Below are 72,089 nucleotides of genomic sequence, written 5' to 3' on the forward strand. Positions count from 1 at the left end.
TCCACCTGTTCTAACTTTGTTCCTTCTATTTGTCACTCAACTGGTTTATATTTCTTTCCCACTGACATTACTTTCGTTTTGGAGATGCTAATCTTCATACCATAGTCCTTACATTTCTGATCTAGCTCTGAAATATTACTTGTGCAAACTTTCAATCGAATCTGCCATCACAACTAAGTCATCCGCATATGCAAGACTGCTTATTTTGTGTTCAAATATCTTAATCTCACCCAGCCTGTCTATTGTTTTCAACATATGATCCATAAATAATATGATCAACAGTGGAGACAGGTTGCAGCCTTTTCTTACCCCTGAAACTACTCTGAACCATGAACTCAATTTACCGTCAACTCTGACTGCTGCCTGACTATCCATGTAAAGACCTTTAATTGCTTGCAAAGGTTTGCTTCCTATCTCGTAGAACAGACAATAACTTCCTCCTAGGAACCCGGCCATATGCCTTATCTAGATCTATAAAGCATAGATGCAATTCCCTGTTCCACTCTTAACACTTCTCCATTATTTGCCATAAGCTAAAGGTCTGGTCCTGACAACCTCTAAGAGGCCTAAACCCACACTGATTTTCATCCAATTGGTCCTCAACTAATAGTCGCACTTTCCTTTCAACAATACCTGAGAAGATTTTACCCACAACGCTGATTAAGAGATACCTCTGTAGTTGTTACAATCTTTTCTGTTACCATGTTTAAAGATTGGTGTGATTACTGCTTTTGTCCAGTCTGATGGAACCTGTCCCGACTCCCAGGCCATTTCAATTATCCTGTGTAGCCATTTAAGACCTGACATTCCACTGTATTTGATGAGTTCCGACTTAATTTCATCCACCCCAGCTGCTTTATTGCACTGCAATCTATTGACCATTGTCTCCACTTCCTCAAATGTGATCTTATTTCCATCATCATTTCTATCCCATTCTACCTAGAAATTTGAAACATTACTGATCGCATTTTCACCTACATAGAGCAACTCTTCAAAATATTCCCTCCACCTGCCCAAGGCATCCACAGGATTCACCAGCAGTTTTCCTGACCTCCCTTTCGAAGACTGCTAATTACACTCCAGAATGGTTTTCCAGCAGCTTGATCCATAGTCTCCAACCTGTTTCCAAAGTCTTCCCAAGATTTCTTCTTGGCTGCTGCAATTATCTGTTTGGCTTTGTTTCTTTCTTCAACATAACTTTCTCTGTCTACCTGAATTCTAGTATGTAGCCTTTTTTGATACGCCTTCTTTTTCATTTTACAGGCTGCCTTGACTGTGTCATTCCACCAAGCTGTTTGCTTCATCCTACTTTTACACACTACTGTTCCAAGACATTCTTTAGCCACTTCTAGTACTGTGTCCCTGTACCTTGTCCATTCCTTTTCCAATGACTGTAATTGTCTACATTCAACTAACTGGTACCTCTCTGAGATCGCTGTTATGTACTTGTGCCTGATTTCCTTACCCTGAAGTTTCTCCATTCTTATCCTCCTACGTATGGACCTGACCTCCTGCACTTTCGGCCTCACAATCCCAATTTCACTGCAGATTAAATAATGATCAGTGTCATCAAAGAATCCCCTGAACACACGTGTGTCCCTCACAGCATTCCTGAATTCCTGATCTGTTATCACATAGTCAATGACAGATCTGGTTCCGCTGCCTTCCCAAGTATACTGGTGAATGTTCTTATGTTTAAAAAAGGAGTTTGTGATTACTAAGCCCATACTGGCACAGAAATCCAAGAGTTGTTTCCCGTTCCTGTTGGCCTCCATATCCTCTCCAAATTTACCCATAACCTTTTCATACCCTTCTGTTCGATTTCCAATCCTGGCGTTAAAATAACCCATGAGCAGAACACTGTCCTTGTCCTTTACTCTAACAACTACATCACTGAGTGCCTCATAAAAACTATCCATCTTATCTTGATCTGTCCTTTCACAATGCGAATATACTGACACAATCCTAATTTTCTTGCTAGACACTGTCAAATCTATCCACATTGAAATAAAAACAAAAAATATTCTAGATAATCTGTAATAATGGCGTACGTGGAAAAACCAAGAATTCAGCTGAATTGATCGCAGACAGCTGTTACAGAAACGGCTGTATTTAGAAAACCAGTGCCACTAAACGTTAGAATTCGTCTGCATTTTGAAAATAATGAGCTAGTGGCCAATACAGACGAACTGAGCAAAGTAAGACCTGTGACCAAATAACTGAATAAAATATTTAAATATACAATGAAACAGGACATTACTATCGATGTATCACTCATGAAATGTAAGGGACACATACCTTACAAACAATTCAGTCCATCAAAAAGTGCACGATTCGCAATTAACTTTTAGAAATTGTGTGATTCAAATTAAAATACAATTGCACAGGCCATGTTAGGATAAACTGTGATGGTAGCTCCTCCGAAAAGTGCTGTCAAAGTGCTCTCACAGTCGGTATTAAACAGAGGATACACTTTATATCAAGATAATTGGAACTCTTAACCTGAATTATTTATAACATTGTCATACAATTATAAAACAAATGCTAATGGCACAGTACGTGCGAATGGAAAGAGTATGCCAAAAGATTTCTTTAAAATAAAATAAACGACGAGCGAATACAGAATTAGAAGCTGCAACTGAATACTCGCAGTAAAATAGAAAGATAAGCAAGACGTTCATATTATGACGACAAAACACGAAACAATGGAAATCATTACCCAAGGATCCAATCGTACCTCGAAACCGAGTTGTGTTTTGAGTACAAAGAGGGAATGATTGGAATCGATAGGAAAAACCTAGCACTACCAAGATCCTTAATCATTTGAAAATATATGAAAGAATATCGAAAAATTTTCTTTTGTCTGTCCGATATTGGTATATTCAATTCGTACATTTTATTCAACAAAATAAATAACGGGGAAAACAGACTTACGTTGACTATAGGATTGAAAAAGCTGACGCATAACAGAAGAACATACCAAAATCAGATTATAAAGGACAAGGACGTGTATCTTACGGAGATTTAGCAGAGAGACTGCACACGAAACATTGAGCCCATTTTCCTAAACGTATTTAGCGAACAGAATCAAAATCAAGGCTATCAAGACTCTATGAAGCTTACACAAAAATAAAAATTGCAATACAACACCGTAGGAGTGCAAGAGATGCGAAGTTTCATTGCATGTACGCATATATTGCGAACGATGTTACACCCTCCAAGATTTGTTGTTGCTTTCTTTAAAAATCCTACTTGGATTGTGAATGTATGCAGGAATTAGAGGTAAATAGTATTTATTTTTATTATATTGTGGTGATTGATAATAAATCTTTTGTGTATTTTTAACTTTATTACTTCATGAGGTTACAACTGCTTATCAAATATTAAAAAATAAAACAATAAACCAGCAGGATCTTACGTATGTACTTACGTACATACATTCCGCAAGTCGTGTGCGATTGGTACAACATTCGACCGTTTGCCGAACCATGGAATGGCTCAAAGGCCAGGCAATCGTGTTTACATTTTGAGCCCAGGCCGTTGAACTTAATTCGTAGGTTAAGGGGTCAAAAGTCGGCACCATTTAACAACTCTTCGAGTTGACCGTTCTCTATTTAAGACTAGTGGCGCTGTCAGTCTCAGCAGATCACTAATTGATTAGTAACAGCAACTGTACTTGTATTTAAATGCAATACGAGACGTGATCACAAATGTTTACTATATGTTTTGAATCTTACCTTTTTTCCACTCATTGAAATGTTATACTGCATCCTTAATTCAATTTCAAATTCCTTGCTGCAAATATGAACCGTGTTTGAAGATGGCCTATTCTGTAATGAATATTCATTTCCTTTTTAAATTAATACCATGGCAGCTCATTGGTACGAATTGCTCACAGCCGAGAGTTGTTGGTACAGGAAGACAAAAAGTTAAACATTCCCTCTTCCACATCCACTGTCCCGCAGTGGCCGCGCTACTTACCCCTCCGACCGTAAGGTAGGCGGCCAACTTCACTTAGTTCATCGTTGATTTCACGAACATCAGTTAAAATTTAAGACGTCTTAAAATATTACTTTCTCTGTTAAGTATTCTGTTCGTGACTGAGTAGGAAAACTTAACTTGTTAGTTCACGATTTTTGATTCGGCGTTAGTTGCCATGTGCATATTACTACAAAGTACGGCTGGAAAGCGCGGGCCGCATAAATATTTGATTCGGACCGCGTACGGCCGGCGGGCTGCATTTTTACAATTACTGACCTAGAGAATGGTGTATCTTGGAACACATGGTAATTTTTTGCACATTTGAGATTGCCATAAGCTTTTTACGCCATTTTGTAAAGTTTTTGTTATTATTGAAATGGGTTGATACTTTCCGCATTTGTAAATATTTCGCGTGCTTCACATTTAAGTACTGTGTAACATATTAAAGCTACTTGAAATATAATTAGTGTTAATTATTCACGAACAGAATATCCTGATGAGCAAAATGCAACATTTTTTTTACAGCTGTTAATGTAACATGTGGGGAGTTAATCCATACTTCATCAGTCGCGCACCATTTGTACATTGAAACAGAAAGTATTATACCATGCAACATCTGATAGTTGTAAATGAACTTCGCTTCTTTAATGTCTTATTTATTTTACCTGTCGAAGAAATAGAAATTTGTTTTAGTTTCCAAAAGCTTCAATTTCACAATGTATTTAACGTTTAATTCCTTTTTGATAACACTTCTGCTAAATTTGATTCCACATACTGATTATAGGTGTCTGATAGAGTAATAATGTTACAGACAGATTATTAAATACAGTAGTGACAAGATTTTCTCCATTGCAATTTCTGAAAAAGACTGCGGCACATAAAGAGTGAATGCCAAAATTAGAATAGCAAAATTGTATTAATCTTCTGTTGAGCGTTGGCACGACACGCTCACACATTAACAACATTGTCAGTCAGATCAATATTCATATTTTATATCATGATCTCGGTGTTCCCCAGTCCCATAATTGGTATATGTGAGTTATGACTTTTTTACATGAGGATATTGTGGGAAGAATGTTCTTAAATCTGCATGTGTAACACGTAGAGAAATTGTACCCGAGCGGCCACAGTGGAGGTGACGGAGAACAGGGAGAGAGATGGATTGGGAGCCATAAATTCTGTGTGCAGCGACCACGCTGTGTGAGTGATTCTAAGGAGCAGCACTCAGTGGATGACCTGCAGAGGGACTTCTGGCTGTAGCACTCCCCTCTTTCCACTTAGGGCCAGAGCAGGAGGATGCTGGTTTGCGAAACATTTTACCTGGCCAGGTGGCAATCCGTCGTGAAGCCAGACTGTAACTGCCCTGATGCCAGGAAATCACAAGGTTATTTTAGCGAATAACAAAAACATATAATTCACAGGCACAACTGTCTAGGGATCTTAAAAATCTTCTTACAGAAATTGGAAATGGTCGGCCTGGAAAGATTTGATCTCTCTGTAAATGATGATTTGTGGTCCCATCTAGATAGATTTTCTTTTCCCATTGACACTGTCATACTTACCATGAGAACGACGCCTCCCTAGTCTAAAACCTTTTTTTCAGACAAGAGAGATTTTGAGTCGCTGATTGGCTCCGACAGGATATGTAAAATTGATGCTTGTCCCCCAGCGTGGGAACCACGGTGCTGTGTCTCGATTGCCTACAAGACCAATAGAACAGCGGTTCTAGGCGCTTCAGTCTGAAACCACGCGACCGCTACGGTCGCAGGTTCGAATCCTGCCTCGGACATGGATGTGTGTAATGTCCTTAGGTTAGTTAGGTTTAAGTAGCTCTAAGTTCTAGGGGACTGATGACCTCAGATGTTAAGTCCCTGTAGCGTCTCTTAGCAAAAGACATATTATATGTGGTAAAAAAGAAAAGGAGAAAAGAATAATTGAACTGGATGATTGTAATTGCGTGGACAACGATTGTGTGAACTTTATTTAATAAAGAGAAAGCATTATGTGTCATGTTTTGTTCTTGTATAGAATTATGTACTGATTTTTTAAAAATAATATCTGTGTCGGCGAGTACTGAAACCGCCACAGACGATACTTATTAAATATCAAACAAAGATGAGAATATGTGACTACTATAAATAGTAAATACCGAACATTAATTTCTCTGTCGTCTTCTTGTAGTTACGTGAGTAGGAAGAGCCTGTGACGTTATATTGTACGCTTGCGTAGCATTCTTTTGTCAAGATTGTGAGAGGGACGCCATTAGACATTGATTTGGAAAGGTGTGTAATAACTTAATCTGTTTAAATGTTTCGAATAGAGTTACTTAGTGAAAACTTGCATTATGATTTGTAATAAACTTGCCTGGCATTTTATCCCATCCCTTTAAGACATTTTCAGTAATTTAAATATTATTCGTGGGGCAGAGCTGCGCTACGAACGAACGAGCCGCTGCCGCGGCGCATTCAAACTGCATTAAATGAAACCAATCATACCGCAAAGAAGCGGACAGGTAATATTGAACTAAAATTATTTCTTTCAGCTTTCGGAATTGCAGAGCAGAGCAGCAGATTTTATGATGTGTTTTACAGGTTGACGCGGGCTACTGCTGATATATTACTAACAGTGCAAAAAGATAATTTACCTTCACAACAGAAAAGAAATCTTGCTGTGCGTTGTTCTGGTCTGGCAAACCTTATAGTAAAAACATCTTTTTGTGTGATAATAGTCTCATGTTCTCGTGTTAGTCGTGGTACTTATTGGTGTTTTACTGTTAACAAAAATCCACTGCAAAATTTTGATGTTGAACAAACATTGCGTACTGTAACACCTGTATTGATAACGAAATAATTTTCAGTAACCTTCTTAATAACTGTAAAGTCAGGAAGATATGTTGAACTTTATGGGGAGTTACAGTAACGAAGAAATGTTCCTTTAATAGAAAGCCAGATCCAGAACAATAAGAACATAATATATTTTGTTTTGTTGAAAATTAATGATCCAAAGAAAGTCACAGCACAGCATCACTAAAAGATATTTCGGGACTCTTTTCGTAGCAACATATTTTATCTCATATATTAATTGTTACGCGAGTAATAATAAAACAAAGCAAAAAGAGAGCCAGCGAAATCCCATAGTTCTCAGAGCCATTTGAACCATTTTTGAACCAACAGAACAGTCAAGAGGGGAGAATCAATAAGTAGAGGATGGTTCGATTGGTCTATGCAACATGGGGGCCGTTTCGTTTTTGCTAATTACGCTCCCATACGGACGCTTGGTGGTAAGTGATTGTGATTCCTTGCCTTCTTTGTATTCTGTTCCTCCCCTGATTGAAAACTTAATGTCTTTCGCTAGTGGGTGAGACTTGTAGTCGGTATTTTATGGTGGGCTGAGAGCCAGTGGCAGTTTCCAGTTTTACCAACAGTGGAACTGCATATCGTCTCGGACATATCGTGTGTCACAAGGGTGAACTCTTTCGCCCTGAGTCGGCTGTCTGACATTTGACAATTCCAGCACGCGCCGTCGTGCCTGTGAATCAAATTGGTTTGCGCAGACCAGCGAACGGGTGAAACTCGCACTGAAATCTGCCGGGATTTCAGGGCTCTCATAGGGATGTTTCCTGCGTTCCAATAATCAGAACGTCAGTCTGCGTAATTTGCAAATCCTCGTGGACGCGTCAGAACATTACAGCTGCCGCATCGCGCCGCTCCTCGCGCGCTGTTTTCTGCCACCAGTACTGCTGCGTCGGCGTAGGGTTGTTAAATGAGGTTCACAGCACCCTGTTCTCTGGTGAATACTTTGTGTTATACTTGGCTGCCATTCCATTTGAATAGAGTTTGGAATCACAGTGGATTCATGTAAACAAAGTCAGATTGCGTTGTAAAAGGGACTAATTCGTGGGAGAATCTGTATAACTCCAACCCCAATGAAAGTTTTGTCAATCAAACACTATCCCTTTTCTGATTTGTGTTTGTCCTTTTTTTTGTGTAAGATTTATCAGCTCGTTGTAGTTATTAAGGATTAATAATACTTCTAATTATTTTTTAAACTTAAATACCTCACTGTTCTCATTTATACTCCCTAAATTATTCGCTGTTTTTATTTTATTGTGATGGTGCATGCGAAAACCAGTAACTTAAGGTTCAATCTCATTAAATTAATTAATTTGAGTTCTGAAAGTTACTGCAAGCATAAGTAACAAAAATGGCATGAGTAAATTCACTAATTTTATATATAAAATTTAAGTGTGTTGAGACGCTCGCTAAGCCTGCAGGGCAGAACAGGTGATACAGATTGTGGAAAGAGCCAAATAAGGTGTCGGTCAGGTTCACTCAAAATTGTAATTTATTGTAATTTAATAACACCTTTGAACCAAAACGGCACATAGCCAAACCTTTAGAACTACGAATTTCAAAAAGGCAACTATTTCACGGCTGAAGGCCTCCAAAAAAGAAATCTTGAAAGTCACAAAATTCAGTTAAAATAGCAAATAAAATAATTAAAATATATATGGTATCACATTTAGGCTGGAAAGACTCAAGGCAAACGTAGATAGAACAAACATAACAAACACATGCAAGGTGCAATACAAGCAGCTGAGGCCCACAATTAAATTTTCAAATTTTAAAATATATTACCGTAATCTTTTAAGGCAGAAGGCCGCAATGTTTCTGCTTCAAGGGTAATTTCAAGAATAAGGTTTTAAGCGGCTTAAGGCCCACAATTGATTTTTCAAAATTAAAAAATACATTAAGCCCAGTAAAAACAAGAATTTTTAAATCATTAACTATGATAGATTATAAACAGACAATTAAACACGGTCAAGTAAGGCAGAAGGGATAGATAACATTCCATCAGAATTTCTAAAATCATTGGGGGAAGTGGCAACAAAACGACTATTCACGTTGGTGTGTAGAATATAGGAGTCTGGCGACATACCATCTGACTTTCGGAAAAGCATCATCCACACAACTCCGAAGACGGCAAGAGCTGACAAGTGCAGAATTATCGCACAATCAGCTTAACAGCTCATGCATCGGAGCTGCTTACAAGAATAATATACAGAAGAATGGAAAAGAAAATTGAGAATGCGCTAGGTGACTATCAGTTTGGCTTTACGAAAAGTAAAGGGACGAGAGAGGCAATTCTGACGTTACGGCTAATAATGGAAGCAAGGCTAAAGAAAAATCAAGACACTTTCATAGGATGTGTCGACCTGGAAAAAGCGTTCGACAATATAAAATGGTGCAAGCTGTTCGAGATTCTGAAAAAAGTAGGGTTAAGCTATAGGGAGAGACGGGTCATATACAATATGTACAACAACCAAGAGGGAATAATAAGAGTGGACGATCAAGAACGAAGTGCTCGTATTAAGAAGGGTGTAAGACAAGGCTGTAGCCTTTCGCCCCTACTCTTCAATCTGTACATCGAGGAAGCAATGATGGAAATAAAAGAAAGGATCAGGAGTGGAATTAAAATACAAGGTGAAAGGATATCAATGATACGATTCGCTGATGACATTGCTATTCTGAGTGAAAGTGAAGAAGAATTAAATGATCTGCTGAACGGAATGAACAGTCTAATGAGTACACAGTATGGTTTGAGAGTAAATCGGAGAAAGACGAAGGTAATGAGAAGTAGTAGAAATGAGAACAGCGAGAAACTTAACATCAGGATTGATGGTCACGAAGTCAATGAAGTTGAGGAATTCTGCTACCTAGACAGTAAAATAACCAATGACGGACGGAGCAAGGAGGACATCAAAAGCAGACTCGCTATGGCAAAAAAGGCATTTCTGGCCAAGAAAAGTCTACTAATACCAAATACCGGCCTTAATTTGAGGAAGAAATTTCTGAGGATGTACGTCTGGAGTATAGCATTGTATGGTAGTGAAACATGGACTGTGGGAAAACTGGAACAGAAGAGAATCGAAGCATTTGAGATGTGGTGCTATAGACGAATGTTGAAAATTAGGTGGACTGATAAGGTAAGGAATGAGGAGGTTCTACGCAGAATCGGAGAGGAAAGGAATATGTGGAAAACACTGATAAGGAGAAGGGACAGGATGATAGGACATCTGCTAAGACACGAAGGAATGACTTCCATGGTACTAGAGGGAGCTGTAGAGGGCAAAAACTGTAGAGGAAGACAGAGATTGGAATACGTCAAGCAAATAATTGAGGACGTTGGTTGCAAGTGCTACTCTGAGCTGAAGAGGTTAGCACAGGAAAGGAATTCGTGGCGGGCCGCATCAAACCACCGCCAGACACCACAATTGCTAGGTGGTAGCTTTAAATCGGCCGCGGTCCATTAGTACATGTCGGACCCGCGTGTCGCCACTGTCAGTGATCGCAGACCGAGCGCCACCACACGGCAGGTCTCGAGAGACTTACTAGCACTCGCCCCAGTTGTACGGACGACTTAGCTAGCGATGCAACACCGACGAAGCCTCGCTTATTTGCAGAGAAGATAGTTAGAATAGCCTTCAGCTAAGTCAATGGCTACGACCTAGTAAGGCGCCATAGCAATTGATAGTTATCGTATGAAGCATGTCTCATCAAGAACGATGTATACAAATGATGGATTAAAGTTAAGTATTCCAGCAGCTACGTACTTTTCTTTATAGCATTCATTCCGTATCTGTTTCAGACCTCACGCCATCCTGCGTGAGCTTATAGCGTGCATTTCGGCCTTCTCTAGCTATATAACATCATGAACGAACGGGGAGGCAAAACGCGTCGTCCGATAGGACGACCGACCGCCGATCCACCAAAACCGTGGCCCGGCTGAAGTGATGCGTGGCGGCAATGGTCGGGTAAGCTATGTCGACACAGACCTCACAGCTCCAAACCGACTGCACTAGTGCCGCATTACAACTCCCCGACTGGCAGCTCCGGACCGTGCTCCAAACGCGTTCCTACTGACTGGCAGCCCGAACTCGCGAACCGAACTGGCTTACGACAGACAACGACCGGGAAGTAAAAGCAGTTGAGCAAAGATACTACGAGAGGGGATATATCGATATGCGCTGCTATCGCCGCTCACAGTCAGGCAAAGCAGCAAGTCAGTGACTGCAGTAATTTAAATTAACGTAGTGAGGTGGAAGTACGTGAAAAACTGGGTGTAAAATACATGATGGCGGGAACACCAGCCACGCACGCTTCAGATGTAGCTTTGGATTTGAAGGTTATTGAGAAGATAATACTTTTCTTAATGTAAATATAGCAAATTTAGTTTCACTCAGACATATATTTATGATTAAAGCAAGCGACGGCTTGCACTGTTAGAGAGCTGGCTAGAAGCTAGTGTCTGAAAAGTGTGCCACAATATAACTCTCTTCTCTACTCTGAAATGGCAACAGAGTGTGTGTGATTTTCCTTTTTTAACCTGTTTCAAAATTTAAGGTCGCGAATGCGGAGACCGTGGCCCGTTTCTTCGTCAGGGGGCACTGGATATCGCAGTGCGCTGAGATTCTTCTAGAATGACGTTATAGCATCAACTCTTGGCGCCAGCGAGTTTCCAGCGAGTCAGCGTATACACTAGCGAACCACTGCAGCAACACGTCATAAGCACCTGAAGTACACGAGCAGCTGTTTCGTTGAAATATTATGCAGCTTCCGAAACATTATCCGACGCGACGCCCGGGAACCAATGAAGTAGTTACTCAATCATCACAATTACAACCATGTTTAAAAATTCGTCAGTTATATATGTAAAATAAATGGTCACAAACATCGTTGGAATTTAAAACCCTTTACCTAAAAGCATCAATGATTGTTACAAAAGACCAAATGTACGGCCGTACAAAATGGAGGAAAATTGGGGTACAGGTGAGGAGGAGGGCTGGTGCATAGTGAATCAGGAAATGGTGCACATTAGCATTAACAGGAATGGAAATGTATTAAATAGATAAGGCGTCGGAGGGGAGGAAAGATGGGGTAGTGAGATTAAGTAGACGAAGTGAAAGGGGGGGGGGGGGGCGGCGAGAGGAGGAGGGACAACTAATGTTCACAATGTGTACAGTGTCACCTACACACAGGTTGAAGCGAAATTCGCGCACTCGGGCTTCGCAGGGCAACTCCTCACATGCCAGCGATAAAAAAAAGTGTCTGTCACAAAATTTCTTTCCGTCGAGTACATCCGGCAGAAAAAGGACATTAAAGAGTGGCAGTCTGGCAACACTCTAACTGCATGTATTGTAACTACCTCTGTCAGCACACTACTGCTGTGCTGTACAGTTGGTGCAGTCGATAGAGTTTTGGGGTAGCATTCAACAGGTCGATGGTTCGAGCGTGGGTTGAGGCCTGTTTCTTATTTGGTAAATGTAGTGCAGGTGGTACGGTACCTGGCATCTTAATCGTCAACAGTGATTGCAGTGGGTCCTCTAGAAAACACTTGAACTTGTAATACGTGTATATTTCTATTGTCTATTGTCAAACCACAATTTATGAAAGATGTTTATATTTTATTAATAGGATTAAGTAGGAATAATTAATATTTGTCATGTTGGACATAGTTGTGGTAGCAGGGAATGTCTGCACCAAACTGTTGTTGGCAGGACAGACCGCACATTGATATAATTTTTTTAAAAAAGGGCGGGAGAAACCGCGTATGGATACATTTTAAGAAATGAGCGGGAAAGACCGCGCATTGATACATTTTGTAATGGTAGTAGGGATTGTCTGCACCAGAAAGCATTGTTGGCAGCAGAGACCGCACTTGAGCGTTCGTAGGAAGTCAGTAGTAAGCGAGAAGTGAAGCGAGTCGATAGCTGGTCTAAGTATGTTTGCGCAATGCTAGTTGTAAGATTATTGTAAAAAGTAGGTCCCATTTGAACGTTTGTAAAATCATTTCATTCAGAATATAATTAATTTTCGCCAGCAATATTGCATTACTGATTATAATCCATCCCAAACGGATCCAATAATGGATATTTGCTACTAATGAGACAAGACATGAATCAAAACTTTAACAGAAGGGCACAAGAATCAGCAGACCTAAAAAACGAAATCAAGGCAGAACGCGCACACACAGATCAGAAATTAGACAAAATGTGCCAAAATATAAGACACGAAATCAAAGTAGAAATTCAAGCATTCGCTGATAATGTTCACAATCAAACCAAGAATTACACCCCACGATACAAGAAATAACAGAAAAACAAGAAGCATTCACGGTTAGCATACGAGAAACAATGACAGAGAACTTTTCTAAAGAAAACGCTCACATTGATGATCGTTTTAAAAATCACACAGAAAACTGTTTGATACGTCACCGCAAACTGGTGCGATCGCAGGATAAAGAGCTAAAAGACTAATACAGACAATTTCTAAACAGCGACAGGACGACAAAAAGAAAGTGTTTGCTCAAGGAAAAACTTATGTGGACAATCACACACACTCGATTTCGGAAGAACTCGAAAAGGTAAAGGAGACAAATATTCAAACACAAGAGAGGCTCACGGAAATCCAATCATACACAACTGAGGCGAAAATTTCTACAGACACTGAAATCCAGAATATTAGGGATAAATTAACAGAAGAAGTTCTGACACTAACTGGCAAAATAGAACACATAGAAATCGATCAAGAATTAGAAAATTTCAAAGCAGATTTTTAGAAAGTAACCAAAAGTAATCGTAAATTACGAAACGAATTGGCAGAAAAGATCAACGAACTCACTACAAGAATAGACCTGTTAGATACTAACAATGACAGTAAATCAGATGACACTAAACAAGTCTCAGTGGAACAGATTTCTAATAGTAAAGATACGCAAATTACAAACGTGCACCAAACAATCACAGACCTAGAATCACATAATTTGTTACATCCGAAAATCAATTCTTTACAGCAAAGGATAGCTGCCACACAAGAAACAACTGAAAACAATCAATTCCAACAGAACAAACACCGTTACGACATTCCTCAGTTGCACAATACATATAATGTCGGTAGACTTCAGAGAGCAAGAAATCTTAATCAGGCAGGAAGACACATAAATTCATATGCACAACATTACGAAAACAATAACACACACAGACATGACGGTTTCGACCACAAGCATTTCCCTTCAGTGAGAAAGTTTAAAACATTTAAGAACGACAGGACGCAAATACGTCCACTGGACTGGATCCAACAATTCAATGCGGCACTCCCACCGTCATGGCCAGTTCAACGTAAGCTAGAATTTATTGTTAGTTTTCTTGAAGGGGAACCAAGAAGAAGAATGAGACCAATTGCTACACAATGTTTTTCAGTAGAAGCGTTCCAGGAAGCATTTCTAGCAGTATATTGGTAAGATACCACACAGATTAGTATTAAATATCGGCTAATTAGTCTGCCAGATTTCGAGAATTCTACTTTCCCAATAATCACACAATTTTTCGAGTATATAGTTGAACAAAACCAATACCTCAATGAGCCATACAGTCAACCCACATTAATACAGCTGTGTATTTAAAAACTCCCCAGAGCATTGTTAACAGGCCAGCAAAAGGAGAGCGTGTATGCATTTAGAAACATCCTGCAATTGCTAGAGGTACACCAGGCAGATTATGCGTTTGTTAATAAGAACTTTTCATGACACAACGCAAACCAGACAAATAATGCTAATTTTGAGCAAACACGATTTGGCAATAACAATCTTAATAAACGCTTTCGCAGCGAAAATGAAAATTTTAATCGAGAATACACACAGGGATTTAATGAACAGCAGTATAGCAACAATGTACATTACAATTCAAGGCAGAACAAAGCCATCCAAATAACACGACACATATACGACAGGAAATGCCAAACCAGTCAAACTTTCAACTGACTCATCGCCCAGAAAATGGGACAGGTGCAAGCAATTACACAGGTCAGTCGCAAAATACACAAAATGAAAAAAGACAGCCTTTTCAGAGAAACACGCGTGCCTCGTCGTATAACCACAGGTATAACGACAGAAGGAGAGAAAACGAACACTGACCGCAAAGGACATTCGACAATGATAATTTTCATAGAAATTCAAACAGTGCACAACAACCAAGTCATCATATGATGTACCAGACACAAGATTTCATCCGGCGCCTACCGCTAATAAACAAAACGGTAGAACAGTACAGCTCATAGAAAACACACAACACTCCCCAACAGAAATTGAAATGTCAGAACATTTATGACTAGAGATAGCCTGTGATGAATCTCTAAATGACGACACTATGCATAAGGACAGAGAAAAGATAACGACAGAGAATGCCACTACATTCCATGACGTGCGAGACACATTGTTACAGCAAAGACCGATCATGCAGAAAACTATATGCCACCCAATAATCCAGATAAATTTAAAGTCACAAAATATTTTAGCAATAATTGATTCAGGCTCACCAGTGTGTGTAATTAACGAAGACACATTTAACAGATGCAATAACAATAATGATTACCCAGTATTCCCCTTAAACAAAACTAAAGTTAAGGGAGCATTTCCAGGAAAACGCATTGAAGTCAAAAGACAGACACAATTAACGTTTGTTTTTGCATGGCCAACTTTCCGCAGCAATTGTTGGATAGTTCCACATTTAACAACTGATATATTATTAGGAATGAATTTTCTCGTACAGTATGATACAAAGATTGACTTTAAATCGTCATACCCAACATTACAGAAGGAAGACAGTGAAGTTATAGTGAAATTTCAAAACACAGTATCCTCAGAAGAACAAAATATGCGTAGGATCGAGATTATTGCAGATTCTAAAGATAACGATTGTTGTCTCACACTATACACGAATACACATGATAACGACATGGCAGAGGAACAGGAGTACAATGTATCAGAGACAATGACAAGCAAGAATGGAGACAGTATAGCAAAAGACGACACAGAACGCACAGAACTAGAAAATATTCTTGTGCAACATAAAACAGCTTTTAACAATGTTCCAGGAACGATGACAGGATTTATGTACGAATTTCAGGTGAAACCACACGAGACTCTCAAAGCAAAACACTATCCAATCCCGCGTATACACACAGAAGCAGTTAAGAATGAGTAACGAGCAATGATTGATCAGGGTATAATTGAACCAGCAGCAGGCCAATATAATAATCCATTACACATCGTTGAAAAGAAGGATGGATCGCATTTAGTTTTCGATTCACGTCAGGTTAATAAAATAATCATTACAGAAACTGACCGACCACAGACGTTAGACGAGTTACTGCAAAAGTTTCATGCCACCTCTATATACACCACCCTCGATCTCAAATCAGGATTTTGGCAGGTCCAGTTGCATCCAAATTGCCGAAAGTATACGGCATTCCTTTGCTTTGGTGAATGGTACCAATTCTGTAAACTTCCGTTTGGACTAACGATTTCGTATGCAGCCTTTATACGAGGCATGAATACAATTCTCCCACAGGATCTTAAAAACAAAATTACTACATATGTAGATGACATTCTAATCGCAGCAGAAAACTGGGAACAGCACAACCACACTCTTCAACAATTACTGGATACATTCGAGCAGAACGGTGTAACTATAAACCTCCGTAAATCTGAATTTGGAAAAGCCTCAATAAAATTTCTAGGTCATATCATTTCACAAACAGGTATTGCACCAGACTCCGACAAATTGCAAGCATTGAAAGATATCGACGTGCCAACAAATAAGAAGAAACTACAGAGCTTTTTAGGCCTTATTAATTTTTTTAGAAAATTCATTCATTTTGAAGCATTAGACACGCCCTTGCTATACCAGCTCACAAGTAAAAACATAATTTTGTCATGGAATGAAGACGTTGATGCTGAATTCGAGAATTTGAAAGAAGCGTTGCTAAGGGCACCTTTGTTATCACAACCTGACCCAACACAAAACTTTTCCATTGCAACAGATAGTTCAACTACAGCACTAGGAGTACATATTTTCCAGTAAGTAGAGGAGGAAGGTAAGACAATCGTTAAACACATTGCGTTTTCAAGCAGGATACTTTCTCCATCAGAGCGCAATTATTCTGTAACAGAATTAGAGACACTATGCGTAGTATGGGCATTTAAGAGATTCCGTCATTATTTATATGGAAGACACACCACAGTATATACCGATCACTGAGCAATCCAGTTTTTATTATCAGCAAAACTTACGCATGATAGAGTAAGCCGTTGGAAATTATATCTACAATAGTTCGACTTTACTATTGTACACATTCCAGGCACGCAGAATATTGTTGCCGACGCACTATCGAGATCTATGCACCATAAACGACTAGAGAAAGAAAATACCTTTTGCCACAGCAACCATAGTATTATGTATATCAAACAAGTAGCTTTCGAAAACTTTATATCATCAGCATTACAGGACATAGAGAGAGAACAGCAGAAAGATGAAACACTAAAAAGATTGTAACGCTTTGGCGAGACAAGAGCAACGCAAAAATCAGACATAATTACACTATACATCAAAATATTCTGTTTATTCGCTCATACCAAGACGGCAAAAATTGGCTTTTCTGCATTCCAGAAGGGATCAAAAACAAATTGATGTCGCATACGCACCTAAGCTATGCACATTACGGAGCTAGGAAATACTTTCTAATTCTTCGCCAAAATTTTCACTTCAACAATATGGAAAAATACATTCGCAAAGTTATAGCATCCTGCAAGATATGTCAGAAAGCTAAATCATCAACAGTATCACATATTCCAACACTGCATCCCATCATACCGGTTAAGTTAAGACACATGGCAGCAGTCGATCTATTCGGTCAAATCCCCAGAACAAGTAAAGGTTATAGTTATATTCCAGTAGCCGTAGAACTGACATCCAAATCTGAAACATTTTCTCCACTAAGGAAAGCAACAGCCAGATCAGTATCAAGATCATTTGTAAGAGATTTTCTATCAATAGTAGGACATGTATAAAAGGTTATTTCAGATAACCGACCGCAGTTTAGGTCAGATATATGGAAACAAATGTTAGAGAGTAAGCAGATAACACCAATTTACATATCAAGATCTCACAGTTCTTCTAACCCGTCAGAAAGAATAATGAAAGAGATCGGGAAACTATGTAGAATTTATTGCCACAGAACGCATACAACATGGGACGTATACATTTCACAGTTTCAGGAAGTAATAAATGCAATACCTAATGAGTCAACGATGCTCTCACCAACTGCAATACTGACGAATAAAGACCCACCGAATAAACTTACTGAAATGGTTACTTTTCCAAAGAAGCGTAGACTTCGTCATTGTGAGATAATAGACATGGCACTAGCGAACATTAAAAGAGCTGCAGACCGTCGGAAGAGACAGCAGAAGCAGGTGAGTAGATTACACAAGTACGAGATTGGCGATAAGGTACTAGTCCATACCTATTATCTGTCACATAAAGGGAAGAACCGATGCAAAAAAATTTGAACTTCTATATGCAGGACAGTACAGAATTCGAAATATTCCGCACGCTAATGTAGTACACATTGAGACACTCAGAACAAAAAAATCGAGAGGAAACCATCATATGTCAAACATAAAGAAATTCTTAAAATAGAAAAACCTTCTTGCAGGGGTACATATAGACAGAGTATAACAATGAGCTTTTTGACACATTCCAGCAAGCCCGAACACAGTGAGCTACTAATGGGTTATTTACGTGCACAACAGGTCACCTCGACTCGACCATAGATAAATACACTGAACCTTAACAGCAGTCTTAGAAGCATTCTCGCAGGACATTTATTTCACATTATGTAAGGTAAGTGAAGCAATTAACAGGACTACTTTCAATGTAAATCTATAACACGTAAAAATGATTTTCATGCAGTAGTACCAATTACAAGTATTCTTTAACCCGTGCATGCAGCATTGTTGTCATAGTTCACCAAAATAAATGTAGTTTTAATTATAATATAGATATTGAATATGGAGAAATATGGATAAATGCTTTACAGGTCATGCCGAGAGCTGACGCGATTTTCCAGATGCAGGGAGATATTGAAGTCATGCCATGCGCTGACAATTATAAACAGGGAATATTTTATTAAAGGCTATGAAGAGAGATGACACGAAGTACAAAAGAGAGAGGAGAATGAAGATGTTAGTATGTAAGGAATATAATTTAGCAATGGTTTATTTTGATAACAGGTGGCACCACGCATCGCAGCACTGCGGATGGAGAAACCACATTAAACTGCTTACTATATGTACTTCGCTATTCGAAAAATTTTTTTCTACATTGAACATGATATCTTCTACATCAGATACATACATAGGAAAAACAGATCACTCCAAACGTCAGCATACCGATTCGCACTCTGCGTAAAATATAAATGTTTTCTCTTAAATAACAATGACGATGTGTGCTACACAACTCAATCATAATTTATAGTCGACTAACAATATGACTCGTAACTGACGACCACATTCCCGAACACACCGAAGTCACAGAAAGTGACATTGTTTGTCAAAATGTACTTTCATATTTCAAAAACTGTGAATTCACAACCTGTGAAGTAATATAACAGTGTCTTTGTGTAATTATTTATATGAGCACCAGATTATGATTTATTTAGAGGAAATGTATCTGCTAAAGTCACAGAATGTGGCAGTTTGTAGAAAGGTACCTGTCCATGTTATTTAAAATGTTGATGCCGCCTAAATGTACTTCTAAATTTCACTTACAGGAATATTTGTTTATGTTATTGACTATCACGTAAAGTCATATGTTCTGTAGGCTGAATTCACTACAGATGGAAAATGTGTTTTTTATGTAATTGTTTAAAACTATAAACTTTTTCTACAGTCACACAAGGTGACATATTTTGTCTTTTTAAATGTAAAATAAGAATACGGTAAAGGTAATTTTTATGAGCACAGAGGAAAGAGATGATGTAAAATTTGGTAATAGCGGTATCAACCATATTCGTGAGCCTTTTGACAAAATGATTACACCCGTACCTTAATTCCTATGCATCACCATGGTTATGGAGCACAAACAAAGTGAATAGTGAACCACGTCATTTGCATCTACGATGTTTTCTATGAGGTGTCGGCATACCAAGATGCGCACCACAGTCATGATGTACGTGAATACGTGCTTGCATACCAACATGCACACCATCACAACTAATGGACGGTTGGAATTGGAACTCAGGAAATTCGACGGTTACGCTAAAACTATGGATCAAAGAGACAACGGAAACACATGGCGAAACTTGGTGTTGTGCTATGTGACGGAAAGAAACGGACTTTTCAGTGCATTCACAGACAGTTGCCAGTGCTTTGACCATGCTATCCAATTCCTTTTTTTCCCCTTCCTTGAATATGGTACTAATAGATGCCAATTTTACCAGAGGAAAAAAATTTATAATGAAACATAAACTATGTTATAATTTTTAGCCATCCATTACTATTAGAGTTATAAATAACTTTTACTACCCGATGTACACTTATAACTTATTGACTCATATTATTTGTATATTTTTATGTATACTCTTTTGAATATTCTCTTTGTTAGAGAATATGTATGAGCTTTGTTGAAAGAAATATTCTGTCATTAACTCACTTACTACACATATTCCTATAATCAAATTTTCTCCTTACGTCAAGTCCAAATGATTTAACGACGTAGGAAAATTTTAAGGAAACCCAGTGGAGGGTTATGTAAGACGTGTATATTTCTATTGTCTATTGCCAAACCACAATTTAAGAAAGATGTTTATATTTTATTAATAGGATTAAATAGCAAAAATTAATATTTGTCATGTTGGAAATAATTGTGGTAGCAGGGAATGTCTGCACCAAAGTATTGTTGGCAGGAAAGACCGCACATTGATATAATTTTTAAAAAAGGGCAGGAGAGACTGAGCATGGATACATTTTAAGAAATGAGCAAGAAAGACCGAGAATTGATACATTTTGTAATGGTAGCAGGGATTGTTTGCACCAGAAAGTATTGTTGGCAGCAGAGACCACACTTTGGCGTTCGTAGGAAGTCAGTAGTAAGCGAGAAGTGAAGTGAGTCGATAGATGGTCTGAAGCGAGAGGTTGAGAGGTGCGGTGTGCCTGCCAGCCACCAGCTATGATTAACAAGAGATTATAAACGGAGGTACAGAGACATCAGCTAATTATTATCATAAGAGGAACTAATATTATTGAATTTTTTTTTTTTTGAGATACTCAAGGTTACTGAAGGTATGTTTGCGCATTGCTAGTTCTAACATTATTGTAAAAAGTGAGTCCCATTTGAACGTTTGTAAAATCATTCATTCAGAATATAATTGATTTTTGCCAGCAATATTGCATTACTGATTATAATCCATCTCAAAAACCATCAACGTAAAACTTCGCAAAATTTTATTGTTGTCAAGAAAAAGTTTAACTATGAATTATGTAACGTCAGTCAAATTAATTAAAGAATAATGTCAGCTTTATAATTAAAGAATAACGTCAGCTTTGCTAGTAAAGAATAACGTCAGGTTTGGTAATAAATACAGCCACTTATTATGACAGCCCACCAGCAGCTAATAGAGTATAGTAAAATAGAGTAAGTATATTCATGTCACAGTTCGATGTAGCACTCAGATGGCGATCCAGTAACAGTAAAAATGGTAAGGAACAGTTTTGCGTCATTGCGGCACATTCTATGTTTCGTCGAAATAATCAGAAAATAACTTTTAATAAGCAGCATTTAAATTTGTTTGTGAAGATTGAGAAAGAGAATTAATTTCAAAGGGAAGATTTCATTTATTATTATTAAGGAAGAGGTATATATCTTAAGGGAAGGTTTCATAGGTAATTGTAAAAGGGAAGGTTGCGTAACAAAAGAGATATAGAGGAGACGGGAAGGTTTGAAACTTACATACTACAATCGTAGAAATGGAAGATTGGTCAGCTTCGAAAGAAGACCTTTTCATGTCATGGGATTTCACAATTACCTCATCCACTAGATGCAAAACCTGTTTTCTTTCTATCCTCCTCGAATGGTCCTAGAGATTAGTAGCAACTATTATTCTTGCCTCGTTCAGGTCCATACATTTCGTTAGGGCCTTACGTTATCTATAGGACTGCAAATGTGCTTTGCGAATAATGTACAAACTCAGTTACTATTTGTATGTGTTATCACCATGGTCCCATGCCCGTCAACACTGTTTAGCATGTATTTTAATGCATTATTATTATTATTATTATTATCATTATTATTATTAATCTATCTATGGGACTGTGGAAACACCACGTCTGTTACCGTTAGGAGAACAGTGGAGTTCGAAACAGAATCATGCAGAACAATATCTGTCAGAGGGCTAATGCGCATGACATGGAACAGATGCATCTTTAGCATCTCGAAATTGATATTATTTTTGTAGTTATTCTCTCCTATGACAGGTCATTTGCTTCAACTGTCTATTTCTCATTTGTCAAACCACGTATTTGTTACGTTCAGAGTTACAAAATGTTGTACATTTAGGATACATGTGACATAAGAAACGGCGTATATTACAGTATGAAATGTCAGAATGAAATTAACAAATTAAAAAATGCACCCCAACCCAGGATCGAACCGACGACCTCCTGCATGCTAACCCAAATCTCCATCATCTGCACCAATTGTTCAGCACACCTAACGTCTGCTGACAAAAGTAGTTTCCATATATGTGGTTACAGTGTTGCCAGATTGCCAGTCTTTAACGTCCTTTTTCTGACGGATGTACTCGCCGGACGAAATTTTGCGACAGACACTTTTTTATCGTTGACATATGAGGAATAGCGCTGTGAAGCCCTAGTGCGCGAATGTCACTTCACCCTGTATATACACCTATGCTGCAATTTTATTTACACAGGTGTTTAAAAGGAACGGTAAGCCTCTTACTGTATGAAGGTTAACAGCTGTAGTAGGTGCACTGAAAATTAAAAACTTGAAATGTACAGGACAGTTCTTCGTTATAAATACAAAAATGCAGTGCATAACACCAGTTGCTCCGTTATTTTAAATTACATCTTTGATGATCGTCTCAGTTATGTTTATGTCAGTGGCTGCTTAGACACAGTGCAGCAAAGTTTGAAACCAGCGATGTGATCATCTGCTTTATTCTACAACCATATCAAGTGAGTCATGCTGATTGCCAATAAATTAGCATTTACATAAATGTTCTCGCATTTGCAATACTTTTGACAAAACTGGTTTATATAACCAAAGATACATGTTTTGACGATAACTTGGATTCTATTCAAGTCTAATGATTTATAATACGTGTGTAGGAGAACAAGTCCCACACATACATTGATTAAATGTTTGCCCTGCTTTGTCTAATACTTCTACTTTTATTGTACTTTAGTCTGTAGCATTGGTAGTACTTGATAATGGCCTAAGGCCGAAATGTAGATTGTGAAATAAAAGCTGTTGTACAGTCGAATGGCGGTTATATGTTCCAGGAAGTTCACATGAGTGTGGCTCCATCATTAACAGTTAATTCACCTGAGAACTGTGAGGTGGTTTCAACCAGGAAAAGTCTGGTTCTTAGCTCCCTCTTGAGTTGTTTAGTTAAATATTGGTTGACATGAGCTGGTATCTTGGATCGATTGACAGCTATTGACTGTATCTAATGCAGACACTACTGAGCTCTTATCAATTTATTGGAAAATACTACTTTCACCTTTCCCAGAAGAGACAATCATTTTCTACTTGGCTGTTGGAAATTCATGCATGCTCTCATTGAGACTTGAACGATACAACAGTTTATCAGTAATTTCGGTTTTCTTAATCAAATGTTAATTTTTGTATAATTTATTACACCTTATGTCTGAACTAGGTATTTATTCATTCCTAAACATACAGGGAATATGCTTCTTTACTACATTGCATTTTCATCCGACAAATCACTTACAGTTGTCGAGCTATTGTGGAATTCACTGAACATTGTGATCTAACTCATTAGTGAAAGCTTCCCATCGTACTTTACCAAATTCCAGCGAGGTACGGATGTCGATCTTGTTGTATAGATCTTATTAAGGGCGCTTCGACATTAATGTTGAAAAAAATTGGTGTGTGATGAAGTCTAGGAAAATTTTTAAATACTTTCCTCCTGATCTGAAACAAAATTGATTTGTGTCGTACTTCCAGCAGCATGTCTAAAAGGAGCCACTCTATCTTACATCGTGCATTAAGAAAACATCTTGTGCTTCAGACCAGTCTATCACGCCAAAGCCGTCTGCATGAGGGTTTCGAGAGACCCAGGAAGTAAGTACTCCTGCTGCTGAAATCTCCTTTGATGACTGTCAGCTGACGCTCATTCTGGATGGCTTCTTTACACCTAGGTTTAGATGGTAGTTTATAAACGTTTACTGTTCCTAAGATTGCTACTTTGACCCTTGTCATGAAGATACTAGTAGAGATTGCGTCCAAGATTTCTACTTGGTCGATATTATTTAGAATACATGTCGTGTAGCGTAATTAGGTTGAATACTCGTAATTTACTGCTGAAGTGAAGTTGTTTTTCATGCCAGTAATGCGTTTCTTGTAGCAGCAAGCCATCTAAACAATGGTCACGGTTGGGAGGTCTCGCATTTAGATAGGCGTATACTCTCAATGTTTAGTGGGAGTACCTTCAAAGAGGGACGTATCTACCGTGCATTGTTATTTGATTCTGCAGAGAATCGTTGGGATTAGGCAGGACCGAATCTAAATGTAATGTGTCCCCTATTCGCTGGAATATCCGTAAAGCAGAACTTAAGGTCTAGCTGCACCATCAGACGTGAAGCTACGATGGCCTCCCATTACGTGTTATCACCTGAAACAATGTCCGCCCCTGGTCGCTGAATAGTCAGCGCGACGGACTGTCATCTCTAACGGCACGGGTTCGATTCCCGGCTGGGTCGGAGATTTTCTCCGCTCAGGGACTGGGTGTTGTGTTGTCCTTATGATCATCATTTTATCCCCATCGACATGCAAGTGTCCGAAGTGGTGTCAACTCGAAACACTTGCACCAGGCGAACGGTCTACCCGAAGGGAGGCCCTAGCCACACGGCATTTCCATTACCTGAAACAATGCTTCATTCCGTCCTAGAAATGCCTGCCATCTTCTACAACTTGATTCTTCACACAGGTACCATCCTCAACTATGGAAAACTTCCCACATTACAGTAATCCATAAATCCAATTAGAGTTTGACAGCGTCACATCCTCCTCATCAGCCTCATTTCATTGTTCAGCAATGTCGCAATGTGTCTGAATCCAGCCTCTCCTAATGCATTCATAAACATTTCAAATCACACCTATCTCTCCCTCTCAAAGTGTGGCCTCTATCCTAATTTGTCCTCCTCCGAACAGCTCGTCTACTTTGAAAAAGCATATGGTCGTGAATCACATTCAGGTATCATTTTCAAACTCCAGACCGAAGCATATTCAATAAATAATTTTCGCCTTGTTGGATCCAATAGCGCATATAACCATAGGTGGCATCTAATCCTGTGTCTTTCCTCGCATTGCAAGTGTGCTATAAGGCTCTACCTTTCTCCACTCCCTCTAAATCCATGAACGCCATCCACTCCACCCGACCTTTAATACTGCCCTGCCCTCTGGGTTCCCCCACATTTGAATATATTAAATGCCCCCCCCTCCCCCACGCCACCCCTTTTCGTATACTGAATATACTTAGATTTATTACCACAAACTTCAAATCAGCCATCTAATCGTTTCATCCCTAATCATCTACCCTCGTATCCTTCCTACCTAACACTGACACACTTTTAACATCTTGTCGGTATGAAATAGTGCCCAGGCGCCCTTTCTGCCAGTGAGCTCCACCCACGCTTCCAGTTTTAACAGAACACTCCTTTTCCTCTCCATGCCAGAGCTCGAAATTTCTCCAGTTATCTTTACCTTTCCAGCAGCTTGGATCGGGTCTTCTTTGCGTTATTTCAATCTCATTTCCTGTCCAAAATACTGTTTCACAATGACACTCATTGTCTCATCATCATCATCATCATCATTTAAGACTGATTATGCCTTTCAGCGTTCAGTCTTGAGCATAGCCCCCCTTATACAGTTCCTCCATGATCCCCTATTCAGTGCTAACATGGGTGCCTCTTTTGATGTTAAACCTATTACTTCCAAATCATTCTTAACCGAATCCAGGTACCTTCTCCTCGGTCGGCCCCGACTCCTCCTACCCTCTACTGCTGAATCCATGAGTCTCTTGGGTAACCTTGTTACTCCCATGCGTGTAACATGACCCCACCATCTAAGCCTGTTCGCCCTGACTGCTACATCTATAGAGTTCATTCCCCAGTTTTTCTTTGATTTCCTCACTGTGGACACCCTCCTGCCATTGTTCCCATCTACTAGTACCTGCATCGTCCTAGCTACTTTTATATCCGTAACTTCAACCTTGTTGATAAGGTAACCTGAATCCACCCAGCTTTCGCTCCCATACAGCAAAGTTGGTCGAAAGATTGAACGGTGCACAGATAACTTAGTCTTGGTACTGACTTCCTTCTTGCAGAAGAGAGTAGATCGTAGCTGAGCGCTCACTGCATTAGCGTTGCTACACCTCGCTTCCAGTTCTTTCACTATGTTGCCATCCTGTGAGAATATGCATCCTAAGTACTTGAAACCGTCCACCTGTTCTAACTTTGTTCCTTCCATTTGGCACTCAACCGGTTTATATTTCTTTCCCACTGACATTACTTTCGTTTTGGAGATGCTAATATTCATACCATAGTCCTTACATCTCTGATCCAGCTCTGAAATATTACTTGTGCAAACTTTCAAACGAATCTGCCATCACAACTAAGTCATCCGCATATGCAAGACTGCTTATTTTGTGTTAAAATATCTTAATCTCACCCAGCCTGTCTATTGTTTTCAACATATGATCCATAAATAATATGAACAACAGTGGAGACAGGTTGCAGCCTTGTCCTACCCCTGAAACTACTCTGAACCATGAACTTAATTTACCGTCAACTCTAACTGCTGCCTGACTATCCATGTAAAGACCTTTAATTGCTTGCAAAAGTTTGCCTCCTATTCCATAATCTTGTAGAACAGACAATAACTTCCTCCTAGGAACCCGGTCATATGCCTTTTCTAGATCTATAAAGCATAGATACAATTCCCTGTTCCACTCGTAACACTTCTCCATTATTTGCCGTAAGCTAAAGATCTGGTCCTGATAACCTCTAAGAGGCCTAAACGCACACTGATTTTCATCCAATTGGTCCTCAACTAATAATCGCACTTTCCTTTCAACAATACCTGAGAAGATTTTACCCACAACGCTGATTAAAGAGATACCTATGTAGTTGTTACAATCTTTTCTGTTTCCATGTTTAAAGGTTGGTGTGATTACTTCTTTTGTCCAGTCTGATGGAACCTGTCCCGACTCCCAGGCCATTTCAATTGTCCTGTGTAGCCATTTAAGACCTGACATTCCACTGTATTTGATGAGTTCCGACTTAATTTCATCCACCCCAGCCGCTTTATTGCACTGCAATCTATTGACCATTTTCTCCACTTCCTCAAATGTGATCCTATTTCCATCATCATTCCTATCCCATTCTACCTCGAAATCTGAAACATTACTGATCGCATTTTCACCTACATTGAGCAACTCTTCAAAATACTCCCTCCATCTGCCCAAGGCATCCACAAGATTCACCAGCAGTTTTCCTGACCTATCCAAAATACTTGTCATTTCCTTCTTACCTCCCTTTCGAAGACGGCTAATTACACTCCAGAATGGTTTTCCAGCAGCTTGACCCATAGTCTCCAACCTGTTTCCAAAGTCTTCCCACGATTTCTTCTTGGATGCTGCAATTATCTGTTTGGCTTTGTTTCTTTCTTCGACATAACTTTCTCGGTCTACCTGAGTTCTAGTATGTAGCCTTTTTTGATACGCCTTCTTTTTCCTTTTACAGGCTGCCTTGACTGTATCATTCCACCAAGCTGTTTGCTTCATCCTACTTTTACACACTACTGTTCCAAGACATTCTTTAGCCACTTCTAGTACTGTGTCCCTGTACCTTGTCCATTTCCAATGACTGTAATTGACTACATTCAACTAACTGGTACCTCTCTGAGATCGCTGTTATGTACTTGTGCCTGATTTCCTTATCCTGAAGTTTCTCCACTCTTATCCTCCTACGTATGGACCTGACCTCCTGCACTTTCGGCCTCACAATCCCAATTTCACTGCAGATTAAATGATGATCAGTGTCATCAAAGAATCCCCTGAACAGACGTGTGTCCCTCACAGCCTTCCTGAATTCCTGATCTGTTATTATATAGTCAATGACAGATCTGGTTCCCCTGCCTTCCCAAGTATACTGGTGAATGTTCTTATGTTTAAAAAAGGAGTTTGTGATTACTAAGCCCATACTGGCACAGAAATCCAAGAGTTGTTTCCCGTTCCTGTTGGCCTCCATATCCTCTCCAAATTTACCCATAACCTTTTCATACCCTTCTGTTCGATTTCCAATCCTGGCGTTAAAATCACCCATGAGCAGAACACTGTCCTTGTCCTTTACTCTAACAACTACATCACTGAGTGCCTCATAAAAACTATCCATCTTATCTTGATCTGTCCCTTCACAAAGCGAATATACTGAAACAATCCTAATTTTCTTGCTAGACATTGTCAAATCTATCCACATCAGTCGTTCGTTTACATACCTTATTGCAACTACGCTGGGTTCCATTTCTTTCCTGATGTAAAGCCCTACACTCCATTGTGCTATTCCTGCTTTGACTCCTGACAGGTAGACCTTGTATTCTCCCACTTCCTCTTCTTTCTCACCCCTTACCCGAATGTCACTAACAGCTAAAACGTCCAGCCCCATCTTACTTGCAGCCTCTGCCAGCTCTACCTTCTTCCCAGAGTAGCCCCCATTGATATTAATAGCTCCCCATCTCATTACCATTTGTTTGCCAAGTCGTATCTTAGGAGTCCCTGGTTTGTCAGTTAGAGGTGGGACTCCGTCACCTCCAAAGGTCCGAGGCATTTTGCTCTGATTGTTGCCAGCATCATATTTAAAGTACCAGGGAAGCAGGTTGCTAGCCTTACTTGCCCCGAGTCCCATTGGGTTTTACCCCTAACGGCTGAGGGACTAACCGGTGGATTTGATAGTCTTTGCCGTATGAGCACAAAGGTGACCACGACTCAGAACATGTCTGAGATGCCCAACCTTATTCCAAAGTAACTGGTATCCCGACTGTCGGGACCACTTACTTGGCCACTCACACGTTGCCCGTGGTTCATGAACTAGGACATGACAACAGGAGCCCACACCATGAACTCATTGTCTATTACACATTTTTCTCCGATCAACAGATCTCATTTTTAATCCATCACTATCCTGCAACTTCCATCATCACCACCAAGCGAAGTAGCGCAGTGATTACCATTCGGGAGGACGACGGCTCAAATCCGCATCCGGCCATGCTGATTTAGGTCTTCCATGCATTTCCTAAACCACTTAAAGCAAATTCTGGGATGATTCCTCTGAAAGGGCATGTCCAGTTTCCTTCTCCACCCTTCCTTAATCGATGATCTCGCTATGAACTGGGCGTTAAACATTAATCTTCCTATCTTCCTTTCTTCCTTCATCACCACCAACAACGTCATCGTCAGCGGTATATGTTAGTTCATTAACGCACTGGAGTAAAAAGGTTTTGACAAGAAGTCAAAAGAAATTCGCCACTATTTTAACTTTTAAACCTTATGTATTTTAACGCTGCTTGCTGAAATGTGGATGCACGTGCTACTGCTGACAGACATTCACCCGACGGTGTAGGGGTTTAGAAATGACATATGGACAAAAAAATAAAAACGCCTATTTACAAATAATCCACGATTTCCTTTTTGAAGCGCACCCACTGCAGGATGTTCTAGTCCGTGTAATACTACAGAAATTGTACCTGAATAGCTGCCATATTTTTAGCTATGTCTTCTTTCAGTTCGTTGTTGTAGGTGCACTTGACAATGGCGCAAATGCTGAAACCGATGCAGAATTAAATAAAAACATTTATCAGGTTACCTTCCATTCAGAAGGCTGTTGACTTGTAGATAATAGATTTCAGCTATCAGTATTCCTTTTGAATTTTTTTTATTGGCAGATCTATATTTCAGCTGCAAACTAACCATTCACAATGCACTATCATTTTTGATCAATGTGTGTAATGCCTGTTGGTGAGTTCATTGAACTGTGGATGAAGCCCGACCAACAGGCATCACACACATTGATCAAAAATGATAGTGCATTGAGAATGGTTAGTTTCTAGCTGAAATATAGATATGCCAATAAAAAATTTCAAAAGGACGACTGATAGCTGAAATCTATTGTTTACAAAAATATTTATTCTAGTTTAACACCTCTGCGGAAATGAGGTATTTCTAGGGACTTCAGTAGAAGCTGAATTCAGCCATGTAAACCCACATAAATGCCACGCATTCAACACGGCCGTATGCGATATCTGCAAGACATTAACCTGGATATATCATTTATTGTGCCACGAACTGGTGTTGTTGGAGCAGATACTATCGGCAGTTATCGTTGGCAGAAACCGTTCCGTTTGATTTTCAGTGACATGCGGTTTAACCTCAAACATCCAGCAAAATGACAGACAGCTGCATAGTGGCCCCACCATTCACATCCAGCGTAAATTCAGTTCAACAGTACTGAAAACAGTTCAGCGCAGTGATCGAACTTCACTTTTCTACAGTGCATCTGCTACCCACTGCTGGTCTGCAGCATATATTGATGACTTGAAAATCGTAGAGATGATCCACTTAGAATTTTATGTGTCCCTAGACGTTTAACTGATGGTTAGCAGAGATAGGCAACGTGCCTTGAGTTATTACGCAGAAAGTAGGGGCACCATTAACCGACAAATTAGTTATCTGTAGTAGAGTTGTACTCATCATGATGGAGGGATTAGAACACAATTCTTCGTTTCAGTTATCATACGGTTTCTAAAAATTACAAAGGGATAAGAGGGTGTGGGACTGGAAAAGAATTTAAGAACCCATCGAAATAGAATCTATCACTAGACCTCAGATTCTACAAGTACATCGATTGCACGGAAGAAATGGCCTGTCTCCAAGCAAGAGCTCATTGAGGTATCTGAGAAAAGGCATCTGATACAGTTGCAGGAAACAAAAGCCGAACGGGAATATCCATCTACAAAAGTATCTCACAGGAGTAAAATTCCTCCCGTCCCAGGCCGCCCCCCGTTTCTCTGTGCAAGAGTTGGGGAATGTTTAATTATTCCAATTTGTAATTCTAAATGAATAAAATAATGTGAAATGTCTTTTTAGTTAGCAGTACTTCGCTGCTGAAAACTGTCTGAAGTGTTCCCAACTCTGAGGACACCCATGCGCTGTATCAATTACTAGAATGTATTGCTGCCACAGTACTGAGAATCTTTGGCCTATTTAATACGTGTTACACATGTTTGTCCACATCTTCCTCATCCTTCCTGCCTCTGTCCATCTACCCCTCCTCCACTGTCTCGCTGTCTATGTCCTACTTCCTCTTTGTGTCCATCTCCCCTACTTCTGTCTGCATCATCCACCTTCTCTATATGACCATGCCATTCTTAAACCACTCTTTCCCTTTCCTCCTCTCCCTTTCCCTGTCCATCTCATACTCCCCTCTTTCACATCTCTATCCTTCCTCTCTGATCAGCTAAGCTCACCAACATCTGCAGCTACTGCGACACATGCTGATACTACCTTCACAACATTCCAGACATCTAGGCCAGCCTATGTGCGTCAGGAGTAGAAATTTTTCTTTGTCGTTTCTCCACTCATATGGGAGCTAGAAGGTTCTAAACCCAATAGTGCTAATTCCCAAATAGCATTCTGTATGAGTACCAAATGTGGTTGAAATCAAACAGTTTATGAGAATATGCCGGACGTACACACATACCAACACAAATGCACCTTGCGTTATGTACAGGGTGCTTATAATTAAACTTTCGCTACTCCACACTGAAGAAGGTGGATCAATTGTCCATCTGGGCGAATCAGTTCTTTTCTACATGTCCGAATGAATTGATACCACTGGGCAGGTAAGTGCTTTTGGACATGTCTGAAAGAATAGACACCACGCATTCATATTACTGATTCGACTAGCTGGGCAATGGATCGACCTTATTCGGTGCAGACGCACATGTTTGTCTCAACTTCTGTGGGAAACTCAGACTAGCGAGCATGGAGGAAATTGCCAGGGAATGCGGACAGGTGGCGTTTGGTGTGAATGTGGGTCCACCCAGTTGCGATAACACTCTATCACGGATGGCGCAGCGGTTAACGCACCTGCTTAGTTCCCAGGTTCGAATCCCAATCCGGTACACATTTTCACTCATCGCTGCTGATTCCGCATAATGTCCTGATACAGCTTTCAGTTTACATATACTGAAGTGTTTGAGAATCATGTGTAAAGATAATTGCGATTATATTGGAAAATAAAAAAATATAATAAAGAATAACGCATTAATTTTATTAGCAATCATAGTCGCTCAAAAATGATAAACATAAATTCGTAATTTTTTGGTGATTATAACTTGTGTACAATTTTTCTGTGTTGAAAGTTCGTTGCTCAGAAGTAAATTGCTAAATGACTATATATATATATATATATATATATATATATATATATATATATATATATATATATATATTACGTTCTGTACAAGTTCGACTACAATTCTTGTCTTCATTTTTATCAAAACGTTTCGTTTACTGCTACAAGTTCATCATCAAACAGCAACTAGCAACTGAAAAGTATATTCTAAGGCAGATTAAATGCAGCACACGAACAACAATCGCAATAATACACTCTTAAGAAAAGAAAAAGGATGAAAGAGATGCACCACGAATGAATTAGCCCTAAGGGACGCAGAACTGCAGATGTAAATTCGCGCTGACATTGATTGTCCTCCTCAAGGATATCCCGTCAAATTCTGTCCAGTCGATACGTCAGATCCTCAAAATCCCAAGATGGTTGGAGGGCCCTTTCCATTATTAGATTGGGCGACCTTGATGGCTAAAAATGGGTTTTGCAAGCACAAAGACGAGCAGTAAATACTCCAGCCGTTTGCTGGAGGGTATTATCTTGCTAAAACGTAAGCACAGGAAGGTTTGCCATGATGGGCAATAAAACGCCACTTAGAATGACATCGACGTACCTCTGTGCTGCAAGGGTGCTGCAAATGACAACAAGGGGTCCTGCTGTGATGTCCCAAGTTTGAAAATTATTTTTGTTTCTGTAATTAATGGCTTTTATGGTTTTCTTTGAATAAATCCAAGTATTGTTTGGAAATCAGTTCTTAAAATATTGCATGGGTTCTGAGCCCAGCACTTTCGTTTGCGACGTAAATTACAGGACAATTCTTAGCCGCATTTACTTTGGTAATCATGAATTGGGCCTTGCATCTAATTATTCGATTGCAAGGCGTAGATACTATTATAATAATCTCGTGACGATAGGAGTCCGTAATTACCTCTACATAAAGTACCTATTTTCGCACCTCAAAATCAACTATGCCACTGTAAATGACTATCATTCTAAATATTTCTCACCGTAGTTGTTTAACAGTGCATAGTGCACACTTTCTCTTTATAGTGGGACTTGAAATTACGTTTTTGTTGGTTCGTAGTCAGGCCAGCAAAATAATCAATTATTTACTATACGCCTACTTGTTTTGATCTAAATAAAATTCCCTCCAGATCCGCAGGCTTCTGTGAAATAGAAATTTTATACTAGCCACGAGAGCAATAGCGCGGCTGTAAAGAAAAGTATTAAAATTCAGATTTGCTGCGTAATGGCGGCTGTCTTGTAGTTCATAAGATACTACCTTGTCTCGACTGCCCAGCATACTAAAATCGCTGTAAATGCTTCGTTATTTGTTACAGGGCGATTGAAACCACGAAATGAAAGCATTAAATAACAGTTTAAGTTAAAAATCTATTTCACAATTAATACCACATTGTACAGTCTTACAGACATGGAAGCCGCAAAGCGATCTTGTTGCAACGACAGTCAGAGAAAGAGCAGCAGAGAGAGAATGTCACGTAGAGACACTCTATCACAATGACGCTTCTATACGCTCCTCTGAAGAAATTTTTGGAGTATCATAGAGTTTACTACAATGACCAGTTACAGTACACCACTGAAATTTGTACAGCACCTAATTAACACAATAAACGTAATTCCTTTTGAAAACAAGAACGATTTTTGTTAGACACAAGAAATCATTACCAAACAAAGCAGGCTTTCTCTAAGTATACATCCTGAAAATAAAAACAGTGAAAACATTGGTCTCACGATGATGATTATCAGTATTTAGTGGTGCATGTGATTATCGCCCCTTGACGTTGCTGAACAGCGAGACAAGGGTCTTCAGTCGGCTGTTGGCTGCATGGCATAAACAGAAGGTCTGATGTGTAGTTTCCCCTCATCAAAAATATTTGGGCAGTGCCAATAGCACTTGGGCTGCCCTCTGGTGCTATCAACACAAGATAGCTCTTGCTCATTCTGGTCATGTGCCTGGGCTCTTGACTGCCCTTGACTGCAATAAGGCGTTCGATCGGATTGATCACGACTACCTGCATGGGGTGCTCTGAAATATGGTGTACCCTGATACTACTGCCAGCATTGGGGCAAGGGGTGTTCTGAACCACTCTGTATTGTTGCCAGATGTATCAAAGATGGCAGTGATGACGTCATCGAAGATGGCAGCGTGTAGACTTGGCAACAGTGCATGACGCCATCCAAGATGGCGGCCATGACATCATCCAAGGTGACGTCCAGCAGTGGCTCACAGAAGCATGGAGGCATGGTCACCCCTGGAGCATCTCTTGTCCTGCTCCCGTCTGGTCATGTCAGCAAGGGTGCCTAGATGAACATGTGTTTCGAGAGGAATTTCTCAGGTGTCGGGTATGAAAGGGGTGCCTCCACCTCATGCTTGTGGAACCCTAATGGGCACCTGAGCGTGGTTTGACAGCTGACAGCCACAGCACTTTATGGGGCTGCTGGTAGCTTCCTGTGCAGTCTAATGGACAGGAGGTGGCAGATGGTGCTTGTGCACATTGATTGCGCGTCTTTTATACTATTTTGCAAGCAGGTCTGTAGGCTGTGCTATGCATTATTTGGACAGTTTACAAGTACGAGGCATGTCTGTACATCAGTGTACTGTGTTATTTAGGAGCTGGTTGGATGTCTGTAGTGAATGTGATAAATATACTCCATCCCAAAATAAATTGTTCTAAAATAAATAAAGTACACTCTTCCTTACTCTCTTCAGCAGCGCAGCGCAGGCTTAGTCATTTTCGCGCCATTTTCCCACTCCAGGCCACCAACTTGGATTACATCACAGGAGGGATGACAGCACCCTCTGGTGGCAGTACTGTGTACAAGGTCAGTTGGACTCTAGTCCTGGTGGTGGAGACACTGTCTGCAAAATAAAGACTTATGTGAAGCACAGCCAGAGTCCTTTTCCCACCATTTCCCCCATCCCAGACTGTGACCTTGTATTACATTATGGAATGGATCACGTCACTCTCTGGTGGTGGTACTGTGTACAAGACCTGGACCTCGTGGTGAACACACTGTTTCCAGCTATCTTGGATAACAGTAATTGCGTCATCAGCTGACATCATCGCAGCTGTTTTGGATTATGTCATGGATAAGAGCGCCCTCTGGTGGTGGTACAGTGTACTAGGTCAGTTGTAGTCCATAACCTGTGGCGATCACACTGTTTCCCGCCATTTCCCCCGCCATCATGCATTATGTCACTGGAGAGATGACATTATCCTCTGGTAGTTGCACTGTGTACTAGGTCAGTTGGATTCCAGATTACTTGGCGACCACACTAGATCATGGTAGTGCCTCTAATTTCTTAAATAAAATAATGTATGCAAAATAATAAAGTCTTATGTCCAGCATAGGTCGAGTTCTATGCCTGCCAATCCATAGGAGGAGGTGGGGATTGGGTGACTTAGGTTAGTGAAGGTAGCCCAACTGCCCTTTCTTTCCCACCATTTTCTTAGGTTAGTAGAGACAGCCCAATTGACATTTCTGTACCACCAAAACTCAAACTTGGTGCCAGTTTCTAGGAAGATGTGGAGGTCAGATGATTTAGGTTAGTGAGGGTAGTGCATGTGACCTATCTCCCCACCAAAATTCAAACTTCCCACCAAAATCCGCCATCTTGGTTGAAATCACAGCCTCCATCTTGTATGACATCATGCACTGTTGCCAAGTCTAAACGCCACCATCTTGGATGACGTCAACGCCGCCATCTTGGATAGATCTGGGAAAAATGCAGAGTGGCTCAGAACCCCCGTTCCGGCAATACTACCGTTGACATTGTAACGCATCTCCTTTGTGAAGCGAAGTCCCATGTGCTCTAAACTGGCTGTCTCACTCCTCGCAGCTTGATCTGTCATTCAGTACCTCAGAGCTATCCTCTCTCTGTTTTGTGGTATGCTTTCACCAGTGAACAGTTGCTCTGCAGCCTCCATCACTGCCTTTTTGGGATGTTTTTTGGTGGCCACGACTTTTGTTGTGCTGGTTATGTGGACGATCTCATCCTCATTCTTCATAGTGGTTCTAAGGTAGGGAGTCCTTGGCTTGGGTCACCACCTACGGAGAAGCTTCTAGTAGCTGCCTTAATGTCCGCAAATCGAGCGCTATGGCTATAGATGCGGGGCTTCCAGAGGACACCGTTGCTCCATTGCATATAGCAGATACTATGCGATGCTTAGGGCTCGATTTCGTGGCTGATCTGTTGCGCACGATTGCCCTTAACTGCCGGTGCCTACTGTCCGAGTTACGAGCTGGTCTCCTAGATCATCGTTTATGAGGCCTCGATCTTCTGCAATGGACAAAATATTTTAATGTATATCTAGCATCTCGTCCTTCCTAAGTGACACAAACTCTCCCCGTTCAGCCATCCATGGGCCACCACATGCTAGGGGCATTGGGTTCATATGTCTGCCACGGTTTACTCTTCAAGAGTCTCACTGTCCCATGGTGCTGGAGGGTTTCGGCCTGCATCATGTCCCTGACAGAGTGATAGCTCTTTCTGTCGGCTCTCAAATTGCCCTACGTGCCTCACCAGCCTGTTGCTGGAGACCTTGTTTTCCTTCCTCCATTTTTCCTTGAAAGAGCTATGCGCAGACTGGGATAGTGACAACGCTCTTGACATCCACTAAGGCGATCAATGGCTTTTCCAGCCCAACAGGAGACCGAATGTTACTGAGGGGAAGCGTCCTCACGTCGACTGGCATGCTGTGAGGCAACTTGTGTGTGCTTCCTATATTGGTACTGATGTCCAATCAGATGGTACCTGGAGGTCAATGGGAAGCAGGTATGCTGGTCACCCCTTCAGAAGATTCACCTTACAGACACCACATTGTGCGTCACCTGTGGTGTTCTGGACAAGGACAAGAATCGCCTGGTGTGCGGATTGGCGGTAGATGTCTGGTTCTTTGTGTGACGGATTCTGGTCTTTATTAAGTGTACTACTAGTCATCAGATACCTCCTCACCTGCTCCTCTTTCTGGGATTGGGATACTTTCCATAAACGAAGAGAACTCCATGAAGTGGATTTGTGGATACGTAGTTCACTACTTGCTTCCTCACTGCGATAAAAAATATCTTCGATTTACTACTTTAATGAATGAAACTGTGCAGTTGTCTGCAATCCCAAATACAGACAATTTTTCTTTAATTTTCTTTGTAGTGTTTGACTTTCCTGCATTCCCTATTCATCGACTTCAAACAAGCCTTTGACAGTATAATTCGGCCATAACTATGCAGAGTACTGGAAGAAGCTGGTACATGTGCTAAACTAATAAGATCTATCAGAATGACAATGACAGAGACAAGAGCAAAATTAATGGTCTTTAGGAGAACAAGTGAATGCTTAAACTTTCTCTCCACTGTCCTATTCAATATACCCCTGCATAGTGTACTAAACAAAATCAACAAAAGTGGCACCATACTTTTGAAAACTAGCCAGATAGGTAAATACGCTGATGGCATTCCTATAGTATGAAGAAATATCAATATACTGCAAGAAACATACCGGGCAATGGGAACAGAAGCCTTGAAAATTGGCCTCATAATAAATGACAAGAAAACAAAACGTATGGTAATGTCACAATACGAGGCCAGAAGAACCCCTAAAAACCTACACATCAATGCGAAATGCTTCAAAGGAATGTCCTCTTTTAACTACTTGGGAGCCCTAGTAACAAATGATAACAGTATTGGGAAGGCTATAAGGGAAAGAATTCAAGCAGGAAAGAGAGTTTACTTTGCAAATATGCAACTTTTCAGAAATAGCCTTGTTACAAGAAAAACAAAACTGTTATTATATAATTCCCTACTCCGCCCGGTTATCACATACGCGTTAGAGGTATGGTCGTTGACAGAACGTGATAAAAATCCACTAAGAACCATTGAGCGGAAAATACTACGCAAAATCTATGGGCAAACAAGGGAGGGATAAGGCTGGAGAATACGCTACAATTCCGAATTACATGAGTTAATACACAGTAGGGACGTGATAAAATTTGTGAAATCACAGCGAATACGATGACGAGGACACCTGGAGAGAATGGCACAGGATAGAATTCCAAAGAAAATGATGAAACGTGTGATCCATTCAGCTAGACGAAGGGGGAGAGCTAGAAGATGATGGATCTCACCAGTATGGGAGTCCGGGGGTGAAAAACAGCAGCAAATTACCGAGAAGAGTGGAGGAAGGTCGTTGAAGAAGCCAAGGCTCACCAAGGGCTTCATCTGCCCCTGAATTGGGGTGTTACTACAAAGAGAAGTTAATCCACGCTTTTTCCACTCTAAGTACCGATCATTCTCTGATCATTAGAATGTTCTTTTCTAAGGAACTACGCACTGATAGTCCCAAAACGTGTGGCCTAATGACGCTCCCTACTCTTCGACATGTCGGTTTCCTGCTACATTTGAAAAAAAAAACTAATTTATGTGCTGTTGTACCTCTGCTCCTCACTCCCTACGCTTGCCTTGGTCGTTGGGTGTGGGTACGGGACACGGTGGCCAGGCCTCGGATTGCGACCGCTACCCACTTTGACCGCACCATTCCCTTTAGGCACAAAGGAAGGTTCCACTGACAAAAAAAAAAAAAAAAAGGAGCTGATAGAGCCCTTTCCCGCGAAAGGGAAAGGTCCCAGATTCGAGTCCCGGTGTAGCATACAGTTTTAATTTAATTTGTCAGTGGGTTAACGATTTATAGTTAATTTACATTTACATTTCCTCATGAATTTTTTTAGTCCATGAAATTCTGTTACGTATTTATGATAATCTGTCATGTAAATAGAAATCATGAAATCAGGAACCTTTCCCAGGTAACAATGATAAAGGTCAATACTGTTGCTTACCAACTGATACAAAGCTCCACAATACAGATGCAGGTTTTAATAACTGTCATTTAATAAGTGCAAGGTTACAGTCTCAGGATGCTGACGTCGGGGAAGATCATAACGGGGAATGTCATAAACTAGTGGAGATTTTGCTCGTCGGCGTCAATAGTCTAGAACTGCTCCATAACGTAAATGTGCGACAGCTCATTCATATTGTGCAGTGGGATAAATTATTGCCATAGTTTTCTTCTGTGCTCACTGCAGACCACGAGCGCAGAGCATACGAAAAATTCATGTGCTGCTAGTTAGTGCCTCCAATGAACGCTACCGCAGTTCGCCATTTACGAGCCTGCCCGGCGGTACAAACCTGCTGCAAATGACGCGTCCAGTGGCCGAAATCCCTTCTGTACTAACAGCGCAGACACACGCGCCGCCATGTTTCGGAGTCACTATCGGGAAGGAGTACCAGTCAAAATCTTTACAATTCTCCAGATTGCCATATCATATTCCTATTATTACAGTAATTGTGTATGAACATTACAAGTACTGAATTTTTTTATTACACTGCACTTATTCCAGAATGTACAGGAAAGGATAAATCTGACTATGTTAATTTATAACTGGGAAATAGAAAAAAAATGCATAACTGACATTACATTAGAGACTTACAAGGAGAGCAGTATTCTGCAACATAATACACTATAGACTTGGTTTTATACATAAAGTGCTTATTTGTTCTCCTCAGCTTTCTGATAATATTGTTTCTAGTATTCATTTTTCCCCTGGTTATGGCAAGATGTTTCCAAAATATTACAGAGTGACGGGGAATTAGGTTTAGACACGTAGCGCGCAGGATGCGATTTAACTGTGCTCCTCAGAAGTCAATATTAAGTTTTATGTCGGCGGTATTTTTCTCCGGGTAGAATACATACACCTCTGTTCTACCGGAGTCGGAACATAGCTTCCACTATTCATAATGTCAGCTTAGTGTATACAGATCATGAGAGAGAGGCTTCGCCGCGCGGGATTAGCCGAGCGCTTGAAGGCGCTGCAGTCATGGACTCTGCGGCTGGTCCCCACGGAGGTTCGAGTCCTCCCTCGGGCATGTGTGTGTGTGTGTGTGTGTGTGTGTGTGTGTGTATGCGTGTGTGTGTGTTTGTCCTTAGAATAATTTTGGTTAAGTAGTGTGTAAGCTTAGGGACTGATGACCTTAGCAGTTTAGTCCCATAAGATCTCACACACATTTGAACATTTTTAGAGGGAGTTTGTCGTGTTTCATAAAGTGTACCGTGCTAGCTTGCGAGACAGAGAGGCGAGCCAAACCTGGGTGGAAACGACAGTTGGTCAGGTACTGTACATTCAGCAGTATATATGGATACTCTCTGATAAACGTGTTGCTAATAGCCTATACCAAAGGCATAATAAATTAAAATGACGTACCTAATGCCGATTTGTAAGATAAAAATTATTTACGTACACTGTAGTGCATGCAGAGTGAGGAAAATTTTTCATAATAACGTTATGAGAGTCGCAGATCGAAAGGTTTGCTATACATCTAACACCTCAAGGGATTCGGTTAATGTATGTTAAACACTTTCACAACTCTGGGCTGGTGCAGAAGGAAGAAGAAGGTGACGAATGTGTATGGAGTATTTGTGAGTGATTTTCAAGAGTTAAGGCAGTATTGAAAGACAATGAGTGTATTGGTTGAGACGTAGGACGAGTCTGCCTTGCAAGGACGATTTGCGTGTTGTAGTTAATATTTGATATCAGTAGTGAGATGCACTGAGCGCCGAGCCAGTGTGGATTGTTAGTGTAAAATACACCAGTAGTATGAGGCACCAAACTGCTGTGTAATAACTTGCCTCGTCAGGTAAAGGTACATGAAATCAAGAAACTGAAGACGCAGAACTTGTTTCTCTATTTTGTATCTACTGTACACAGGGGATGAGGCTGTCACCCGGTGGAAGCCCACCTTTGTGACGTTAAAAGAGTTTTACAGCAATACGAGTACCACCCTTGGATGCAATGGTTGTGCGAGTAGCACTATAATGTGAAAAATGGAGGTAACTTGAGCTCACAAATACAGGTACGGTAGCTACAATAAGGAAATATTTTTCAGTTGTAATGAATATCATGATAAACCCTTATGCATTTTTATAGTATCAACGTTCTGCACATGTACCCTTGTGTGTTTCAGGAAATTGGTACGAGATGCCGATTAAAGATAATACTTTTACTCAAAGACAATAAACAAAAGAAAGCATCAGAAGAGAGAGAGAGAGAAAGAGAGGGAGAGATAGAAAGAGGAAGTCTCATCATGATAAACAGGTAGTATGTAAATGCAAAGTACTACCTCGGTGCTTAGTTGTATGGCGCACCAGTAATTTATATATCGTGAATGCACAAAATACGTGCACGAAATTCCGTTTAGCATCCGTGGATACCTCAGAAAGCTCCCCTAATTTGTCATCTTTCTTCCAGTGAACCTCATCGGTAAGAGTTATAATAGTTTAATTAATACAGATCCAGTATTATATTTTGCTCGTTAAATGTTTTCTTTCATTTTTTAAGAAGTCCAGAAGGCTAAGGCTAGATGTTTCAATTTTAAAGGCGCTGGATTTCAGTCACGTTTGTAAAGTAATGGACACTTCATTTTTATTATTTTTGAATATGAGGCCAAAGGGCCGTATTTGGTAGTCGCAGTAAACACGTGTGTGTGTGTGGGGGGGGGGGGGGGGGGGAGGGAGGGGGTTGTGTGTATGTGTGCGAGAGCATGCGCGCGCTCGCGAAACCAGTGAAAGTGATGCGACCTTGACTGACTGACATAACATGGAGGCTGCACCCCGCAGAGCGACTTGTGTCCAGTAAACACAGCCGTTCTCACCTCAGTTGTCTGGAGAGAGAGCCACGTATCAGTCGGCTCATACATGCTGGTACTGAGGTAGCAGCTCACCCCTTTGTGACTGGTTCCCTGCCACGAGTGGCAGCTCACTCCACTCGACTTGAGACTCCATTGCACCGCAGCTGCTTATGGCTTGCTCGACCAATTTACGACAGCCTCGTGCAAACCATCTGTCAGACAACAAGCTTATGCTTCAGAGGTCGTCCAACCTACGGCTGTGTTTATAACTGAGTGAATGATTTGCTATTTTACTGTGATGACTGTGAATGGAGTAATTAATTGTAGATGGATTTGAGTATCTGTGGATTGTGACAACAAGTCACCGATGTGTGTGAGGCCATCAGCGCACTGCCTTCATTCATGAGTATTCTCAGAACGTTCAGGTTCTGTGTAATATTGTGCGCCTGATGTTCTTCTTCTTATTATATGTATCCAGAAATAAATTTACCGGTACACCAGTACATAAAAGCGAATGTGAGGAGGCCTGTAGACAAGTACTCTTGTTTATTTTCTTGGTGTTTACTTTGGAACCAGCGTTACCCTCATAATCCAAGGCCTGATATTCATCAGACGAGGAGTATGTGAAACGAAAAGCAGAAATTATACCCATGTCCCAGTTAAAATGTCCTTGACGAACTTGTGCTACAGGTGAAGCTCAGAACAATTTGTCCGCAGCACATGGTGCGGTGGTTAGCGTTGCTGCCTTTGGGTCATGGGTCCCGGATTCGATTCCCGGCCTGATTGGTGATTTTCTCTTCCTGAGGACTGGGTTTTTGTGTTGTCCTCATCATTCCATCGTCACCATCATCATTCGTGACAGCGGCTGGATTGGATTGTGTAGAAATTGGACTGTATAAAAACTGCGACTTGTAAGGGCGCTCATGACCACACAGCTGAGCGCCCCACAAACCAAACATCAAAATCATCAGCACAATTTCATCAGCATCCACTTTATTCATAATGAGAAGGTTATGTTACACAGCAGTTAATCCGTAAACTCTTACGAAGCGTTTAATGTCACATGCACATCCTCATGGTCAATATAGTCGACCCTTTAATGCTGCCTAATAACTGCAGATGATAATTAGTATTGCCAGTGACTGCACAGCTAATTTAACTCTTCCCTTACATTCCTTTTATAATAGTTAAGACACTCATTTTCTACAGTCATGGTGAGCTTTTTGTAGGTGGCTCACAATAAGGGAGATTACGTGAAAGATCAAGCGGAATCATAAATTCGTTCAGTGCTGAAAACTACACTTGAAAGCAGGTAAAGAATACAGAATTCGCTTGGTCCCAATTCCCCTCGACGGGCGATTGAGGGGCGGCTATCTGCGTAAAAAACAGTCTTGCTTGGGGCACTGGGAGGATTCCTTTAAAGAACGATTGAAACCGAAGCCAGCTCCAGCTTTCAGAGAAGGTAGACCGTTAGTACAACTGTTTGTCTCAGCTGACGTGCTACGCAGGAATGTTAGTTTAAAACACTTGTAACCAATTTTCTGACTGGAGAGCACGTTCTTTCTCGAGTGTACCTATGTGTAAGTCTTTCAGTTCGGCAGCTTCAGAATCCTGTCATTGACTGTCTTCCTCCGCATACCTTTAATTATTGATTAATGATAACAAAATCCGCAGGATTACGAGTTTATGTAACTTATGTACAAAACCATTACTGGTCGTAACCCGCAGCGACCGCTGCAATTTGCCACCGATTTTCCTACACTTGTACAAACAGGCAAGTTACAGGTGGTTAAAATAGATCACACTTAACTGCTAGCAGAATGAAGAATAAATACTTGTGGACAGGCGACTGGGAAGAAAATACTTGCTGCCAGGTAACACTTGCACCCATATGGGTAGTTCCGAGTTCAGAGGGCAAGCCAGACTCAACTGTTACCACAGCTGCCTACTGCATTCATGCTGTATGAGAGTGGTAAGTATGACCATTCAATAGAATCACCAAGTCGATTGTAGTTAACTTCCATGAGGGCCTAACTGCACAATTTTAACATTCTCAGCTGTGCAGTTGCTTGTGTCACGCACTTTAATGATTCTGCTGGTGTTCGTTCTTACTTTTCCGGTTTCTTGCTTTTAACGACATCCCATTCATGCAGTATCCACGACTTATTCTCGTGATCATACGTTTACTGTGCTCACTCTCCTGACACAAAGTTAGATTTCATTAAATGTTCATTAAATGTTCACTTGCCTATCTCAGTGAAACATGTTTATGCTTCATGATAATAAACTTCGAGTCTTACAGTGACTGCTTTGTCCTTTACGGATAAAAATCCCCCTCTCAGTAGTATTGCATGTGTAGTGTGGTACCTATAGAAGCACAGCAGTATTTTTAATTTACTTTCTTGATTAAATTAAATTTATTTCTATTTGGAAAAGATATGATACGGAATATGTTATCTGGCTTTAAAATATAAAATCATAATAGTGACACCAATTAAAATGTAGCGGAATAGAATGAAAAACGACCATCCTTGTCAAATTAATATTCGTAGTTTTACTCACACCCTTCACTTGTCACTTTCCTCTTCATCTTTTCTCCTCATTGTAAATGTATTGGTGCAAATAATTGTCTATTTTGCACTAGTAATGAATTTATTTTTATTATTTGTTAACGTTAATCTGTATGTTATAATATTAACAATTTAACAAGTGGGAAAGTGGGCGAGTGTTGTATAAACCTCAGGACACGCAGTTAAGTTTTCATATATTTCTGGGGTATTATCTAATGCACCACCCAGTTATATTATTTTATCCGTATTTTCAGAAAATAAGGATATTTATTTAGTGTAGTTTTATTCACTTGCTTGATTGGTGGGAGTATATATTTAGTTTATCACTCAAAAGTATTTAATAATGTTACCCAAGGATACAAAGGAACTCTATGTCATGTACACATATAACGATAAACTGTCATCATCCTGAAAAGAGGTTCGAACTCCACAGTAATTTTCTAGTCATGGTCCCGTTGCTTTCTGCTACTTCTCAAAAAATGGTTCAAATGGCTCTGAGCACTATGGGACTTAACTTCTGAGGTCATGAGTCCCCTAGAACTTAGAACTATTTAAACGTAACTAACCTAAGGACATCACACACATCCATGCCCGACTCAGGATTCGAACCTGCGACCTCAGTGGTCGCGCGGTTCCCGACTGTAGCGCCTATAAAAGCTCTGCCACCTCGGCCGGTGCAACTTCTCAACTCATTTATCCAGTCTGTTGTAAGCGGCCCTGTAGGTTAACAGGGAATACGAGTCATAATTCGACCTCGCATTGCTAACATTAACAAAATAATGGTCGGACGTGAAAGAACAGTTACGTGTACAAAAAGTCTTTGGACCAACCCCGGATTGGTACTTGGACCGTCGAGATTTGTAATCTGACACTCAGCCACTGTACCGCCGAGCAAATTGCAAATCATAATATTTACGCTTTTATCAGTTAGTGAAACAGACTGTCGCACATTATTAAAGTTAAAAACTTTTGTGAATTTTTGAAAATGAAATATTGAAGGTATTTTATGATGAGAGTGAAGCACTTAACTGCAGGCTATTGATAGTACAACGTCTGCTTTGAAAGGATAAGCTGGAGATAGGACGATAAGCTTAGGGTCGCAATGGTGAGGGAGCAGGAGAATTTGGGCTTGACAAGTCGTACCATTTTGCTATATACCACTGTGTTAGGCACGTAGGCTTTTCTGTTCTTATCCAGTTACAGTACGATTTGCATCAGCTGTGTAGGCAACAACTGTTTTTAATAATTTCTTACTGCGAAAGGTTCAAAATTTGTCGTTACATGATGGAGCAGTAATTCTACTGAGGTTGGGTGAATGCGACTAATGATCGACTATTCACATTTTAAATGTTCTCTAGAAAAGGGCCTTACATTAAGTTATTTCCACCTTTCCTTACTTAACTGAATATGCTTTGGAGTTGTGTTTCAGATGGAAACACATTCCTTTTTTTTTTCATTGGCTTTTCAGGATTACTTCCTTATATTTGCCCGGCGTCTCATTGCAGTTGGAAATCTCTACACATCTATGTACATATTGTCTACACTTAGCAGTTGAATAGCATTTGCTGCAGCAGTCGACGTAGATATTCGCGTGATGCCCACGCTAGTTCACATACCCCTGTTAAGCGTTTAGGACTCCTGTGACAGTAGTGCTGCGGTACATAGGCTGAAAGAAATGGCAAAAGTATGTTAACTGCGTGACCACATTTCTCTCACCTTATTCTTCTACCCTTGCCAAGCTCCGACGGTATGTCGTATTGGCAGTTGGTTCCCCTTGTTCGTAGTAGTTAGTCAAATGTGTTACTACAAAACGATCCACCATTTGAAGTAACTAATCTTTCCTAAAAGTATGTTTGTTACATCTCTCAATTTCTGGCGGTTGCAATTGCTATTGGTATTGGTCGCTACTGGTCGGCCAATACACAGACGGTTAATCCTGGTTGTGGAATGAGGCTGGAATTCTCACCCGATGATGTCCCATGTTGCTCGACTGGAGACAGATCTGTTGATAGAGCATTCCAAAGCAACATGTCGACGTTTTGTAGAGCACTTTGGGTTACAACAGCGGTATGTGGCAGAGGGTTGTGGTATTGGGTAACACAGGCCGGAATGCAATTTATGACTGGCGTACGGTATTGCAGTCAATATTCATGGAATAACCACAAGAGCGCTCGTGCTGTCATACTAAATCGCACCCCAGACAGCAATATCGCAGGAGGAACATCCAGCTTGTCGTACCTCTAATACTCTGCCTCATTCTTACTGGTTGTGGAGCTGATAATGTCTCTTCACTAACATCAACTCACCTCGTTCAATCTCAAAGGTAGTTACCGCTCACAAAATTTTCAGTGTGTATTTAAAACAAACATGATTTGCATTCTCATAGAGGCGCTACTGGGTTGTTTCAGCTTTTTTCCGTCAGTGTATGTGGAATAAAAGTACCTATTGCTCATGTGATCCGTCTCGGTGACAAAACTCCCATTTTCATGACGGAGAGATTCAGCGAAAGGTATAGGAAGTTAATACACCAGAAAATGTGTTTGTGATATTATACAAACGGACGTAGAAAAATGGTGAATGTTTCCTGCGCTGAGAGAATTAGTTTTTGTGTGTGTGAAAACGTTTAAACATATTACGTGAATGCGGGATCGATGACAGGAGCGTGCGACGTCGCTTCGAAGCGATGCTATAATCTGAAAAGCTGCAACATATATTTAAATTATTAAAAAAATTTATTTCAGTGGTCGTTTAACCATTTCAGTCGTCGTTCCTATAAAATGTTGTGCTCTGTTGTCTCTGTGTTGGTCATAGGATATGCTACCAAAAATGCTATGTCACCTAAAACATCGAGGACCGTTGCCTAGCAATTACTTCCGTATTCACTCGAGTACTAGAAGTGCCTATACGAATTCGCTGTGTGAGTTATTAAGTTAAATAAGCTTTAGTTTTGATTCAAGTGTTGTAGAGTGAATTTTGTGTTTCGAGAACAACTATCGAAACATTTTAAAGTTCTTGGAGAGCTTTAGAAGCTTTGAGCGAAGCGAACACCCAGCTTCAGAACCGAGGAGCATTGTACCTGCAAGAGGTATGAGCTATTCGCGTGTCTGTGACTTATTTATTCACTTTTCGGAATCATCTGTAGATAGAATACCGTAGAAGCTTTTAATTGTCTGTGTACTTAGTGGAGAAATACTAGCAGGTTGAAGCATGTGTTAAAGTGTGATGTGATTACGTAACCTGATGTTATTAACAGTATACAACGCGAAACCCCATTTTGTTTCAATTTTTTTTTGGAGATTCAGATATTACTTGACTGCTTTTTAATACAGATTTCTATACTTTTTATTTGGCGTAGTTCATGCACTTCCATTTTTTATTTTCAAACTAATTTCTTAGTTCCTCAATGGCTAACGTGTCAAACGCATTGTCCTTTTCCACCCCTTTGCTTTGACCCATGACATCCTACGTGAATTCATGAATTTATGTTGAATTGGATGTAAGCGGACTGTTATTTAAAGTTAGCCTGTGGTTGAGTTACTTACCAGTGTAATCTGTGATGTCTGTAAACTATACTGTTATTCCAAATACGTCGCGACATACGAGGGTTTGGTTTGGGTGGAACCTGAGACCACAGATTAAACTGCCGTGGAGAAATCAGTAACGATTATATTTTAGATCTGTTTTCTGACAAATATTTCTCTGTTTCTTTCTGCATATCGCAAGATTTCCCAGGGTAGAGCATAAGATAAATTTTTGTGTGTGAAATGATTAGTGATTATGATTATCATTTGATTCTTATAGCTATTTAGCTTTTTAATGTGGGAAGTTTGTCAAGAGTGAGTTTAGCCCTAACGAAATTGCAATTCTGGTGGTAATGTTATTCATAAATTTTTAATTTACAAATATTTGGCCGTTTTTCGATTGTGACTCTTTGAGACACTGCGCTTATGAAATCCACTGTTCCTAAGAGGCTCAATTAGTTTTTACCGGTCGCTCACTCTCGAACTGCATAATTTTTTTTGTGGTGCGTATTATTCGTTTAGCTGAATAAGGATTGAGGTTTGGGTATTTTTGGTGAATTATTTGTTTTCTATTTTTGAGCTATTTATTTCCGTTTGTAGTGTGATTCTAGTTTATTGTACTTCCTTTCTAACGGTTTATTCTAAAGAAATTTGTGTATATAAATTTTCGATTAAGTTGATCTTATGTGGGTGATGATTTGTATCTCTGTTCTCGCTTTAGGAACAGAGTTCTCACGAAATATGATACCCTCCTTGTGTATGTCTTTTTGTTTCTTTTGTTCGCTTTATTATGGAGAAATTCATGTGCGTCATCCTTGCATAATGAGATTCTTGTGTGTGTGTGTGTGTATGTGTGTGTGTGTGCGTTCGTGTTTGGGGAGGGGTTTTGTATATACCGCGATACCATTTGTGTGTTATTTTTTATAATTTTAGGTTTATGACAGAAAAGTTCCTATGTGATATTTTTCGATTATGTCATTTTGTGGAGCTGATCGCTGTCTTCCTTTGAGCTATAGGTCAAGTGAAGAATTCGATTCCAGAACTGCCAATTTTGCAGCTTTTTTCTGTTTATGTCAGAGAAATTTGTAGGGGATCTGTTATCGCTGTTATAGCTATGTAGGTACTGCTTACGCTGCGATTAGACTTGTTTTTTATGTTTTCGTTTGCATCATTCCGGAAGAATGTGTGTGTGTGCCATTTCCCAGTTATGTTGTTTTGTGAAGGTGTTTAGTACCATTGTGTTTATTTCATCTGTATTGGTCAAGTGAATTATTCGAATCCAATTTTGTGTTTACTATATATTTTCGTTCGGTTTATTCTAGACAAGTTCTTAAATGTTGTTATGTTTAGTAATCTTTTTCGTATGTCACCATCCACAACTCTCCCATTCCTGCGGTTGTCCCGATAATATCATTTCATATTGTGATTCAAATAGTTCACCTGGTTTTTTGTTTGTTAAGAAGTGCGTTATACAATACACAACGGTGTATTTTAACAGAAACGATCTACTTCGGTCTAGGACCAAACCATCATCGTGTCCAAAAACTGTCTCAGCTAACTGTCTGAGTAAATGGAATCGCAGTTCTCACATGTACATTATTCCGTCATTGATACTAGCTGTGCATTCATAACTTTATGTCCATTTAACCTAGAAAAAGTTTTTCCCAATATTGGATATATATAGATAATACCAATGATGGTGCTTCGTTCATCTGACAACTGCTGTTCCAATTAAACAAAGGCATAGAAGAGATGGTTTTTGGACCCGATGTTTTTCTGGTTCTAGACCAAAATCGGCAGCTGTGTGCTGCGTATGGCAGTTCTTAACATTAATTAAAGCTGTGCAGCACCACCAACACAAAACGTTTTATCTTTGTTTTTCATTGTAATGGTCTATATTGTGGTAGCCGTCTTGAAGAATGCGTCTGTATTGCTGTTGCCGTCTTGTAGAATGTCATCGGGCTTTTATTAAATGTTATCTGTGGTTGTCGTAGTATCTCGTGTAAACTATCCACTCTTCTGCAAATATGACGTCGTGGGGCGGAGCAGACGAATAGAATTGTAGCATGCTGTATTCCTTTCAGTTGCTGAGATTCACAACGACAACGATGTTAGCGATCTTTCTCGATTGTCGACTACACATACATAGTGTCTGTAGTCATAACAGGGTCATGCTGCTGGAATTTTCTTCCGTCTGTGAAAACGAACACATTTTGGAAACTAATGCCAACTGTTTTGTGTCATACTGAGTTGACCTTCCACCGTAACAAAGGAGTATATCTCTCATATTGGTTAAAGAAATTGAATTAAGAGCTTGGAGTATTTTTAATTGTTAAATTCTTTGTGGATTTATTAGTTATTCGGGCTTTTTCATCCTTTAGACACTGCTGTATATCTTTCAAAAGCAAGGCATGAGTATTTCGTCTGACATATATTTAAATTACTAAAAAATTTACTGCAGTGCCTGTTTACCTATTGATATTGACGTTCCTATAAAATAATGTCCTCTGTATCTGCTTGTATTGCTACTAGTGGGATTGCTATTTAATGTTGATCACAGGGTATGCTAACAACAATGCTATGTCACCTAAACCGTCGAGGTCCGTTGCCTAGCAATTACTTCCGTATTCTCTCGAGTACTAGAAGTGCCTATCCGAATTCGGTGTGTGAGTTACTAAGTGGAAGAAGCTTCAGCTTTGATTGAAGTGATTTAGAGTGAATTTTGTGTTTCGAGAACAACTATCGAAACATTTTAAAGTTCTTGGGAAGATTTAGAAGCTTTGAAGTAAGCTAACGCCCAGCTTCAGAGGCGAGGTGCATTGTACCTGTAAGAGGTATGAGCCATTCACTTAAATGTAACCTATCGATTTACCATTCAAAGCCATCTTTAGTTAGAATATCGTACAAGCATTTAAATGACCTTGAATTTAGTGGAGAAGTAATGGCAAGTTGAAGTTTTACGACGGACCGTGTTATGATTTCGGAACACGTAATTAGTGCATTGTAACAAGAGAATGATCACTTTGTCTTAATTTTTCATAGAGCTTCATAAGTTAGGTGCCTGACTTGTAGAGACGAACCACATTACTGAGTTTCTGACGAAGTTCACTTACGTTTGTCATAGCTGCACAGATTAATCACTTAGTTTCACAATGATAAGTGTCACCAACCTCCTTGCTTCTCAATTGTACATACATGTTCGCTGCGATCATTGCACAGAAGTGCCACTGGAACTTTCTTCCGCCTGTGAAGAAGAAGACGCTTTGGAAACTGATGGCAGCTGTATAGAGTAACATTTAATCGAGCTTGCTCTGTAACAAAAGAGTTTTCGTCTCCTGTTGCTTCAGCAAATTGAATTAATATCTTGGAATGTAGCTAGCTGTTAAATTCATTGGGGGTTGATTAGCTATTCAGGTTTTTTCATAACATGCTGCTGGATACCTCTCAGTCGCAAAATACGATTCTTTCATGGTGCATACAATGACTTATTAAAAAATTTTCACCACTGCTCGTTTACCCATTCCTATCGACGTTGCTATACAGTGTAGAGCTCTGCAGCTACTGGCGTTGCTGTTTAATGTTGTTCACAGGATATGCTAACTCCGATGCTATGTTACCTTAACTGTAGAGGACCGTTGCCTAGCAATTACTTGCGTATTCACCCGAGCACTTGGAATAAAGATACGAATTCATCGAGTGAGTTAGTCAATTAAAGAGTCTCCAGTATTTATTCATGTATTGTACTGTTACATTTTGTTTCTCGAGTTCAAATAACGAAACATTTTAAAGTTCTTGAGGACTTCCAGAAGATTTGAACGAAGTGAACGCCCAGCTTCAGAAGAGAGGTGCAATGTATCCAGGAGACGTGTGAACTACTGACTTCTTGTCTTCTGTTTACTTACCGTATAGAATCAGATGTCAATATCGTATAAGCTTATAAATGAGTGAATGTGTAGCGGTGAAGTACTGGAAAACTGAAACGTTACGACGTAGTGTGATATGATTTCGCGGTATGTAAAATGAAAAAAAAAAGTTCCATTCACATTCCAGCACATTGTTTCAATACGTCATGCAGCTACAAAGGTTACGAAAGAGAGTGACTTATAGGAACAGATCTCTTTGAGGAGGTTTTCACAATTTTAGTTACTGTAATCGTCTATTCTTTAACTTATATTTAGTTTCACAACGAGAGCGGCATCTCCTATCTCTGCTACCAAATCTGTTATATTCTACCTCCTGTGAAGAAGAAGGCAATAGGTAAACAAGTTCTAGGCGCTACAGTCTGGAACCGCGCTATCGCTACGGTCGCAGGTTCGAATCCTGCCTCGGCCATGGATGTGTGTGACGTCCTTAGGTTAGTTAGGTTTAAGTAGTTCTAAGTTCTAGGGGACTGATGACCTCAGAAGTTAAGTCCCATAGTGTTTAGAGCCATTTTTGTAAACAAGTTCCAGCTGCGTGCAGTCATAATGAGTTGACATGGCACCGTATCAAAAGTATTTTCTGTTTCTGTTACTCAAAGAAATTAACTTAATACCTTTGAACATCGTTAAATGTTAGTTCCGTTGGGAGTTTATAAGCTGTACTGGCGTTTTCTTCATTAAAATCTCGCTGGTTAAATTTAAATCGTGAATATGGTTGTTACGTCGTACACGTTGTTGAATAGTTCTCATGGCGCTGAAGAGTGATTCTAGGTTTAGTGTTGAACTTAGGTTGTTGATGACTTTGCCACAAAAAAGGAATGGCGCAGCCTGGTGAGAATACACTGACTCAGACAACGGGTATTTGTAAAAATCGTAATCTCCACAGACACTGCGGAGAGATTTGGGTTTTAAACCACCACACTGTTGCACAGATTATTTACCAATAACTTCATATCATGAACAAGATGTTCCCTTAAGTACACACTAATTAAATTACCGACCCTGCCTCACGGTGCATATTGAACGAACGGATAGTAGTAACCGGATCGTGGCGTAATGTCTGTCCAATTTCGAAGTTTAAATAACTACACTTGGTGTATATCTGAAACTAGTGTAGCGATGCACTGTCTTGCTAATGTCTGTCTCTTTAATAGTGATAGCTTTAAATAACTGCTATCTAAACAAAATTATTCATTGCAGAATAAGTGTACCTCGTAATGAACACACCTTTGGCTGTCATCGAAGAACTAGTGTTATTTTATTCCATCTATTAGGAATTAGTAAAAGGGAATTAAAATAATGAATTCCTCACCAGTCAGAAATGGGTAATATTTTTCAAGTAAATTAATGATATTTAATCGATCTGGATGTTACACAACTTTGTAACACTGACAGCTCTTATTATTACAGAAGTTAAATTTAAAGACATGACATCATGGTCTCAAGTGTTCCCTTGCGATACATTTGTGAGACATCACATTAAGATTTACTCGTGGACACGGTATGGTCGTATTTAACGTGCTACCCGTTATCGTTGCAGCAATGTTCCGACGAATCAAGGCGTTTTTCTCCCGGTGTGTGGGAGGGGAGAAAGACGAAGGTTTGCGACTGGACAAGACCTTGGTCGCTGCTCGAGGTATCTTTGAGGTGAGCCACGTCAGATTGCACTACTGATATCATAAGAAGCAAAGCACTAAAGTTTTATAGGTACTGCATTTTCGATAGGGTGATCAGCAGGTATTACAGACCGTCACGATTTACTGTAGATGAATCTGCCGTTCGCTGTAAACATCCCATGTGACAATTCATAGATAATACATCTAAGACAGGAACCTCTACTACAGTATTGACTATGACGATAGTGTGTTGGTTTCCGTGCAAGAAAGCAGCACGTTTATGGGAAGAGTGAGGTTCAATGTGCTAAAACAGTAAAAATTCTACAAACAATTAAAATGTAAAAAATGTCTAAAAACCTTACTTACACACGCACGCACACACACATACACACACACACACACACACACACATACGCACATAATTACAAAAATTATATTTTACACCATTTCGATACCTGGTAATAAAAGTGGTTGCGTTTCACTAGTTTAGTAGAATGATCTAAAGTACCAACTAAGAAACTTATTATTTCAGAACGAGCCTCTGAAGAAACATCGGTACTGACCGACCGCCACGTCACAGATAAGCTTCACTGGCTGCAGATATGGAGGGATCATTGTCAGTTTTCGTGACCGTATCTAAAATACAGCCACAGATGAACGTCACTGGCGAATGGATGGATTTCTTCATCACTGGAGGGAAATGAAATTTGCTAGTCACTCAGCAACACACCAAAGCCTTCAACCTCGTCTCCAGAGATACAAAAAATTTTTAAAATTTACCTGATCTCGACTTCAAGTAAAATAAATGGCTGGTCTTCTCTTAAATTCACTTTAACCTTCTGATCAAATGATAACGTGCACAGAAAATATGGTGTATAAGAACATTTACGCCACAACCGTTAGGGTTTTAACTGTCTTCTCAACAGACTATGAAGACATTTGTTAGAAATGTAGCCTATTCGGATAGGAGTCAGGGTAACTTTAGTGTGTGAAAGTGATATATATATAAGATCGGACTTGGTCTGATGATTGGCCAGTCTCACCTATTCCAACAGTCGTATGTCTTTCTCACCTGCAGGGTAATGGCACGTTGTCTCGATGGGTTGGTTGCTCACAGGCCTCCTTGGCTGCATGATATGCTTGCTCTTTTCCCCACATCCCGCAGCCTCCTGCTTGTCTCCTCCATGTTACTAGCATATTATATCCCCACTTCTGGCAACAGATAAGACGAAGTTGATAGTGTAGCCGAAAGCCGATTAAATGGTTGCAACAACTCTACTGACGGCCACTAAAATTAACCCTGACTAACCGGGAAGTTGTGTCTGGCATTAGTTAAGAATGCCTGGACTATGATGCTGATATGGAGGTGCTTGAGAATGGAAAAGACGCTAGTAAATTGTAGAAAATTATGCTGAAATTTCTTGTAAGAGCAGAGCTTAACATAATATGCGCCCGAGACAAGTGACGGCTGAAGACAACGTTGCAAACTATATGGTTGCTCTACGAGTAACCTGCTAACTGGGATTAATACCTGATGACCAAAGGAAATGTCTTCTTGAATTTCAGACTTCGAGGCCTAATGTTGTTTTAGGAGGAGTCAGAGAATAGAGAAACTGGAACTGTAAGTAAAAATTGTCACAGTCCCACTCACATTCCTTTCCAGAGAAAGAACACACCAGAACAGAGAATAAAAAGCTCATGGCGACGCTGTACCTTGAATAATTCCTCTGAAGCCCTCAGTCGTTCCAGCTTAACAGTTCGCCCATAGCATAATGGTAGCTATTACAGCCAAACAATGTGTACTCACTATCGCTATCTTAAGGCCCAAACATTCTTAATAAGTGTTACACTTCGTAACACCTGTACATATTAAGAAGTACCGCTAAATCTGAATTATAAAAGTGTTTTTTTGATAAAACTAATAAGTTCTTTTCCAACAGGAGCGTCAGTTTACATTTGACGTGTTCTTTGGTGAGCTGCTGCAGAAACGGCTGCAGGAAGAAAAAGAAATCCGTGCTGCTCCGGTGAGTGTAAATTAGATCTGTATATGGAATAATAGCGTTTGGTTTCAAAGTGTATTTTTCGTTTCCTGTTCACATGATCACTCACTCACGAACGTGATACTAGTTAATGCTCTGCATCCGGGTACTTTGCAGAGTTGTTAGTATTTTGTGCACAATTCCTCGATGATCATCCCAGGCGTCTTCTTAGGGTACAGCGAGTTTTTCTGTTACGTGCACTCACTGCCTGCACTCCAACCAGTCCGCAAACGCCACACGACATGAAGAAGACGGCTCCATCAGCCGTTGAAATATTGTGCACAAAATAGGGATAAAAACACAGCAAAATTCCCGGAAGTATATCATTAATTAATCGCGCCTAGAAAACCCTAGATATCACGGGATATTAGTTATGTGTTAGAATTACTATTTCTTGAAATAGGGGGAGAGTGACGTTACTTGGATATTAAAGTGAATCACTGTACGCATCAACGTAAGGATGCGCCTGTGCCCTTTTCTTCCAGGGCCTCATCCTCCCTCCATTTTAACTCTTTCCCGCTCTTTCTTTGCTGTTTTTTCGCCTTGATATTCGTCTCTTCCCTATCTGTGTTTCTCTAGCCTTGTTGTTTTAGGCTGGAGATTTTAGTGTGTTACACAGTGGCTGGCTCATCCTTTTTTATTCTTACGATCAGCCAGCCTACGCCATCTGCTGTATTTTTTAATACTTTCTGCGGCTTTTGTTTCATGTAGTGGACGTTTTACCCTTTTAGCTTGCTTCTTCCGTTTTCTCTTTGAGTTATGTTCCCAGTTATTTTTACGACTTTTTTACTTTCGCAGATTCTTATGTGGAATAGTTTTAATCCGAGTCGCTTTTGAGTAAGGAAATGGGGACTGATGACCATGTAGTTTAGTCTCTTTACTGTCCAAACCAACCAAAAGCCAATAACTGAAGGTTGCGTAATTCGCGATAAATATAACACTTTGTTACACTAGGACTCTGTATTATTACACACGTTGGACATCATAAAACTAAAAATTTCTTTTCCAACAGGACCGTCAATTTACACTTGACGAGTTTTTTATGGAGCTACTGCAGAAACGGCTGCAGGAAGAAGTAGAAATCCGTGTTGCTCCGGTGAGTGTAAATTAGTTCAGTATAGGGAATAATGGCATCAGGTTTCAACGTGTACTATTCGTTTCATGTTCAGATCGATACCCTCTTGCGAACGTGATAGTAGTTAGTGCCCTGCTACGGGTGTTTTACCGAGTTGTTTGGATTTGTGCAAAGTGCTTCGATGACCGTGACTGGAGTGCAGCGATCTTTGCCGTTATGTGCACTCAATCCCTAGACTCCATCTAGTCAGGGAATGTCATACGAGCTGAAGCACACGGCTCGGTCGGTCGTTGAAATATTCTGCATACAACAGGAACAACAACTCGGCATAACTCCCAGAAGGACTTCAATAACCAATCGCGCAAACAAAAAAACTTGTACATCATGGGACATTAGTATTTGTTTAGTATTATTAGTTGGTCAGACATGGACTGAGTAGTGTTGTTACTTGAATATTAAAGTCGATCACTGTAAAAATATTATCAATAAATGTAGCTAGCAAAATTATTGATAAATTTAGCACTTCGTAAAAAGCGGCCATGTTAGAATCTAGCACATGCTCTATACTACCCTACATGTTGGATATCAGAAAAGTAATAAGTTCTTCTCCAACAGGAGCGTCAGTTTACTCTTGACGCGTTTTTTGAGGATCTACTGCAGAGACGTCTGCAGTGAGAAGAGGAAAGCCACACTGCTACGGTGAGTGAAACTTCGATCTGTAGGTTTTAGTTTCTAAGTGTATTTCTGGTTTCATGGCCACATCGTAACTCCCTTCAGAACGGTAACCTGCGTTTGTGTTATTTTTCCGACTCTACAATTGTACGTTTTAATATCACTGAAATGCTGTTAGCTTAGATCCAGAGACAAGCCTAAAAGATGCAAAATTCTATGGTCGAACCGTAAATTCTGTTGTACTGAGCTGTGGGTGGTTAGCACGATGCTTGCAATATTGTTCTTCTGTAACGGTTTTGAATTGTGAGCGGATACGCAGCCTTTTTCGACAGTGTACTATTTCGCCCTACTATTGGCAGGTTCTACGTAATCTTAAGAATGAACGATACAATATGATTGGCTACCATTTCACAGTATGGAGGGAGTTTCAGAAAACATTCTTATCTCCTCCTGTCTATGAAAGAGTTATTAAGTTTTCAGTGTAGTTTACGTTGATCATCGTACGCTGGTCTTTTGGTTCTGTTCTATTACACTGCACCAAGGTTTACTTTTCTGCCATATCATTATCCATGACACCCTCGGAATTTGAATTCAACATTTTGGGAACTTGTTTTAAGGAACTACTTTTCTGGCATAAGTGCATATACCAACAGTCTAAGTTGCCTTGGTTGCTTTATGCGTAGAACTTAGTTCAGTCTAATGACCAGTATAAAGGTAGAAATATTCTCATACTTGTGCCAGCCACCTGCCATCATGATACAATGATCAGAAGTAACGGTACTCAGGGAACAGAATGGAGGCAAACAGTCATTGCTGGTAGTTCTCACATTTAAATTCTTATTTGTAATACTTAGCAATCTTGATCTGTTGAGTAGGGGAGACAGAAACATCCCTTCACTATACCCGTATCTGGGACGCAAAACAATTTATAAAATATGTTGTCATTGCGCTCTTTACTACACTTCTGCCAATAGTTATAAACTAGTAACTAAATTTTGTGTCTATTTTACAGTGTCAACAATATCGATACAGAAATCGACCCTATATTAGCCTTGGGTCCTGCAATAATTTTGCAGTTTTCTTTACATATATCAACCCACCATAATGAGATCACGTTTTTAATTCTGAAATTTAAATTTGTCTACAGGTCACTCCAGTGACCTTTCCGCCAACCTACAGAGGCTGAATACACCACGCAGTCTTCATAGTCACCAAATCTTATGCTGCCTGTTGGGGACGCCGCCGTCAACTCGGCGCCTGGAGAAGAGTCACTCCAGTGGCCTCCCCGCCAACCCACAGAGGGTCAACACTCCACACCAAATCTCATGCTGCCTGGTGGGGGCGCCGTCGTCAGCTCGGCGCGTGGAGAAGGCCGTCTGGCTGCTAAACTATTCGACCACGATACCGTGGTCAATACCACCTGAAGCCAAAGTTGCTAATTCAATAAAACTTCGACTTAATGCGATAATATAATCTCCTTATTTATTTTAGTTCTAGTGAGGTGGCATTATGGTAACACACGGGCCTCGCATTTGAATTGACAGTGGTACAAGTCAATAATTCGTCCATCAACATCTATGGTTTCGGTGGTTTCTTTAGGCAGATTAAGAAAATTGCTAGGGTAGTTCCCTCTTTTGTTTCGTACGATTTTCTCCACAATACGAGCTCCGTTTGTTGTTACCTCTTCTTCGATGGACGTTAGGTCCGAATGATTCCTACATCTTTCCTTTATTAAGAGATTCATTTGAGCAATATTTTTTTTTTTTTTAAAAAGTAATATTGGTGCACCAATACAAGCATTTAGAACCCACAGAACTTGCCTTTCAAAATTTGCTAAGTAAGTTCATCAGCAAATTCTTTCGAACTAATAAAAGAATAATGTGACTAAAATATCTCTGCATCTGAGGATAACAAGTTAGTGCCTGTCATCCCGACGGTTACTTATTAACTGAGTGCGCCACATGTAATGTAATCCTAAACTACGCAGAAACTACACCATAATCAACATTTGACATCGTCAGTATACATTGTTATCGGCACTCGGTTAGTTTGTTTTCATTAATGACCCCATACTCGTTCCTGCAAAACTAGATGGGTGCGAAATAGAAGGTACGTTGACACACTAAGCAACTGGTTATAAAAGTAGCATTTAAAACTAGGAAACATAAGTTAAAGCCCTCTTAGTGTAATCTAACTGATGCTGCATTACATTGTACTCCACCGTGCGAACAGTAATTGGTTAGCATAGTGATGCAACTACAAACAAGTAAACGAAGCATTTGTGCTACGAACGCATGGCTCAGCCGTAAGACCTATGCACTATTCACAGAGCATGCGTGACCATTACCGCTTATAGCTCGGACGTCGCTTCTTATCACGTACCCTTTCCCCTGTGATTTCTAATACTTTACCTTTCACTTTGAGTACTGTAGTAGTGTCAGAGAAGAAACGTCTGTATCAGGGGCCTCATTTTTACTTTTTCTTTCCATTTCCCCGAAAGTAATGAGTTGGTGCACGTCTCACGGAAAATTGAAAATATCAAATGATGTGGGGAATGAATATGCAATCGATCTGCCCAAGCTCAGTGAATAAGTGGATCAATGTTAATCACAAGGTAGTTGCACGTTCGATATATTAACACTGACCCACCTACGTTTTCCCATATTCTGATTAAAAAACATTGATCAAAATACTTCATTCCATGATCCAAAAGGAAAAAAGAAAACAATAAAAAACATTGATCTACACAGTTCCTCCCATGACTTAATTAAAAAACATTGATCCACTTATTGAGTGTGCTCACACGGATCGATTGCTTAGCAATAGGAAGCACAGTGTGCTCCCTGCCGCCGTTGGATAAGCAGCTGCAGCAGCAAGTCGTATACTCCTAGCTCACTCATTTGTTTTATAGTTTAATTCTTAATTTTTTGCGTGTTTTTGGTACTTGCATTGTTTAATTCATAAATTTCGAGCGTATTATAGTATTTGAGAGTTGTAGCATCGCGTTTTAGTACCTGAATAGTGTAAATTCGCGTAGTCGTTTGTCTACTGTTTTGTTTTGAACGGCCAGTGTCGGTTGGTCGCAGTCAGTGTGCTCCCTGCCGCCGTTGGATAAGCAGCTGCAGCAGCAAGTCGTATACTCCTAGCTCACTCATTTGTTTTATAGTTTAATTCTTAATTTTTTGCGTGTTTTTGGTACTTGCATTGTTTAATTCATAAATTTCGAGCGTATTATAGTATTTGAGAGTTGTAGCATCGCGTTTTAGTACCTGAATAGTGTAAATTCGCGTAGTCGTTTGTCTACTGTTTTGTTTTGAACGGCCAGTGTCGGTTGGTCGCAGTCAGTGTGCTCCCTGCCGCCGTTGGATAAGCAGCTGCAGCAGCAAGTCGTATACTCCTAGCTCACTCATTTGTTTTATAGTTTAATTCTTAATTTTTTGCGTGTTTTTGGTACTTGCATTGTTTAATTCATAAATTTCGAGCGTATTATAGTATTTGAGAGTTGTAGCATCGCGTTTTAGTACCTGAATAGTGTAAATTCGCGTAGTCGTTTGTCTCCTGTTTTGTTTTGAACGGCCAGTGTCGGTTGGTCGCAGTCAGTGTGCTCCCTGCCGCCGTTGGATAAGCAGCTGCAGCAGCAAGTCGTATACTCCTAGCTCACTCGTTTTATAGTTTAATTCTTAATTTTTTGCGTGTTTTTGGTACTTGCATTGTTTAATTCATAAATTTCGAGCGTATTATAGTATTTGAGAGTTGTAGCATCGCGTTTTAGTACCTGAATAGTGTAATTTCGCTTAGTCTCCTTCCGCCGCCGAGCAGTGTCAGCAGTGCGCAAGTAGCAGCATTACTGCATTTACTAGGCAATCTTGTATTTTAATAACCGTTTAAATTTTGTCGATTTGTTTGCGCTCTCTGTAGATTAGTTCAGACGTTCTTAGCAAAACAGTTTTTAGCATGGATAGGGACTGCAACTGCTGTGTTCGGATGCAGGCTGAGTTGGCATCCCTTCGCTCCCAGCTTCAGGCAGTGTTGGCTTCGGTCACACAGCTTGAGGCTGTTGCCAATGGGCATCACTGTGGGGGTCGGGATGGGGGTTTGTCGGGGACGGCCAGCTCGTCCCACGCATCCCCTGATCGGACTACGACTGTGGTTGCCCGGGATACTGCCCGCATTGAGGCTGATCCCTCACCTGTGGTAGAGTGGGAGGTCGTTTCAAGGTGTGGCAGGGGGCGAAAGACATTCCGGAGGGCTGAACGGAAAGCCTCTCCAGTTTGTCTGACGAACCGGTTTCAGGCTCTGTCTCAGGCTGATACTGATCTTCGGCCTGACATGGCTGCTTGTCCTGTTCCAGAGGTTGCCCCTCAGTCTGCAAGATCCGGGCAGTCGCAGAGGGTGGGCTTACTGGTAGTTGGGAGCTCCAACGTCAGGCGCGTAATGGGGCCCCTTAGGGAAATGGCAGCAAGAGAGGGGAAGAAAACCAATGTGCACTCCGTGTGCATACCGGGGGGAGTCATTCCAGATGTGGAAAGGGTCCTTCCGGATGCCATGAAGGGTACAGGGTGCACCCATCTGCAGGTGGTCGCTCATGTCGGCACCAATGATGTGTGTCGCTATGGATCGGAGGAAATCCTCTCTGGCTTCCGGCGGCTATCTGATTTGGTGAAGACTGCCAGTCTCGCTAGCGGGATGAAAGCAGAGCTCACCATCTGCAGCATCGTCGACAGGACTGACTGCGGACCTTTGGTACAGAGCCGAGTGGAGGGTCTGAATCAGAGGCTGAGACGGTTCTGCGACCGTGTGGGCTGCAGATTCCTCGACTTGCGCCATAGGGTGGTGGGGTTTCGGGTTCCGCTGGATAGGTCAGGAGTCCACTACACGCAACAAGCGGCTACACGGGTAGCAGGGGTTGTGTGGCGTGGGCTGGGCGGTTTTTTAGGTTAGATGGCCTTGGGCAAGTACAGAAAGGGCAACAGCCTCAACGGGTGCGGGGCAAAGTCAGGACATGCGGGGACCAAGCAGCAATCGGTATTGTAATTGTCAACTGTCGAAGCTGCGTTGGTAAAGTACCGGAACTTCAAGCGCTGATAGAAAGCACCGAAGCTGAAATCGTTATAGGTACAGAAAGCTGGCTTAAGCCAGAGATAAATTCTGCCGAAATTTTTACAAAGGTACAGACGGTGTTTAGAAAGGATAGATTGCATGCAACCGGTGGTGGAGTGTTCATCGCTGTTAGTAGTAGTTTATCCTGTAGTGAAGTAGAAGTGGATAGTTCCTGTGAATTATTATGGGTGGAGGTTACACTAAACAACCGAACTAGGTTAATAATTGGCTCCTTTTACCGACCTCCCGACTCAGCAGCATTAGTGGCAGAACAACTGAGAGAAAATTTGGAATACATTTCACATAAATTTTCTCAGCATGTTATAGTCTTAGGTGGAGATTTCAATTTACCAGATATAGACTGGGACACTCAGATGTTTAGGACGGGTGGTAGGGACAGAGCATCGAGTGATATTATACTGAGTGCACTATCCGAAAATTACCTCGAGCAATTAAACAGAGAACCGACTCGTGGAGATAACATATTGGACCTACTGATAACAAACAGACCCAAACTTTTCGAATCTGTATGTACAGAACAGGGAATCAGTGATCATAAGGCCGTTGCAGCATCCCTGAATATGGAAGTTAATAGGAATATAAAAAAAGGGAGGAAGGTTTATCTGTTTAGCAAGAGTAATAGAAGGCAGATTTCAGACTACCTAACAGTTCAAAACGAAAATTTCTGTTCCGACACTGACAATGTTGAGTGTTTATGGAAAAAGTTCAAGGCAATCGTAAAATGCGTTTTAGACAGGTACGTGTCGAGTAAAACTGTGAGGGACGGGAAAAACCCACCGTGGTACAACAACAAAGTTAGGAAACTACTGCGAAAGCAAAGAGAGCTCCACTCCAAGTTTAAACGCAGCCAAAACCTCTCAGACAAACAGAAGCTAAACGATGTCAAAGTTAGCGTAAGGAGGGCTATGCGTGAAGCGTTCATTGAATTCGAAAGTAAAATTCTATGTACCGACTTGACAGAAAATCCTAGGATGTTCTGGTCTTACGTTAAATCAGTAAGTGGCTCGAAACAGCATATCCAGACACTACGGGATGATGATGGCATTGAAACAGAGGATGACACGCGTAAAGCTGAAATACTAAACACCTTTTTCCAAAGCTGTTTCACAGAGGAAGACCGCACTGCAGTTCCTTCTCTAAATCCTCGCACAAACGAAAAAATGGCTGACATAGAAATAAGTGTCCAAGGAATAGAAAAGCAACTGGAATCACTCAACAGAGGAAAGTCCACAGGACCTGACGGGATACCAATTCGATTCTACACAGAGTACGCGAAAGAACTTGCCCCCCTTCTAACAGCCGTGTACCGCAAGTCTCTAGAGGAACGGAGGGTTCCAAATGATTGGAAAAGAGCACAGATAGTCCCAGTCTTCAAGAAGGGTCGTCGGGCAGATGCGCAAAACTATAGACCTATATCTCTTACGTCGATCTCTTGTAGAATTTTAGAACATGTTTTTTGCTCGCGTATCATGTCATTTCTGGAAACCCAGAATCTACTATGTGGGAATCAACATGGATTCCGGAAACAGCGATCGTGTGAGACCCAACTCGCTTTATTTGTTCATGAGACCCAGAAAATATTAGATACAGGCTCCCAGGTAGATGCTATTTTTCTTGACTTCCGGAAGGCGTTCGATACAGTTCCCCACTGTCGCCTGATAAACAAAGTAAGAGCCTACGGAATATCAGACCAGCTGTGTGGCTGGATTGAAGAGTTTTTAGCAAACAGAACACAGCATGTTGTTATCAATGGAGAGACGTCTACAGACGTTAAAGTAACCTCTGGCGTGCCACAGGGGAGTGTTATGGGACCATTGCTTTTCACAATATATATAAATGACTTAGTAGATAGTGTCGGAAGTTCCATGCGGCTTTTCGCGGATGATGCTGTAGTATACAGAGAAGTTGCTGCATTAGAAAATTGTAGCGAAATACAGGAAGATCTGCAGCGGATAGGCACTTGGTGCAGGGAGTGGCAACTGACCCTTAACACAGACAAATGTAATGTATTGCGAATACATAGAAAGAAGGATCCTTTATTGTATGATTATATGATAGCGGAACAAACACTGGTAGCAGTTACTTCTGTAAAATATCTGGGAGTATGCGTACGGAACGATTTGAAGTGGAATGATCATATAAAACTAATTGTTGGTAAGGCGGGTACCAGGTTGAGATTCATTGGGAGAGTGCTTAGAAAATGTAGTCCATCAACAAAGGAGGTGGCTTACAAAACACTCGTTCGACCTATACTTGAGTATTGCTCATCAGTGTGGGATCCGTACCAGGTCGGGTTGACGGAGGAGATAGAGAAGATCCAAAGAAGAGCGGCGCGTTTCGTCACTGGGTTAGTTGGTAACCGTGATAGCGTTACGGAGATGTTTAATAAACTCAAGTGGCAGACTCTGCAAGAGAGGCGCTCTGCATCGCGGTGTAGCTTGCTCGCCAGGTTTCGAGAGGGTGCGTTTCTGGATGAGGTATCGAATATATTGCTTCCCCCTACTTATACCTCCCGAGGAGATCACGAATGTAAAATTAGAGAGATTAGAGCGCGCACGGAGGCTTTCAGACAGTCGTTCTTCCCGCGAACCATACGCGACTGGAACAGCAAAGGGAGGTAATGACAGTGGCACGTAAAGTGCCCTCCGCCACACACCGTTGGGTGGCTTGCGGAGTATCAATGTAGATGTAGATGTAGAAATATTTCACTACATTTCCTTGTATATCATGAGTTGTGACGCTGTCCTTGGTTTGAAGATACTAGCACAGTTTAAATAGCTGCGACTCAAATAAGGAGCAAATAAACCTATAATCCACTTTTACGTCAATGTTTCGCCCTTTCTTCCAAAGTATTACTTCGAAACACGTTGTCTGCCTGCTGGCCTCTCATTGGCTGTGTAACATGAACAGCTGACACGCCTACTTTTGCTCCAATAGTACATCACGGCAAGCACTGGCAACATTCCTGCACGAAATACCGAAGTGCGGCACTGGCCCTATTCTTAACTTTTCCTGAAACATCAGTCGACGTATATGACTCATCTGAAAAACTAGTCACCAGTACAAAGAGCAGAAAGTGATACCAATACAGAAATCCAAAAATTGATGCCAATACATACGGCCAAGAGTCGCTGAAATTGAGGGAACGCGGTAACAAGAACAACATTTGGGATTACCGCACGTCCAGATTCCACACGCCTACTTTGACCTGTGACGTTATATCTGAGATATAAAGCGTACTTTATTTATTATGACAACCACAGATTTAATAGGAGGCCTCTGACATACTTCAGGATTACTATCACAAGATAGACCATTATGGTCGCAAACGAACATAAGAAAGATGCGAAATACACTCCTGGAAATGGAAAAAAGAACACATTGACACCGGTGTGTCAGACCCACCATACTTGCTCCGGACACTGCGAGAGGGCTGTACAAGCAATGATCACACGCACGGCACAGCGGACACACCAGGAACCGCGGTGTTGGCCGTCGAATGGCGCTAGCTGCGCAGCATTTGTGCACCGCCGCCGTCAGTGTCAGCCAGTTTGCCGTGGCATACGGAGCTCCATCGCAGTCTTTAACACTGGTAGCATGCCGCGACAGCGTGGACGTGAACCGTATGTGCAGTTGACGGACTTTGAGCGAGGGCGTATAGTGGGCATGCGGGAGGCCGGGTGGACGTACCGCCGAATTGCTCAACACGTGGGGCGTGAGGTCTCCACAGTACATCGATGTTGTCGCCAGTGGTCGGCGGAAGGTGCACGTGCCCGTCGACCTGGGACCGGACCGCAGAGACGCACGGATGCACGCCAAGACCGTAGGATCCTAAGCGGTGCCGTAGGGGACCGCACCGCCACTTCCCAGCAAATTAGGGACACTGTTGCTCCTGGGGTATCGGCGAGGACCATTCGCAACCGTCTCCATGAAGCTGGGCTACGGTCCCGCACACCGTTAGGCCGTCTTCCGCTCACGCCCCAACATCGTGCAGCCCGCTTCCAGTGGTGTCGCGACAGGCGTGAATGGAGGGACGAATGGAGACGTGGCGTCTTCAGCGATGAGAGTCGCTTCTGCCTTGGTGCCAATGATAGTCGTATGCGTGTTTGGCGCCGTGCAGGTGAGCGCCACAATCAGGACTGCATACGACCGAGGCACACAGGACCAACACCCGGCATCATTGTGTGGGGAGCGATCTCCTACACTGGCCGTACACCACTGGTGATCGTCGAGGGGACACTGAATAGTGCACGGTACATCCAAACCGTCACCGAACCCATCGTTCTACCATTCCTAGACCGGCAAGGGAACTTGCTGTTCCAACAGGACAATGCACGTCCGCATGTATCCCGTGCCACCCAACGTGCTCTAGAAGGTGTAAGTCAACTACCCTAGCCAGCAAGATCTTCGGATCTGTCCCCCATTGAGCATGTTTGGGACTGGATGAAGCGTCGTCTCACGCGGTCTGCACGTCCAGCACGAACGCTGGTCCAACTGAGGCGCCAGGTGGAAATGGCACGGCAAGCCGTTCCACAGGACTACATCCAGCATCTCTACGATCGTCTCCATGGGAGAATAGCAACCTGCATTGCTGCGAAAGGTGGATATACACTGTACTAGTGCCGACATTGTGCATGCTCTGTTGCCTGTGTCTATGTGCCTGTGGTTCTGTCAGTGTGATCATGTGATGTATCTGACCCCAGGAATGTGTCAATAAAGTTTCCCCTTCCTGGGATAATGAATTCATGGTGTTCTTATTTCAATTTCCAGGAGTGTAGTTTAGTGACTTAATGAAAGAAACTAATGGGACAACCACGGGAATTAGGGAGTTCTGGGCGGGGCAAACTAAAAATACTACAATAAGACTAACATCACTCCAAGATAGTCACATAAGCGAAAAATAACTCTCACGAATTCTTCTACATTAAACCCAATCAAAAAGTATAAGAAACACACAACTCAAATAGAATGTATTTGTAGACCTATGTAGCTCAAACGAAGACAGTTATACCACCCCTCCCCACCTTTCCCAATCCCACGCCAAAGAAGGAAATCCATTATGATCAGTATTGGAAATTTCACCTGACATACATAGCTGGAACGAAGACAGTGATGTGGACAATCCCCCCACCAATAAAGCAAATAAAAATAACGAAATTCACTATATCCATACAGCGCTAATGAAGACATCGGTTCCATAACTTTCCTCTGCCTTCCCCCCACTCCCCTCAAATAAAACTAACCAAACACAAATCTAAGAACCTCATTTCAAAGTAATGTCCTTCCCATCAACAAACTACGATCTCACACTAAAAAAATCATAAAAAGGTTCTTACCAACCATAGTCCAGTACTGCTCTGTATTTACCTGGTATTAGTATGTTTGCTTCTGAAAGTCCTGTGTCGTTTTTTGATATTCCTGACACATTCTAACTATTATTGAAGTTACGAAAAATGTTACGTTGTGGCTTAAATCATTTTAACCCTTATCCGTGAAGATTGGCAGTGACTGAAACCAGTCGAGATATATGGATTTAAAATAAAAGCAGCTGATTGTCACACATTTTATACATTACTTGTCGGCCGTTGATGGTCACCTTCCAAAAAAATTTAATAAAAGCATCCAAAAATACACACACACACACACACACACACACACACACACACACACACACACACACATACAAACACAAATTATTTAAACACAACTCCAAGGCAAAACTCCACACAAACACACGACTTTCACTCTAGAGTACCAAACTGCAAACTAAATAACCAGTAACTACTAAAGACTCGTTCTCATTCAACTGCACCTTTACTATAAACCGAATCACAAACCTAAACGTCCACCACAAAGACTCAGCAACCGCCTACAACATGTCTTACAAAAAAAAAAAAAAAAAAGAACAACAACAAAATCTTGAAGAATCAAGATTATAAATATGATCACTGTTATTCATCATTTTGATTTGGAGCTCCTTGTGTTGGCCGTTTTTGCCGGCCGGTGTGGCTGAGCGGTTCTAGGCGCTTCAGTCTCGAACCACGCGACCGCTACGGTCGCAGGTTCGAATCCCTCCTCGGGCATGGATGTGTGTGACGTCCTTAGGTTAGTTAGGTTTCAGTAGTTCTAAGTTCTAGGGGACTGAGTATAAAGGCACATTTGCATGCCGTGTGTGAGTTTCCTCGGAAACGCGAAATCTTAATTAAATAATTAATCTCTGACACATAAATAAATCCTATGGCACAGAACCACAGCGCTATGCCGCTGATAAAACAAAATACAGTTATGACACTCTTATGTTTCATTAAGAAGGAGGAGGTCTTGTAGAATAGCTGAGGCTGGAAGCACGTATATTTTATTAACTGGCACACCGCTATTTTTGATGTTATATAAGAACACTGCGAGTTGCAATCTCACTAGGCACTCGACTCTGTAAAGATTCTATATTTATGAAAGTAAGTTAAATTATTTAACTGTAGGCTTATTCGTTGAATATATCTGATTTAACTAACTGTGTAAACTTTTTTATGTTTAGTAGACCGTAACCTCTGTACGACGTATTGAGATGGCTGGCAAATTATTCTAATATTGAGATTTAGATTTTGAGTCTGCACCTACCGCAGCAGTCTTTGGAAACGATTTAAATACGAAGTCCGATTATTTGAGTCTTATTTCACGGTCAACTACGAATAACATTGCATTTACGAAAAAGCCATTGTCAAGCGTCTGATACCAAATAATTAAACGTCCACGTTCCAGATAAGCAAATATTAATTACAACCAATCACTATAATACATAATTAATAATTAACATTTTTTTTTTTTATTAATTTATTTTTTGTTGGCGACTGTGTGTCGGACTTGTTATTTTGTCATTTGTTACATTGTTCTCTTTGTTTCGTGTGAAAAATCAACTTTCTGGACCTGGACTTGAATATATGAGAAATAACAAAAATCTGCAGATATTTTCCAATTCTAAAATTTTGCCGCAAGACCCAACGAAGTTTCCAGCAAAATAAGGTAAGACACAGCATCTTTACATTGGCAGGCTTGACCAGAAGCATAATTCAGTGTATTAGCTCTTCAGTAGATTCTGTAGTATTTCTTTCGCGCGTAGCAGTTTTCAGTGATAAATTTCATTCTCAGTGCTTTTCCTTAAACAATAACTTCTGCAACAATACCTATACACGAGTGTACAATATGGCCGACTTCTGTACGATACGTTGTAACATGGCCACCAGCCATTAACAATAGTCCCATATTCAGTTTACATTTTTAAATTAACAAACAGCCATTGTTGCTACGAGCGATTCATGTTCAACTGCATTTTATTTTAAAACCAGTGTAAAACTTTATTTTCTCGAAGCATATTTTACGTGTGGCATGGTCATAACTAGAAAACAATACGCAAAGATGGAACAGCAAAGACATACTATTCAGACGCAATCCGACTCGGACGAGAGACAAATGTTTGAAAATGACTTTACGACAGCAACCGGTAGTGACGATTCACCAAATATTGACGCAAGTGTTAACGGAAATTTTGACAATAGGCTGTCCACCACAAAAATTTCAAAGTCTCAGTCAGAGCCCATGTTAATACATGACGTCACGTCTAATGACGCGGCGGGGGCAGATACCTTGCAAACAGCAGACATTACCAACTTGTTACAAATGCTAATGAAACAAAACGCAGAAAATATGGCAACCTTAAAGACACAAAATGAACAGTTAAAGACACAAAATGAACAATTAAAGACACAAAATGACGAAATTAAATCTGATATCATAGCAATCAAGACAGGTAATGATACTTTATGTAAACGTGTGGAACGTATAGACGCCACACTGACCAAACAGATGACTGAACTCAGTTCGAAATTTTCCAAGCTTAATACGATACACGAAAAGACTACAAATGACGTAGCACTTTTACAGACACAAGTAAAAAACCTTAATGTCACGTGTGAAGCTCTTACTGAACAAATTCAAACATATCCTTCAGTACACGACAACCTTGAAAAACGAATTACTGACGTGCAGAATAAATTTGACGATGTTGAACAACACCTGACTGACATCTTACAATCTGATGCCACAGCTCATTTTCAAAATATTAATAAAGAATTTCATGATTGGGTAGAGAACAAAGACAACATTTTGATAGATGCATACGTGAAAATTTACCAACAACTCCGTAGCGGAATACATCACTAATAACAAACAGCTGATTAGTGACGCAGTACAATCTGTCACTTCACCCATGAGACAATTCACCGATCAACCACAGTCTGAATGTAGCGAAAATATCAGTCAAAATGTACAGTTCAGAAACCAATATACATACGAGTATGACGCACACATACCGCACACGACAAACACACACGAACAAAACACACCACGGCAACAACACATACCACGACGTGCAAACACAAACACAAGCTATTATCACGGTAAACCACAGCAACATTATCATAATTACTCGCCATCTGAACATTACAGTAATTACAGTGGAACCAATCCATATCATAATGCAAAGGAAGAAGAAAGCTTAATAAAACACAGGCAATTTCAGACTTTTATCCCAGAAAAACGAACCATTCATCCGGTGATTTTTGTTAAATCTTTTAGTAACGCATTTCCACGCACTTGGAGTGACCGGAAAAAGATTTCATATATTGTCGGTTACATCCAATGCAGCTGTCTGGGCATACAGTCAAGCTGACGTGTGTACCACGTACAGTGAGTTTGAGCGTGCCTTTCTGAACAAATTCTGGTCGCAATCCGTCCAGGAGCGACTCAGAAGACAAATTTTAGAACCTGAAACTTTTAACAGTAAAAATGGTAACTTACGCAGATATTTTGAAAAATACTTGAACATGGGACATTTTTTGGACGAACCAGTCGCAACACGTGATATACTCTGTGCGTTGAAGGCCAAATTGCCTTTCAACATTAAAGAAAAACTCTTACATATTCCGGATGACGATCCAGATTATTTTTTAACAGCTTTAGATTCGGTTGGCATGTTACTAGAAGATCAGCGCTTCGCGCGGCAAAACAGCAGCAAATGTAACAACAAAAACACAAACAGAAATAGAAATGATAATAACTACCAGCCAAGACAGCATCAAGGCTGGACTCGTAGCGATCAATACTTTCATTCAAACACTGCTATACCACAGCAGCCAACAGGACAAAATTGGAGCATACCTTACGACCGACAGGTAAGCCATAATGCGCAAGAGCAACAACAACTGCAAAAGTTTGGAGATCACAACAGGCAATATCCGAATGTGAATATAATAGAAGTGACAC

The sequence above is a fragment of the Schistocerca serialis genome, chromosome 7 (genome assembly GCF_023864345.2).
Source record: "Schistocerca serialis cubense isolate TAMUIC-IGC-003099 chromosome 7, iqSchSeri2.2, whole genome shotgun sequence".
NCBI classification, from domain to species: Eukaryota; Metazoa; Arthropoda; class Insecta; order Orthoptera; family Acrididae; genus Schistocerca; species Schistocerca serialis.